Genomic DNA, 58,210 nt, shown 5'->3' on the forward strand with positions numbered 1-58,210 from the left:
AAAAGAGACAATGAACAACTTTGTAAGAAATGTTTCACCATTTGCATGAAATTAACAGATTTAGATTTTTTTAAGGTAGGTAAAAGTATTACAGAGGAAAAAGCCAAAAACACGGCATTTATCATTTTTATTACATATTTAAAATTGTTACATAATTATTTTAAAAAAAATTAAACCACTGTGGGTGATTTCCTTTTTTGGTTTTTGTTTGTTTAACTTAATTTTAGTCAATACAGGAGTTGACATTTCGACTTTTTTATATAGTCAAGTGAAAATTTAAATAAAAATTGAAAAAATAAATTAGCTCCCTGATATTTTACAGAGTAAAAGTTCCTCCCATGCAGACTTTCCTTGCATTTTTTAATTATTAATTTGATCTGCAATCATGAAATAAAATGCCAATACAAATAATCGGCAAAATAACAAATATCGGCGCCAATAACCGGCCAGGCCGATAATCTGTCAAACACTTACCTGCACAGAGCTCTGAGCTCAGCAAATCTGTGAGGCCAGGTCCCAAAATCCTGTGAAAAGTCTGTTAGAGTAAAAGGCTGTGACAGCAGTATATTGATCTATGACCAAAGTTTTAAAGTGACACGTGCAATAATCAGGGCTCATACAATTTACCAATAAATTCCCATGACTTTCCACGACAAATTTTCATGACCAAACATTCTCTGAAACAACTTCTACTCTTATCAACGATTCTTTTTCTTAGCTTTTAAATATATATATAGTATTTTTTATTTATTTTTTCAAAAAATGAATTCCCAACTGGATTAGACCTGAAAACTTTAAATATAACTGTTGTTTGAAATGTTTACATCAGCAAAGTCACTGAGATTGACATTGGAGTTTGAAGTTACCCTCGTAGAGAATTACGTAATGTTCAGTAACGTGACTGATCTGCCTGAACATCTAAGTGCTGTTTAACCAATAGTTAACAAATTTCCATGACTTTTCCAAAACTTTTCTGGGTATATTTAATTTTCCAAAACTTGTCCAGGTCTGGAAATTACCATTTACAAATTACATGACTTTTCCAGGTTTTTTAGGAAGGTAAGAACCCTGAATAATTAAAAATGTGTGTAATGTCCAGGGAGATGGCACTAGGGGTGTTTTCTGTCTTGTGACTTGACCCTTAACTCTTTCCAGATGCAGCTCAGAAATGTGTGTAGTTTTGATGCCAAATCTAAGCACATTTTACCCCTCAAGAATTGATAAAAATGGCCAAGAATCCCTCTAAAACACCACATTAAGATACCAAGATATTAGAGAGAAAAATCCAGAGAAAAATCCATGCTGTGATTTATTAACAATAACGTTTGACATTTGGAGATTTCTGTATCAACTGCATTTTTCAGAGAATGGATGGCGAGCACATTTTTTCTGGAAAGTGCTGAGAAAGCCCCTTATTGTTAACATACATATTAAAGCCAAACATCCTCCGAATGCTCAAGGTCTCTAGTTTGTGGCCGTAAAGTTTCATGAGGCTGTGATTACCGCAGAGGTCACTACCCCAAAACCAATTTAAGTAATTTCAAGACTGTGTAGAGACAGCAGTGTGCAGAAATATTCAAAAAGACAAAGATAGCATGCAAAAAAAGGCATGCTTTTTGCCAAAAACTGCATGGGACAAGCATAAAGTGGGCATGCCTGTAAAGGGAGACTTAAGGTTAGAGGTCAAGGGACATCTGTGAAATGCTTGTTTTGCCATTGCCAAAATTCAGACTAAATTTGGAGCGTTATTAGAGAAGCTAGACGTGGCATGATCGGCATCAGTTAATTCTTTGGGACTTGATATCTGTATCATCACTCTAGTGTTGAAACTCAGCCCGCTGAGGCCTCTCGCAGACAGGAATGTCAGCCGGTTTCGCCCATCGGGTTTCAGAGGGTTAATCAGACCCTTAATAATTATAATGTCCACAAGTTTAATGTGTGCTTCAGTAAATTGAACAAGTGGTTATAACAACTAAGCCTCCTTGTTTGTTTCGTTTTGTTGTTTTCCATTTTTCCTCATTTATGCTGTTAATTCTGTTATTGCCTTTGATTCTGCTGCAGTCTCTCATTGAGGGGTGAGAAGGTAAGTGGAGCAAAAAAAAATATATTTTATATACTTCGCAATGTTCTTATAATAAAAATACAAAAAAAAAGAAAAACACTTTTTTTTTTCTAAAACAGTCGGTTTATTAAATGCTTTCAAGAGATTTGGTCCACTTAATGAGATCATGAAATTCCAACCAGGGAGGAGAAAAGAGAAAACAAAGTCAAGGGGGATAAAACAACGAAACAACAAAATGTAAAAATACAGTACAAAAAGAGGCCTTGTTTTTTTTCCACTTCTTACAACCCTGGTTTCTTCATCAGAGTTGTTGAAATCAATTCAAATAACCAAATAGTTTCTAACTGATTGAAAACTGTTAAATTAAGACTTTTTTTTTGTGGCTGTGTAGATGTGAGTCCGTGCCGGAAATCAAAAGACAAAAACTGTATGAGGGGTTTAGGAAAAAGTCCTGTTTAGATGAAAAGATGCAAACTAACAAGCGTCTCCAGCGGTTTCACGTTTCTACATTGGGGCGCAATAAACTACATGTTAATCTGAGTTTGCAAGGCTGCATGTAAACTGGAATATTGATGTAATGTATATTTTCATTCACCATGTAAACAGCTAAGTAGGATTTTTTTTTTGGAATAAGAGCCAAAACAGAATATTTTTGTATGCAAGTGCATTCATGGGCCGCTTTCATCACCTTTTTAGCATGAATGGAAATCAGCTGTATTTGGTGGGGTTTGCAAAAAATCAGAGCAAAAAACAGGAAATCAGAGCAAATGTGTAAAAAGTACTGTGTCCACGTGAAGCTGCTTCCCTTTAATATGTGTCGTGATTCGCCTGCTGACACAGAACATGCAGCACAGGTTCCACTGTTTTCTTTTTTCTCTGCAATTCAGTCACATCATCAGCAAAAGACTAGCCTCCTCTAAAATGCCCCCCATATAACAAATACATCCAACATGTCTTCAAAGGCAGTAAGCCAAACATTAATGCACTCTTTCTGCACACCAAACTCAGAAAAACGGGCCCGTTGCGTAGCCAAATAGATTTTTTTAATGAAATTCCACCTTCCACCATCTTCGTCAGACAACATTTAAGTTTTCGTAGTTTTGCTGGTGTATCTAATGTTCGTTTTCCATCTTCAGCTGCTTCGCAAACATACTCAGCTGACAACTACTGAATGATGAAGAGCGTTTAAACGTCCGAACAACAAGATGGGAACACAATCAACTCTTCCACAGCCACAGAAAAAAAAACAGCTCCACCATCTCTTATCTAAATTACCTTATAAGGGTGTCTAAGTATTATAATAGGTATCAGGTATCATATACTGTATATAGTAAGCAGGATTATACAATAGGGTATGTATCATCTTATAAGTGTAGGATATCGAATAAGGCGCTATACGGGAGTATATAGGCTACTATGTATGCTTTTGTCTCCAGATCTGTCTCTGCCTGGTGAGTCGATTTAAACGAAAAGCACAGGCAGTGAGCAGCGAGCTCTGTCGCTGGGATACCGTTAATCATCAGCCATCTTCTCTTTGTCTTTAGCCTAAATAATCCTTATACACAGAGCTCACGCGACATTAAACTGTGTGAAATGTCTTCGGCTACTGACGACCCACAGGCGGCTAAATAAGAGACGTCACCACCTGCGGGACTGAAAAACGTCTTCTGCTCACTGCCTCCCAGTCAGAGCTGCGCACCGCTGCATACACAGACGCGTATTTACTGTTAATTATTATATTCATACATGGATACATATATAAAGAGAGTTATACATTGCAATTAACATACATATATCAATAGCATATAGAGAAGAAATAGAAATAGTCAATAGATAGCAATCATTATCGTCATCATATTCATCATAATACTAGGAGTAGTAGTAATACGATCCCTCGAAGAAGCTAATACCTGGGGCTGTTCCAGACCGGGGCTCGCTGCCAACAATCGCCCAAAAATTACTGATGCAAAACTGACCTCAGATCTGCATTTGAGGCCACGTCCAAATTCCAATGGGGGCAGAAAGTCCGTTTTTTAACAGTTGTCCTTCTTTTTATTTTCATTTATCCACTGACTGCAGACAAAACATGCTGTGGTTTCATGATCTCTTCTCTCATTTTTTCACTTGCTGCATTTGACCGTAATGATCTGGTTGAGTGTAAGGTTGGTATTTTGGGAGTTGAAGCCATTTGTTGCCGAGGTCACTCTAAATACGAAAAATGGCCATGGTAAGATCATCCTGACGACGCGAGTCAACATTTTGTTTTGCTTTTTCCATCAGTCTGGACTCGTTTCAGAAATGAAAATCCAATCTGAGTCAATTAGGGATCCATAGTTCTTAGTTCATCAGCTGGCTCCGTTAGTGATGAAGAAGACGCTCTTTGGTACAAATCCAGTGTTCATGTTTGGCCAGAGATTGCACTAATGGAGGGCGAGTCCAGACTGATACAGAGAGCCAAACACAATGCTGAGCTCACGTCTTCAGGATGGTTTTACCAGGTTAATGAAAAATTACATAAATACTTTCACAAACATGGCAGCTTCTGAGAAATCTGACCTACGTACTGCAGAACAGGAGCTTTGCTGTATTGTCTGTTAGCTGCTGAACTTTGGTAAGTCTGCTCTCAGTGTAAAGATTTAACCCTACTAGGACAAATCAAGCCTGAAATTCAATCAGTCTATGTATCCACTGCCTGCAGACGAAATGGAATATCACAAAACACTGAGTGTAATGTCAGTATTTTGGGAATCTATTTGATGTTTTTATGCAGCCGAGGTCACTCTGGACAAGAAAATGAAGTATTTATATAATAAAAAGTGCAGCTTCTGAGAAATCTGACCTACACACTGCAGAATAGGAACTTGACTGGATTGTATATGTCCAGTTTAGCTGCTCAACTTGTGAACAATGCAAAAAAAACACTGAAGTTGGGCACTCAATTTTGTTTCCTCTGCTCTCAGCCTAAAGATTTAACCCAGATACATCACATTCAGACAGAAATTAAAATCAATCTATTTATCCGCTGACTGCAGACCAAATGGACTGCATTTTTGTGATCTTTTCTGTCATCTTTACACTTTTTTCTGCTCTTATTGTGTTGGTTGCGTGTAACGCCAGTATTTTGGGAACTGAAGCCTTTTGTTGCCGAGGTCACTGTGCACACGAAAAATAAGATGAATACTCAAAACAAAAAGTGCAGCTTCTCAAATATTTGACGTACACGTTGCAGAAGAGGAACACTGTGTGACCAGTTTGGCTGCTGAGCTTGCTAACAAAAAAAAAAAATCAGAAATCAGGCGAGTCACTCGATGTCCTTCCCTCAGCTCTCAGCGTTAAAGATTTAACTCGACTATAACGCATTCAATCTGCTTCAACCCCTCCGTACAACCCCACTCCCCCGTCTGGAACAACCCACACAGAAGGAAAAATTACAAAATAAAAAGAAACATAAAAAAAAAAAATCACTATCTAGTTCAGCGATACATGTCATATAGCAATACCTCAATAACAAGAAGTTCTTCTATGTAATCAATACAGGTTTTCAGGTTATATATTTATTAAGCTTAACCGCTAAGTTATCAATTATTATTAGTAGTATACCATTATTTGTAAATATGTATAATATGTGTGTATCTGAATATAAACATATCTCCATCGTGTCTCCGTCCATATTAAAGGCTAGAATAAGATGGCAACAGATATCCTGCCTCATTGTGTGTGTGTGTGTGTGTGTGTGTGTTTTAGTGTGTTTGTGTGTTGTTTATAGGCACAATATGTGGTGGTTCCCCTGCCTCAGGCGAGCAGGTTTCCCATCGTGAAAAGGTTTAGGAGCTACGGTTAGCTGTCAGGAACGTAACGTCTGGATGCATATGAGGAACACAGGTTTCCGTTTGAAGGCCGTGGGGGCGTGATCGGTTTTCAGGGGAAACGATGACCGCAGTTCGACTGAAGAGGCGGACCTTACTTTCAAATCATCTTAACTATTCTCACAATCAACTATAGAAAAATACATTCTTAATAATCTCCTGTTTGTTTCATTCATCTTTTTCTTCTTGGTTTCACTCCTTAAATAATCTTTTCTTCTTTAACTATTACAAAACTAATCTTTTTTTTTCTTTCCCCTCACAACTTAAGTATTTTCGCTCTGCTTCAGTCCAAGTGAGGTCATCGTTTCTTAATGGGCATCTGCGGTCTGAAGTGATCTAATGCTGAGAGCCGCTCAAGCCAGAAGTGTAATGTGCTGCAGTCACTTCTCAACACCAGCTTCACATCTCTGTCAGCTGCCTATCAATAGTTTGAAGGGATAGAAAATGTATTTTAGCCACCTAAAAAAAAAAAAAAACAACCTAAAAGAAGCCAATATCAGTTTTGGGATTGTACCTGACTCAGAATTATGTCAGTCGTAATCACCTTTTGCTGTTGAACATAAATATTCGACTGTTTGTTGATTTTTTGTGATAGGTAGGACTTTTTTTTAGGTGACTAAAAAACCTATTCACAGCAGTAAATTGCTTACTTCAATGTCCGACTCCAGCCTGCTTTTCCAAACTGAGGACGTACTGACTGACATCTACTGTCTGTAATATATTGTCTATGGATAAAAAAATCTGTCCTATCCCTTCAGAGTACATGATGGCCGCTTACTGCTTTGAACCACTAGCCATGTGTACTTTAGTCACAGGTGATCAGTGAAGATTTTTTGTTTTGTTTCCACATTGTCACTTTCCCTTCTGACATTCAAGCATGCTTCAATTCACCTGGACAACGGCTGACGGCAACTACAAGGTTATTTTGTGAGTGTGTGTGCGTGTCTGCGCTCGTCCCCTACAGGGATGCTTAGTTTCATTACAGCTATCGAGAGGCTGACTTAAATCTACAAAGGGAGGGGGGTGGGGGGCTGTCATGTTTGTTTTGGGGCATGTACGTGCATACATTCCACAACCACAGCAACGTTTTAAATGACTAATTTCCTAGTATTAAAGGCCCTTGCAGGCATTACATTCATAGCATTCTACCAATATGGCAGACAATATAACAAGGAAGTACAAACTCCCCTTTGAAAAAAAAATTACGCTCAAAATTATTTATCTCCACCCTCCCGCAATATTCCCGTGAAGGAGCGAGAGTGGGATTTGGTTGTCACGCAGCTTTAAGTGTCCACCAAGAACCTCTTTTTACAATGCGCCATAGTTTAATAGCACTGTGGGCTTGGCATTTTTTTGGCACTCCAAAGTTAAAATTTCAACTTCAAGCATACAAGTACCAAGCTTCAATTAAATTATCACCAAGCAAAATTTAAGAGCTGCGACCAGCGCGCCCACCCAGTTTCAGTGCTGCAAGGATTTATTTTTTTTGAAAAAGAGGTGCCGGTGGACACAGAGACTCAGTCCAAAGAGCACTAGGGAACACTAGGTGATTATTTTAGTCAGAGCAAAACTAGTTGTCTGTGGAATTTCTGCGGAAAAATCTGCTGAAGGGGAACCTAAAGGTGCTGTGTGTAACTGCAGCGTGATATTCAAACACAAAGTCCTGTATTTTCAAAGCTTTCTCTTTGTGTTAAGCGGTGCCTGTGACTTGACTTGTGTATTATGTGTGTGCGTGTGTGTGCGTGCGTGTGGGTGTGTGTGTGTTTTTGTGTGTGTGTGTGTGTGTGTGTGTGTGTGTGTGTGTGTGTGTGTGTGTGTGTGTGTGTGTGTGGTGGCGTTGACCATTTCGCTGTGTGTCCATCTGCTCTCACACTGCTGGCTGGATGTTAGAGGAGGTCAGACTGGCGAGATGACAGACTGTTGGGTTGAAGCTGGTGTGGCTGGCCTGTCTCTCTGTCTGCAGCTCAGCGGCGATCAGCTGCCTCGAGTCGATGCAGCGACACTCAGAGATCGTCACCGTCTGACAATCGCCGGCCTCCCTGAAATGATATACATCAACACCGCTCGTCTCTCACACTTAACCAACAACCATGTCCACTGAGCAAACTTTTCTCTCTTTGAATACTATATTTTGCAAAAACAGGGGATCTTGCATCTTGACTAGTTAACTGTTGACATCATTTCCCAACCTATCTACCAACCAAACTATCTTAATATGTGAATATGACTAACACTTCCTTATGTAACGGAGTTAAGAGATAATGTGATCCCACTTGCCATATAAAACACACTACAAAACACGGGAACTGGGGTCTCCTATTGTAAGTAAAGGCAGCACCCCTGTGGTTTAGGGTCGTGCACCCCGGGGGGGTAGCAACAGTCGGACCTCGCTGCCTCCGGGGTAGGTGCATGAGTATGTGCTCTGTCTTTGTTTTATATTAATTACTTTCATTTTAATATTAAGAAGTGGTTTAAGTTGTATTTTGAATCATAAAGCTCCCGTATGGTCGAGCCTTTTTTTAAAAAGTTGACGATATTTGTCTTTTATTTCTGTTTACAAATGGCTAAAGTTACACATGTTAGCTAACTTGCACTTTCTTTTCATTTTACTTCTTGCAGCCGTGTATGTGTGTGTATAGGGCGAACTGGACTGACTGTGTGTTAAATTTCCATGCCAGGTACGCTTTGTGTTATTTTACGTTCATTTGTGGACTGGTTGAACAGTCGGACCTCGCTGCCTCCGAGCCGTGTATGTGTGTGTATAGGGCGAACTGGACTGACTGTTTGTTAAATTTCCATGCCAGGTCAGTCCAGATGAGAAATAAACGGCGAGCGTGCCAACGGTGAGAAAGTCTGCCTTGTCACTAAATACACAACGCAAGAGGAGTACAAGGACCGCTACACTTACATGCCCTTCAAAACACATAACCCTAGCAACACAAGATAAAAAGCAACATATGTCGACAGTATTCTAGTCAATTCAACATCAATATAATCCATAAAGATAAATATATCAAGAATCTCAAAAATACTTTTTACTAAAATCCATCTTAGGTCAACATCGCCTATGTTCAAAGTTGTACTAAATCAAGTTTAAGGGAGTAATCTCAAATACATAGAAAAACTCCCGTTCCATCTCCCCAACCATCTATGATCAGAACAGAAGCAGCGGTCTGTTTGTTACAGCAACACTGTCTGCTCTTCAACAGAATGACGCAATTGACCAATCAGAATCGAGTACTCAACAAAGCCCTGTAATGAGGTGTTATAACCACTCACCATGCCTTCTGTGTAATCTGCTGTTATGGTGACCTGCTTGTCCTCTGGGGGCGGGGTCACAGCTGCGCTATCTGTGCGTCTACTCTGATTGGTGAGCTGCAGCCACAGTTCGTACATCTGTTGCATGTCTCTCACTGAAGAAGGAGTGATAGAGGACAGAAGAAAAAACAACCTCAGTGACCTTGGATATTTTGTGGAAAAACAAGTAGTGCGAATTAAGACCAAAAAAAGGTTATTTATGGTGAATGTAGTTTCAGGCAAAACGATTAAAATAAACTTGAGGAGTAACATGACTAAATCTAGAAGTTAATACACCACCACTCTTTGTATACCACACGTTTAATTAAAAGCTCTAAATGCACTGATCTGAAAAACACTGTGGTTCTGGATGGACCCAGGAACTTACAGCTGTTGTTCTTCATGTACGTCCAGACGTCCCTCTCCTCCAGACTGTGAGCAAATGAGCAGTTCCCAATATAGTGGCACTTCTTCTGCTTCATCACATGCACACACATCTAGATAAAAAAACACAAGCAAAAGTAGAGAGCTGTTAAAGGAGGTCAACAGCACTTCAACAGAGTTTCCTTCTGAATTAACTCCTCTAAATTGGAAAATGTCACTTTGTTTTTGTTTGTTTCTGTCAAATACAGGCCACAGAAGAGAATCGGGAACAATGTCAAGGTGCACTGCATTTTGGGTATAAGCATCCATACTTTAGGGCAAGCTTCTCCAACAGAGACAAAAAATAAAAATGGACCAGTCAGAGAATAAGTGGACTACTTCCTAAGGAAACAATTGAGCGCTATTTGAAAAGCACAGAAAAGACACAGGGATGTAGGCTTGTGGAGTACATGTATGTCATTGTTGCTGTATTTTTTTTTTTTTACTACCTCCGGCATCCTAAAAATGTTGTTGTCATTATGTTATTTTTTTTATTTAATAAAAAAAAGTATTGCATCTTCATTTTTTAAGTGGTATCCAAAATGATTAAGTATTAACTATTGTGGTATTTTGGGTATCTTTATCGAGTAAGAAATTCTAGTATTGTGACAACCTGACTCACGACTACCACTCTGGTCACAATCTTCTTCTCTATTAACTGTGATGGAAAACTGGTGTTACAATTCCTTTGGTTACCAAAAAGAGTTGAAGTTTAAAACGCCTTAAAAAAAACTACTAGAATATGGTAATCCTACAACGACTGTGTTGGTTAACACAGTTGACAGTGTCAACATGAAAACACGGTCAAAGACACAGCTACAGCTACAAAATAATAAGAGACAGGGGTGAGGGGATTTACAACAACACCTGTCCCCCAGGGCAGAAACAGAGTCAGCTGTACTCGGCATGTGAGCGAGGTGGAGAGGAGAAAAAAAACACGAGGACTCACGTCATATTGCTGTGGATAGGTGCGAGAGAAGGGCAGAGGACGAACAACAACCCACTTCTTCTTCTCAAATGATTTCACCAGCAGGACCCGACGCTCCTTTGTCCAGCTGAGGAGACAGAGAGCAGACATTTAAGTTAAAAAAAAAAAAAACAAAAGGAACAAACAAAACAACGTAACAGAGAGTGTTAGACAGGCGTCACCTGTGGCGTGCTTTGGCCGTGCAGTACTTGAGATTCTTGTCGGGCTCATTGACTTGTCCTTCTCTCCAGCACTGGCCGCACACAAACTTCATTTTCAGGTTGAGGGGTCGCCCTCGTCCCATCCCTGCTCCTAAACCTCCCACCCCCAACCCACCCCCTGGGCCCACACCCCGAATTCCCATGACATCTCCCCCTACTCCTCCGCCCCCACCCCCCATTCCCCCGACTCCTCCTGCAGGTAGGCTGCTGCTCGGATGGGGGATGTGGATCGGCTGAAACACACAGAAAAGGAGAAATTTAATGATAAAACAGACACATTTTTGCTGCGTGCCTGCCAACTAGTGTTTTGAAGCTGTTACTGCAGAGCAACCCTGCTCTGTTATAAATGCTAACTATGGCGCAGACTACGGTGTAGGCTCTGCATAGAGTCAAAATACAACTGATAATCTGCTTTTAATATGGCCGTAAAAAACCCAGAATAAACAAGAAACTTGTGAGTTAATTTGACTCAAATTTAGCAGCCATATTTTGACTGTAATTACACAGCAGGCACTGAAATAAACAAACACAATAACACACTACAGGTCTGATCTCGCCCTCAAAAAGAAAAAAAAAAAAATCACACATGAATTACTCCCACATTTGAAAATGTAACAAGTAACTTTAATTCAAGATTCTTGCAAAAATGTAATCACTGGTGAATGACATGATGGACCCAGGAATGATAAGGCTAGTCTCGCCCACCCTATCAGACTAGCACAGCGGTAACTGCTATTTTTAATTGCTGAGAAAAAAAGGGTGAGATATCCGACTGTTGCCTCACCTTCTGCTGCTTCTGTGCATTCTGCTCCAGCCTTTGCCAGTGTCTCTTGGACTCCTGCACCATCTCTTCATGGGTGATACCTGAGAGAAATGTCAGAGAGCAGCTTTGTGGAAAAACCCTTCAATGATTAATTCATGACTGTACTAGATAGTTCTGGTGTTTACTGTTGTCTCATGCACACCAGTACTCTGTCCACTCAACTTCTGACAAATACATATTTTTGGCAGCGCATTATAACAGTTTTGCCAAGCAGACTTCTATTTTTAATCATAGAAATCAACAAGATAACTGGTGTGTGTGTGTGTGTGTGTGTGTGTGTGTGTGTGTGTGTGTGTGTGTGTGTGTGTGTTTTCTACCCACCGGTATCCTGCTGCAGGACCCAGCATTTGAGCTCTATGACGGAGTGAGCGAAGGAGCAGCTGTCCTCACGCTGGCAGCCGTAGCGAACCTCGTGGCGACACACGTCGAACTGGCAAAGAGGGTGCAGGGGACGCACTTTGCTGTAGCGCACATTGGCGGACCTCACCACGTGCACCAGGCACCTGCAGCAGACAGAGAAGCAAAGTGAAATTTCTTCAGCATTTAGAAACTTTTTGGGAGCAAAATGAAGACAAAAAACTGGGTTACACTTACTTGTTGTCGTCGAACGGGTGTCGAGCTGTGAGGTTTGAGCAGACTGCTAAGTTTTCTTTGCTGCGTTTGCTGATGATGCGAGGCTTACTGTCAAAACATTCCTGTTGAGAGAGGAACGAGATGCAGCTCACTTCAAATGCTCTAAAAGTGCAGATGTAAAGAGACTGGAAATGGTTAAGAGTGGGGTCCCCACACATTTTGTATGTACAAAATTTCTACATTTTTCCATGACTTTTCAAGGACCCAGACGGGACGTGGGGAGAAAATGGATACATTTAAAAGACGGTAAACAAAATGTTGTCAAACATCGACACACATTGGAGCTTCTTTACATCAACAGCTACAGAAAATACATTTTTCTTTACGTTACATTACCATATCCACGCATGAACACTACAACAATTTCATTAAACACAACAAAACTCTGTGACTTTTCCAAAACTTTAAATTAGTTCTAGACCTTTGAAATCTGGATTGACACCAATTTCCCTGTGCTGCATTCAGACATGTTTCACAGGTATTTTGAGCGCTGAGCAAACTGGTTTGATTTCTTTAGAAACACATGGTGAAAAACGGAATGATAAACTTGAAAAGAAATGTCTCGCAAATTGCAAGAATTTAGTCGTTTTAGAAAATTTTATTAAAAAAGCTAGGGAAATGTTGAGAACGCTACATCTATAATCATCATATTTATATATTTAAAATTATGTTATAGAATTTCAAAGTAAAACTTTAAACTTTTAAACTTTCAAAGCACCTTTTTTCAGGTCCTATCTTAGCTTATTTTTGGGTAATTTTCTTGTACTTCTTACTAATTTGTTGACATTTTTTGGGTAACTTCTTGAAATGAGTAACTTCTTCCCATTTCTGAAAGAAGTCAGGCTAATTTTTTACTTACTCAATGACTTTTCCGAGCCTGAAAAATGCAACAGTAAAATCCCATGACTTTGTCAATGTTTTCCATGACTGTGGGAACCCTGATAAGAGAAACAGACTGTGCTCTCACCTCACAGAGGAACATGAACATGCCCATGTGGAGCTGCAGCAGTCTGGTGACGCTGAGCGCCCGTCTCTCCGTGCTGCCCAGCGGATCAAACAGCAGCTCTCGGCTCAGCGCGCCCTTCCTCTCCTGGGTCCACACGTCAATCTCTTCCTGGCAGTAAGCAAACGTACAGTTCTCGCCATACTGACACTCCTGACGCTCCTGCACCTCTGTGGGGACCAAAGACAGAAAATTAAAGTGAATAAAAACATGATTTTTGCCAGACTTCACCTCCATTGAGCTGTTGGGCCTTTTTCTCAAATCGATTTTCACACCTTCAAAATTAATTCAAGTATTTTATTCATAACATAATACCTTTACAGAGTACAAAAGCCCCCAGGAAGTTGTTGCGTGCAGGCCTTGGCCGAATCCTCTTCCACGTGGGGTCATCTGCGTTTTTGAGGCGGCACAGCAGCACATCCCTCTTGCAGCGGTGTGCTGCCTCCGGCTGATACTTGTAGTCCATCACTCTTGGACCTGTGAGCACGAAGAGGAAGGAGATGGTTAAATTACTTTGTAAAAGGTGAGATATAGTCTGTAAATGATGTTGCACCTCCTATTGGTCAGTGACAGAGGCTGATAAATGCCATTAAAGACTATAGACCTCTGTGCTAACAGAGACAGTAATACAATTACACCCCACGGTAAACATTTGCAAAAAACACAAGTTAAAAAGAAGCTGGTCAAAGGCAAGTGAGAGAAAGTGACTGAGAAACTTGAACCAACCTATTCGGCTGTAACAGGCATGACAGGCCTGCCGAAACTCGTGTGTGGCTGCCAGAGGATTCCTGGAGAGCAGAGACAGATTGGTTCCTGCTGGACCGTTCTGAAGAGGAAGAGGAGGGGGGGCGCCGAGATGAGACGTTAAACACAAAGACTGTTTAAGAGTCGGAAATGGCTGCTAATTAATAGAAACCGGCACCATTGACCAGTGATGTTGCTGGGTAAGTGTCCTGCAACTCTGACACATTAAAATCTTAAAATCATGCTGTATTATGTGTGTGCCACTATGTGTCAAGGGGATGCAACCAATTTTTTCGCTGATAATGATACATAGTGGACAACAAATCTGTGTGGAAATTAGAGTTCTCAATCTCAAGCAGAGCCCAACAGGTACTGAAAAGCCCAACGGGTCAGACCGGATTGGACTGAAAATGTGCGCTGATTGGCCAAGTCAGGTAAGTCTCACAGCACATTTAATTAATTACTATTTATTTAAAATGTAAATCCAACACATATTATTGCCTATTATATATTTATTCATTGACTGATTGATATCGTCTCCCACTTAAGCACCGGACAGCAGCTCCTTCTCCTTCTCGCCCTGCAGGCACTATAATTTGTCAAAAAACATTTTGCAAGATATGATGCAAAAGTGTGTCTGTGTGTGTTACTCACTGCATGTGCGGCATTGTGGTTGCGCATTCCCGGGATGAAGCTGTGACACACTCGTCCCCCTGAGGACCAAAGACACAAGGACACTGATGTCAAACACCATGTAGTAATGGTGCTGACTCACACCGTCTGCTGCTGACGCATACGGCAGGTTAAAGCAGCTCCCTGGGAGCTGTGCTCTGGTAACTGAGCAAGAGCAAGCTAAGACATTGCACTGGATCAGGATGTGTGTACGTCAGTTACATTTTTTAACATATAGCCGGCATGCTTTTCATTCCTCTAACTCAATCTTCTTTTTAGTAGTGCCGTGTGCAAAGCTAAAAGTCACAGTCTCTATGTACTTGAGTAGAAAACCAAAGCATGTTTAGATATACTTTTATTTTAACATAATTTGAAGGAAATAGATCCTGTAACAGTGTAAATATTAATTCAATATTTAATAAGTAAACGGTTGATTAAATCTTTAAGGTTGTCCTGCTCAGACACAGCTGGTGTGTGTCTCCTCCGCCCTTGTTCTACTCAAAATGGAAGCAGACCCAATACATCCGGCCACTCGTCACTAATAAGCCTTTGTAACAAAAAGCTTTAAGGCAGAGATTTCTGTCCATACGGTATTTTTCCGACATCTTCTGATTAAACTTTTTAGCTGCCAAACAGAAACTGTTTCAGGAATCAAATGTGAAACCGAATGTAAAACGATTTCTGCATTCAGATTTGCACTAGTTTGTGCGTTAGATAAATGAGGGTTATTGTATCTTTTCCCTTTTTATCCCTTTGTTCCCTTCTTTTTTTTGGGTAAGTGAACTATTATGACAAACATGTGCATGCCATGTGTGATTTAATTTCACTAAACCCAATTTCTGGTAGTTGAAGTTTATTTCCACTAGGATAACTTGGTGCAACATTTTTTAAAAAATCAAAGACTGCTTTCTCAACATGAGATGAAAGATAAAGACTCGTTGCTCACCAGGGAGAGTGTATTCAGACAGCGAGTCCAGCCCGCCAGCAGCGACTCCTGCCTTCCCCTCTCCATCTGTGGGGAAGCCTCCCAGTGCGTCCTGCGCCTGGGTGGAGCCCTGGTCCCGCTGGGCCAGCTGCGGGTACGGTTCCAGAGAGGGCAAGTCTCCGATGGTGGAGCTGAAGAAGGCTGATGGCAGCTGGGGGGACGGGGCCGGAAGGTTCGGGGAGTACGGAGGCCGGAGACCCACCGCCGTGTTCGGGAGGTTGGTGGGGATAGCACCCTGGACTGGATTCTGGACCAAGACACAAACAGAGGCAAGCATTAGGCCGGGTTCATACTACATGATATGAGCCCCATTATAGCCGAACACGGCGTTCTAAAGATGTCCGCTTGGATTGTGAACGACAATGAGTGTCATAAGGGACAATCATTCGTTTTATCCCATGTAGCGTGTCACAGGAGACGACAAACAACACTGTGTCTGGGACATCTCACGACATCTCAACAGAAAGTCTAGCATGTTTGATTTATTTATGTACTTTTTTGGGTATTACACGACTCTTTTCAACACAGCGTCACTTTGACCAGTAGGAACACAGAGCGATCTGCTGCCCTGGACAACGCCCCCAGCATTTTCGATATTTTCTCAAGAGACTTAACTTAGCAGCACAGGGCAAAAACAGCAAAAAACTGGCATGAAACAGCAGTGGCACTGAGCACTGCCGTTAGCATCAAACTAGCAAAGAAAGTTGATTCTTCACATCGAAGATGGATCGGATTAACAAACATACCATAAACTTACGAAATAGTGTGTAGGCCTTTACTCACGACAACAGCAGGGAGTTCTATCTTTACTTACACAAACACAGGCCTTTTTTCTCTCATCCACTGAGTATGTCTGTGTTGTTGTTTTTAATTCACCCTGTTAAGTTTAAGGCATCACGCCATCATTTTAAAGGCAACACATCCTGTATCGACTTCAAATTAAAAGCCCCCTATCATTTAGATGGAGAGAATCCCTTCATTTTATTAAAAAAGTCTCTTTTAATGTGAAACATCTGCAGGAACTTTCTATGGAGAATTCACTGACTTGCACAGCAACAACAGTTAAGCTGAAACACCCACGGTGACTGACATGATAATAGTGATGAAAATAGGATGTCAATAATAGAATGACATCATACACATCACGAAAGACGAGCAGCGATGATTGTTCATGGACAAACATATTGTCTGCCAAGTCTGCACGCCAAGTTACGGCAAGATTTTATGACTCCAAAATCGCCTATTCTGACATAGTGACGGTCGGGACGGACAAACAGGTCGTGTAGTTTGAACCTGGCATCACTTCATGAAGTGGGCCGTCAATTTGAGGTCACCTTTGACCAAAATGCACTTTTGCAATTCAAAATTCAACAACACTTGCTTCTGAGATGATTCCCTTTCATCTGATTACAAAGGGGCATTTCTAAGTTTAATCAAGCAAAGATTACAAGAGACAAACTTAAGTGCTGAAAAAATGTTAAAAGGAAAAATAATTCTAGCTCCAAAGTGATGTTTGATGTCTCACTCGTCTGTCCTTCACTCACCTCACTGACTTTCTTGGGGATGCAGTCCAGCAGACTGTCTAACTCGTCCTTGATGACGCTGCTGCTGCATTCATCCATGTGCTCCGACACGGGGACGGAGTACGGCATGGGAGGCAGGCCCTGGCTGCTGGGGCTCTCCGACAGGTCAGTGCACGGGGTCACCACAGGGGTCGCCGGGTCATCGCTGACTGGGATGGGTGTGGCCAAAGGAGCAGGGATGCACTGCGCGTTAGCCAGGTCCGCTGAGGAGGACAAAAACAGTGATGGAGGGAGGGAAATTTATATGATAAACAGATGGGAATCGGTAACAGACATGTTCAACACACGTCACTCTGTCATACCTGGTCCAATGTCACCCAAAGATTCCAGCCCATTGGAGGACATCTGAAGACAAAGAGCGGGAAAAAAAATCTGTCATGATTAGCCTCTCATTAAGTATTCCAAGTATGTACCTCAACACTGCGACAACAGCACCCACCTCTCCTGTGGGTGGGGACGTCTCCCCATGATTCTCCCCCTCTGTTGCTGTGGACTCTGTCTGTGGGCTGACGTAAGCCTTACGGCCCTTCAAGCCCAGTTTAGTGGCCAGATCCTGGGCCAGTTCACTCACTTGTCTGTCCTGGAAGATGAATCGCAAAATCTAGATTAACTAGAGATTAATCATCTCCATTAACCCTTTGTACTTTGCAATAGAGATGGTCCCACTCGTACCTACACTGATATTTTTGCTTAATGTGTCATTTCTAGGGAGTATCTTTAAATGCTTCATATCCCTAAAATCTGTACAACCTAAAATAAAGGCTATGTAAGCCAATAAACCAGAATAACTGATAAAGGTATTAAAAGTGTCTTTAAAATATATGCATACAAAAACCAGACATGATTTTTCATCAGATTAAAAAAAGAAAAATAAAGGTGTCAGGTGTAAGATTCATCAGTGATTCCAACTCTCTCATAGCAACATCCGACGGCATACTTATAGAACGCAGCAGTCACGCGAATTTTTCTGCAAGACTTCAACTTGACCGAGACTTTTTCCGGGTCAGCACCAAAGTCACTATCGTCTCCGACTCTAAGTATAACATTATGAGCACATCAGTGAGAAAAACAACCACTTTTAATGGCCGAAACTTTGCCATATGCAAATGCCCCACAGGATTAGGTAAAAACTGTTGAAGATGCACCGCGGATCCTGGCTCAGCTGATCTACTGAAGCGATTCCAAGATCCACGATAAGCATGAATCATTCACACATCCAAACATGTAAACATAGGGCCCAGGTTGAAAAATACTGCAATACCCCTTTATGGTGGTTCTCATCACACTGATGTTTGTTCAAGTGTTCATTTTTCCGCTAAGTTCGATTTTAGCGATTTATTTAATTTAAAAAAGGGGGGGTTTTCCACCATGATTGACAGCTGTGTATGTCAATCTTTGCACTCGTGTTCAATGGTGCTGCTCGTGACTGGTCAGACAGGTGTTTTTGCAGGAATTACCCCAACGTGGAGATTGCTACTGCGCAGAATCTGGCTCCAAATAACGTCACCAGAGCAAAATGGCAGTGGCTGTATCCCGGATATTTTGGCTTCACTTAAGCATAGCGGGGGTAAGTAGGGACTTAGTTTATGGTCATGATGTGATCACAGGAGGCATTAGCTTCGTGCTGCAAAAAAGAATGAATGCTCTTGCTATTATGGTTTGTATTTTACATCTATTTTAACAAGATCAACAACAATCTCCTGCAGGACAGCAGGACGTCACTTTTTTACTGGTTAACTAATTTCCTGAGAGAATTTTTCATTTTAAACTAGATCTTTAAAATCTACATGAACATACATTTAAAAACATACAGAAGTAATTTATATGAACATTTTCAGAGTTGTTGACATACGTGTGGTGCTGTGAGGAGACATTTGGTTCCACACTCATAGGCCTCTCTGAGTCGCCCCAGCTCCCTCAGACAGATTGCTTTGCGGTACAAAGCCCTGCGACTGCCTTCTGACACACACAGCGCACTGTCACAGTCCTGGATACCACGCTCATACTCCCTCTGAGACCAGAAAAAACAGAGATATACAGTAAGAGCAGGAAAAGGCTTTGGACTTTAAAATGTTATTTATCAGATGCCATGAGTTTTAAAGGGTTAATTCACCCTAAAAATCCCGAAAATCCTTATTTTTCATCTGACCTGTGGTGCTATTTGTCAATCTAGAATGTTTTGGTGTGAGTAGCAGAGTGTTGGAGATATCGGCTATAGAGATATCTGCCTTCTTTCCAATATAATGGAACTATAAGGTACTTGTGCCAAAAAAAAAAAAAAACATTTGAAAAACTCAACAGCAATGTCTCTTTCAAGATATCATAACCCCGTTACTCAAGATAATCCACAGACCTTGTTGTGAGCAGTTTGATGTGGGAACTATTATCTCTCTACTGAACTACACTCGCTAATGGAGTCACAGCGCAGAAGGAAGTGTATATCTACTCATGGATGAGATGCTCCAGCTAGCTGCTATATTGATCAATAACATTAAAAATAAGAGGAAAAATATGTATTTTTGATTTGGGGGTGAACTGACCTATTTAGAGTCATTTCACATGAAACAAAAAGAAACTTGCGCAAGAGTGACCCTCAAATACAATACTAAAAACAATACCCCGCTGTGGAATGCACATCAATACAAAATTGTCAAACCAGCGACAATACCTTGATAGAACAGCCACAGATTAGAGCACACTCACAGACTTAAAAACCCTGAATTTTAGCCCCACATTAACATTTCATTAAATGCAATTCCCACAGTAGGAAATAATTTCATTCCTGCAGTCAATGTAAACACAATAACTAACAGAAGCTATTCTATCTTTCTCATAAGTTATGCTACCATAGAACGAAAACTAAGCTGTTAAATAAACTGTAAATGTAGTAAAGCTGAACATTTTTTCCAAAGATGAGTCCTTTCAACAATAAACAGATATACATTCCCTACTGCATTTCCTGTTTGTCCACAAGTATCTGCAAGTGAGATGTCCCCTCTTTCCCCTTCTCCCTCACCGTCTGGTAGCAGGCAGCAGCCCGGTTGACATACAGGCTCTCCAGCAGCTCGTGGGGGATGACGAGGGCCTCCGCCTGAGCGTAACGTGCAACACTGATCCCCTCCCCGTACTGCTGGGTTGCCTGACGACAGTCCCCATCTCGAAAGCAGGAATTGCCTTCGTCCAGCAAGTTGCACACCAACTGGGTCAAAAATGCCTGGGGGGAATGTGTAGGAAGGTCACACAGAGACAGAATAATGCAGGAGGTGAGAGAGGGATAAGGGGACATAAAAAATGATGGAAAGGTGATTAAAGATGGTCAGAAAGAGAAGGAAAAGAGAAAAAAAGCAAAAGACATATGATTGAGGACAAAATAAATCACAATATCTGAGCTAAAATATAACTCAAGATACAAGAGAAATTAGCAGAAAATGTGAGTACAATCAAATCTGTGAGTGTTACTGTTGATTAAAAGTTGTGACCATAAAATGGGATGAGAAGGATCAATGCAAACCTCATAACTCTCTGGCTCTGGGAAAGGCAATGATGACCTGCGGAGAGAAGTTAAGAAGGCTGTCATTGAGTCATTGTACTCCATATAAAAGGGTGAGCTCTGTCTTTGCTCATAATACCTCTAATCAGCTGTAAAGTCAATATTAGTTGCACACTTACTGGATAAAGCTCATGGCTTTCTGAATTTCCTCTCTTCGTTTCTGTCGTTCAGGATCCATAATCTGAGGGGAAAGACAAAACTGACTTAAACAGTCTCAAACTCCACTACACAACAGTATTAAAGGGTAGCTTTGGTATTTTTCAACCTGGACCCTATTTTTCCAGTTTTGTGTCAAAGTAAATTATCGGAACAACAGTGAAATTAGTCCAGTATTGAGCGAAGCACCGCAGCTAGCAGTCACAAAACAGACTTTAATGAAACCACTTGGGGCATTTGTGCATCACCAGCTTAAAAAAGTGTTTGTTTTTGCCTATGACAGGCTCAGATTGTTATTCAAAGTGTCTGACAACATTATAGAGAGGATCCCTGCAGACAGACCTTTTGTTAAAAAGTAAGATCTTTATTTTTAACCAGAAACAGACCAAAACTCACTATCATTAACCCACCACTCAATTTACAAAAACATTTATTTTAGCATGTGTAGCATCAGCATATTTTCACATCTAACTGGGTGAAATAGGGGTTTATTTCAGACAATCGGGAGTTTGTAAATGTTGGAACAGTGAAAAAACAAACCAAGATCGCTTTTATGAGTTTAATTTTGTTACTATCGACTTGTTTATTTAAATGGAGTTAGGCAATAGCGACTTTGGAGCAATTTCTGGTTGAACATACTTACTCCTACTCTGGTACAACATTACAGAAAGCATCTGACATACATAGACCTTTTTGTTAGACACTTAAGAAGTCATTTGCAATACGGGATCATTTTTTAAGAAAAGCGTTTCGCTTGGACAAAAAAAATTGTCAAAAAAAAAGTCCAGGTTGGAAAATACAGAAGGGTTAAAGGGTAACCTTTAACCTTTTGAAACCTAGATCAAAATCAGCCAAGTGTATGCCTCTCACAAATTTTTAAACCTCTGAAGCTTGAGCAAATTGGTTTGACTTCTTTTTAAAAAAAAGGTGACAATATAACCTGAGAATTGGCTTAAGAGGTGGAGAGAGAGAGAGAATCCATAGAAAATTATACAAAAAACTAGGCAAAAATATCCAGAAATCTACATATCTAATTACATGTTTAAAATTAGGCTTCAAAGAAGAAATATTTTCATTATAATTATTTTATTCTTTATTTATTATAATTTCCCGGTTTTTATTCTTTTACTTTTGCTTTCTTTTTTTTTTGTTGTTGCAAATTTCAGGTAATTTTCTTAAAACTCTAGAAATAGGTCATCTCTCCTTCAGTTGCTTATAGCATTTTCCCTGTTTATCTTTTCTCTTTTTTTCTTTAATTAATGCATTTACTTCAAAGACACCATGCCAAATTGCTACGGTGTTGAAGGGTTAACAACTTTAACGGCTTCGACTAACATTCCCACACATAACATTGATGTCCTGATACATAAAGTTGCTCTTGCCATGATTAAAACCTTTCCAAAACCACCCAACCACTTACAGTCGCACTGAACAAGCGAAGGCCCACTACTAAAGAGCAATCACCGTGCTTGCGTAAACAAACAGCCGGGACGGTTTATCGCGAAGACGGCCTCAGCATTTTGTTAATCTGAGGGAGGCACGATTCGCAAAGAAGTATTTGACGCATAAATTGCGGACATTTTTAGGACGGCTGTCTCAACATTAGTCAGATGACACATTTTTTGTATAAGGCACAACAATATTAGGAAAATGCCAAGCTAACGTTAGCGTGTTGGCTTACGGGTCAACTCAAAATAAACTTACCCAAACAGATATACATGTAAATTACACAACTTGCATCCCGTTAGCTGCTAATGGCGTCAGTGTGGTAGCGTTAACCCAAACAGGGTTTACCTGCCGGCAGTTGGGATTAGCCAGCTAACGCTACTTAGATGCTAATCACTGTAATTTATCTTAACTCGCGCTGATAAAAATTAATAAAGCATACTTAACTTTCAATAATATTTTTGAAGTCACATATGTAGTTTCATTTACATTCATAAAGGATTGTTGTTGAGCTGGCATATGAGGCTACAGTGTTTCTAAACCTTACCAGCTACCTGGTAAATCAGCTAACTTGTATGCTAATAGCCACTTAGCACAGCTACTCACCGAGAGTTGAGTCACAGCGCTTTTCAGATCAGAGATAGCTTTACACAGTGTTGGCGGTAAAGACAGGTAAACTAGCCAGCCAAATATCAGTGAATGTCCAGGCGCATATCTGTGAGTTCCGTGTCCCTGTCATTGGTATGTGGCAGGGACACGAGTTTGTCTGCGCTACGGCTGCTGGATACTGACTAGCTAACGTTGGCTAGCTCTTAGCTAACTGCTAGCTGTTTCCAGTGAGTGCAGCATCGCAACAAGTTTTCAGGTGAAATATTGCCACAGGGGGGCAGCAGAAACTGTGCCAATGCTCAGGACGAGCTTCGTGTGCTGTATGTTGTGCATTTTCCATTGCTTCTTCTTTTCTTTTCTTTGAAAGAGAAATTTGAGAGAGATACAACATCACTAGAAAGGAGACACACTGGGGCCACAAAGAGATGCAAGGGAACTGCAAATAATCCCAAGATAACTATAAAAAGCAGCACAACCACCACAAAGAAACACAAAATGTCTACATAGAAACACAAAAACACCACAGAGATGTAAATTAACTGCAAGGAGACACAAAATAGCCGCAAATAGCAGCAAAACAACCATAAAGAGACACAAAATGTCTCCAGTGAACATACATAATGACCATTAAGAGATGCAAAGGAACTGCAAGGAGACCTCAGAGTCACAAAATGACTACATAGACTCAAAACAACAAAGACGTACACTACACCATGCTGTCCCAACAAAGTATTATAACAGACCAGAATATGCCATGACTGTCATCCAACTAACACAAGATGTAAACAATAAACAAAATCCTGATGGTTTTTCAGACTTGCCTCTTTTCAGGTGCAGGTCTCTCCTCCTCTGGAGGTTTCTGAGAGAGGGTGGCTGGTCTCTTGTTGGTCTCTCTGCTCCTCAGGTCCTCCCAGGGAACAGGGTCTCTCCTGGGCTCTGACTCCTCACACGGTTCATCCAGAGGTTGGAGGCCACCTTCTCTGCCCACCTGCAGGAGTGGCTCCTCACAGTCTCCATCCTGACAGGTGTAGGTCTGCTCTGTGAGTTCTGCTATGAAGAGGTCAGGGGTCAGGTCACCTGACTGGGGACAGTTGGGTCTCATTCACTTTCAACATTCAAAAGTCCTCCAGCAACATTTGCTGAGTAATAGCCGCGCCGAGTGGGGACACCAACTTGTACCAAAATCTGTCCTGTTTGTCATTAAAATCTATCCTTTCCTCTGGCCTATGCCCAGCACTCTGCGATGCTCCTCCTTATAAATTCACGCCGTGTTAAAGGAACATTTGTGCACATTTATTACACCAGTTCTTAGCAGTGCAACTGAAAAAAGTGTCAAGTGAACTCCATTAATCAAAATCAATAAAACTGATCAACCAATAAAAAAAATGCAGTTTTAAGAGTGAAAGTTCATTTTTGACATCAATAAATGATAAATAAATAATGACATTAAAAAACCATTTTTTTTAAATTGTCTATTATTTTTGTTTCTGTAAAGTTGTTTTTTTTTTAATTCGTGAAAGTGAATAAACTTTTATGAAATCTGCAATTTATTGCCTCCGCCGATATTCACGATCTTATCACTGAGAGTTTGGGTGGGTGGAGGTGGCAGCAGGTGGCGGTAGAACACCTGTAGATCAATGTTAACCAACGTAAATAACACCAACGAAGAAGAGAGTGGGGCGGCATGACGTCATATGATTTAGCAACCGGCGCGCTGCGCGGAAGAGCAGCGTGTTTAGTGTTCTCCACCATCGTTTCCTTGGAAATCCTACTTTGTGGTAAGTTTTTATTGTTTCAGCGAGAGGTGTATGATTATTTGATGACTGACAGATACGAAAACACACGATATAAAGTCCAGACTCACAATCATATCAGTTTTAGTTTACCTTTACCGGTTGTGGTGTCAACGGGTTATATGCATGTTGCGCACTTCTACTGTTAGCTAGCACCGGTGAGGCTAAATAACGTTAGCGACCTTATTGATATCTCTTGTACGGATGTTTGGGCTTAATCTGTTTGCTACCTATCTTTTACTACTACTGTTACTACTACTACTACTACTACTACTACTACTACTACCATTACGGCTGCTGCTATTAACCCTTCTACTTCTTTTACTATTGTTAATATTATTACTTACTTATTACTACTACTACTTTTTTTTTTTTTTTACCAATACTAGTAGTATAAGCGTAGCGTTATACTACTGCTACAACAATTACTATCTCTAGTATACCACTATTACTGCGTTTACTACTAGTCGTCTACTATTACTAGTAGTACTATTACTATTTCAACTACTGCTAACCTACTACTACTATCACTTCTACTAGTAACACTACTATTTCTACTACTTACGTTACTACTGCTACTTCCACTACCACTTTTACCAGTACAACTACTTCCACTGCAACTACAGCTGCTACTACTACTACTCACAGTGGTACTACTACTAGTGGTGCTAGTAACATCCTCTTTGCCTCGTGTTTTTATTTTTCCTGTTTCTTTTTTTTTTTTTTGACCAACTACTACTTCAGCATACTTTCAGCTACAGAAATCATTGAAATATCAAAACATTATGCTCTCTAGGGATGTTTCTGCTCCTGTTTAATATTTATGTCTAACTTTTCTCTTTTTTCTTCTTTAAACCTTTTTAGTTAATCTCAACTTCCTTTGCCACTATTACAGCTCAGCTTCCAGCTTTTCTAGTGATTTATTGTAGGTTTTAGCTTGTGCAGGTAAAGCAGTTCAGCTTCAAATTTAGCCAGATTTTCAGGTGTTTCAGGAAAGTTGTTTTATATTTCCTAATTGTCTGCCATGCTTATGAATTCCTTTCCGCATTCTCACATATTTTCCAAAGGAAATACACTTATACACACTGAACATCATTTTTTTCATTTAGATTAAAACAGCGTACTTTTGCTAATTAATGTGTTATTTTTCTCCCTAATGCCTGACTTCTGGATGTCTCTATAGAGTCATTATGGCCTCAGATGACATCGCTCAGCTGGCTGATGCTCTTTCAAAGACCCACGTCAGTGATGGAGAGTTAAGCTATAAAGGCCTGGGACTGAAGCTGGACAATGCGGAGTCAGGTCAGATGTGGAGCAGGGCAACAGAGAGGGTTTAGCCTTATTTCGACGCCGGTGGCTGCTTTCTCCTCAGATCTGACCTGATGTTCTCTGTGCTTTCAGTGAAGAAGCTGGTCCGTGAGATAGAGCAGTACCAGGGTCTGAGAGCTCTGCGTCTGGAGGGGAACACCATAGGAGTGGACGCAGCACAAGCCATTGCAAAGGCTCTGGAGAGCAAAGATCTGCTCCAGGTACTCAGCATTCATAGTGAACACACACAGACCAGATCACAGACTTTAAAATTTCCTTCTGCACATTGTTTTCGCAAAGAGTATGCTGTTTTCCCTCCGTTGAAAGCTCTTTGTGTCTTTCAGAGATGCTACTGGAGTGACATGTTCACCGGAAGGTTGCGCTCTGAAATCCCGACAGCCCTGGTGAGATTTTTTAGACACCGTTTATGCTATTTCAGGATTTGTTTCATGTTGCGTCACATGTTCACTTTCTGTGCAATCATCAGAGGTCTCTGGGCTGTGCACTGATGAGTGCAGGAGCGCGGCTGACCGAGCTGGACCTGAGCGATAATGCCTTCGGACCAGATGGTGTGAAGGGAATCGAGCAGCTGCTGAAGAGCCCGTCCTGCCACACCTTGAGGGAGCTGAAGCTTAACAACTGTGGCATGGGGATCGGAGGAGGAAAGGTAGTTTTGTTTACCCCAGACACACTCAATCATAGTCATTTTATCCTGTCGCCAGACCAGCTGGAACTGCATCTATCTTGCAGTGTATCTACTACAGAAGTGAGAAAACTGGCTTGATTTCTTTCAAAAACATGGAAAGAAGGCAATAAGCCAAAAAAAAGAGAGAGAAATTACCCCCAAATCAGCAAGAAATTAGTAAATGTACAAGAAATTTACCTGACTGAAAAATAGTTTCAAAGAATGAAGAAAAAAACAGGAAAGAAAGATATGACTTGGAAAAAAAGCTTAAAAATGTCTAACAATTCTGCACCATACTTTTAAATATGTAATTACGATAATTACAAATATAGGATTTTCTTTTTTTATATATACAGTATTTTTCCAAGCTTTTTTTAAAAAAAAATTCTTAAATGTACTAACTTTTTGCAGTTTGTGGAATATTTCTTACCAAGTTGCCCATTGCCTTTTGTCCCATGTTTTTTTTTTTTTTTTTTTTTTTTTAAAGAAATTGCACCAATTCACAGGTTTAAACGCTTCTGAAAGGCGTCTGAATGCGGCACAAGGAAAGTGATATCGATCCAGGTTTCAGAGTGTTCACACGTGTTTACAGGCGGTTACAGTGCTGTGTTGTTTGTGTAGATCCTGGCTGAAGCTCTGATGGAGTCCCACAGACAGTCATCAGCGCTCGGAGCTCCACTCAAACTGAGAGTATTCATCGCGGGGAGGAACCGCCTGGAAAATGAAGGAGCCAGAGCCCTGGCTAAGGCCTTTCAGGTGGAAAATAATCCCCCCCAAATTGATGATCATAGTCAATCATAACTGAGGCTACTGTACATTTAAAATAGGGCTTAAGGGATTATTTAAGTAAAATTACCAAACATGCCAGCCCCTTAAACCTCAAAGTCCTCTCTGTTTTTCCATATAAGCTGATGGGCAGCCTGGAAGAAGTCCACATGCCTCAGAACGGCATCAACTACGCAGGTGTGATGGCGTTAGCTTCAGCAATGAGACACAACCCGGAGCTCCGCGTCCTCAACTTCAACGACAACACTTTTACCAAGAAGGGGACGCTCGCCATGGCACAGGTGAGGCCTGTTTACACGTTCCTTTGTAAGTACAAAAGATCAGCAAACATGGACATCCCAGTCAAGTTTTTGCCTCAGATCCAAGTCATCTGATGACGAGGATATGCTGACACCAAATCCCAATCTGATACATGTATTTACCTGGATAATACAGCTGCACAATGCACACTTCAGATACTTAAAAGTTATTAAAATCCAGTGTATATGTTTGACTATTTAATAGTTCTGTAATGCAATATTAGAAAACATGTCTGCAACAGTTCCTTAAGGTTTTTTTAAATTGTATTTTTTACAAAAATAATAAAGGAAACTACTTTTATCTGGCTGTCAAAACAATTCCACTTTGTGCAACATTTGTTAAAAAAAAAAGTTAAACTAAAAATGCATCTTCACAAACTATATCCACATTCACTTCATTGTAATAAAAGCACAGAATGAGGTAAATAAACAGGATTGGTATTGGCAGATATTCAATATCAAAGTAGTGTTACAGCCAAACTTTGACATGCCCAGTCAAAATAAAAAAAAATCAGTCAAAATCCCACTTAACAAAGCATTATAGTATAACTAGTTCACTAACAATGAACAACAAAAATTTCAATTCCACTTGAGGAGGTGTAGCAGCTTAAGCTGAACATGAAAAATATCTACTTTTTGGAGTAAAAGCATTACAATAAAACCTAAATATCTGCAAATCATGCGCTCCGTTCATGATGGCGGACATGAACAACAGATCAGATGTGGCGCCCGCTCAAAGTAACCGATCCCAGTTAATTAGAAAACACAATGATCCGGACGGATCCTTCCTGATTCGATCGGGAAATCCCTGTATGTAATCTATTGTGTGCTTGGTTAACCCTTGCAGGCTCTGAGGCACCTCAGGAACATTGAGGTGATCAACTTTGGAGACTGTCTGGTCCGCTCTGAAGGCGCCATCGCCCTCGCCGCCGTCCTCAGAGAGGGGCTACCGGTCCTCAAGGTCAGTTTACAATCAGAGTTCGGCCTTTTTTTTTGTCCGTCTGTGTCTGCCTTGTCAGCGGTGGACAGTTACAAAGCTCTGCTGTGTTGTTCGTCTTCAGGAGCTCAATCTGTCGTTCGGCGAGATCACGGAGGCAGCGGCTCTGGTGGTGGCTCAGGCTATCACGGACAAACCTCACATGGAGAAAGTGGATCTGAACGGTAAGACCAACATTGAAAGTGGGCTCGCCGTCTCTGTAGGAGGAGCAGTAGCATGAGAGAGTCCGATGGCTGTGAAAATACTGGAAAAAATAAATAAATTGAATCAGAAAATGATGACACAACAGGTGAAAGATACTTTTGTATGTGACTCTGAACAGGTAACTGTCTGGGAGAGGAGGGCTGTGAGGCTCTGAGGGAAACTATGGAAAACATGAACAAAGGAGACATGCTGGCATCACTCAGGTAGTCCACGTGTCTGTGTGACGTTAAGTAATCCAACTTCAGCCAACGTCCAGCTCCCTCGGCACAAAAACAGGTATCTCTCATCAGCTTGTTAAATGAGCATTAAGCGAGTTTTCTTTCTTGATGTCACCGTAGTGATGATGAGGGAGAACCTGATGACGAGGATGAAGAAGATGGTGATGACCGTGAGGACAATGATGACGCCAGTGACGACTGTAATGACAGTGAAGAGGACGGCGAAATTGTGAAGGAAAATGGAATGACAAGAAAAGACAACAGTCCTGAAAAACCTCAGAGCCATGTAAGATGACACAAAACACATAATATTTATGTCAGTAACAATCATTTAGCTTCTCTGTTATGTGGCGGCTGATCTCTTCCTCTGCTCAGAGGGTCAGAAGTTTCCGGGCCTCATTGTTTTCACAATTTGTGGACATTTTTGGCTGCTGTTTTTTAGCTGCTAACTGCTATAACATGCTCCTTAATTCGTATTGTTGCTGTTACTACGTCCCGTGGCGGCTTGATGGCGAGACAGCTCTATCCCCTTATTCTGCGATTATAGCTTTTACACAGAACGATGAGGCCGATTAACAGCACAATATATTCTCACCTTGAACAGTTTAAAACAGATATTCACTCACAGTGCTGTCTTCTCTTCCATTGGCTGTGATTGAATGTTCTAATTTACGGGATTTGTTAGAGCATGTAAGAAAAGTATTTAATTTAAAAAAAAAACCAACTAATTTCTGACTTGAAAATGCACAAGAATAAGAAAAAAAAACATTTGTACATTTTTTTCTAGCACTTTATTGCCCTTTGGATATGTGATAATCTCAGAGGCTTTTGAAGAAGACTACTTTTTCATAAATGTTTTATGTAATTAATGAATTTTTTATTATTATGTTTACTACAGTCATTCTACTGGTCTCTGCTATTAATCAAGAAAAGTTATCATGTTATGGCCCTTTTTTTAATGAAAAATTAAACGTGTATGTCCTCAATGGTGCATATTCTATAAAGTTAGAAATCCCAGTATTGTGAGAACACTATCACACGGTGTTTGCTGTTTTTTAATGTTGTGGTTCTGATTATGACTTTGTGTCCCCCTTCAGCCAGAGATCATGTCTTTCCTCAGCTGTCCCTCTGCAGACAGGCTCCTTCAGCTGGGAGACATGAGGACAAACCTGCAGCAACAGGTGGGAATCTGAAATAAGTCCCAACAAGCTCGTTTTTTGCTCCAACAATCTGATGTATCTGTCCTATTTGATGTCTGTTGTGCTAGATTAAATGTACAAACAGATTGAATATCCTTTTTTTATTCTCACCAGGTGGATGCAACCGATCCACACAAAGCCGCTAATGTCCTTCTGAAAATCGCCTCTTTGTACAGCGAGGAACCAGAGACCAAGACTGCCGTCCTTGAAACTATTGGTGAGTAATCTACTACTTAGTGGTTCAGATGTTTCTGTTAATAGATCTCACCTCTTTTTTGTGAAGCCCCTGCAGTCTCATTAAAAGACACTGTTTTCCACAGACGCTGTGATGAAGAAGCTCCTCTCTGGCTCCGCCCTCCAGTCGCACTGCTTCCTCTCCACGCTGCTGGTCATGATGGGACTCCTGAAGGTACAGTGTGACCACGGCACCCCCCTCAACCCTGCGTTTCAAGAGAATATGACAGAATGAATATCTCCTTTTAGTAAAATCACATTAAAGGTCTACACGTTGCGACTTTAATCATCTTAAAATCATGAAGAAATCTACCATTTTTGTTTGTTTTGCTGTTTAAAATCCAGTTCATTTAGTTTTCTGCTTTAACGCTCTGCGTTTCAGGGAGAGGGGAAGGTGAAAAAGGTTCCGCTGGTCCCAGGTCAGCTGTTGTGTTTGGAGCACGCCGTCCAGCAGGAATACTTCCCCCAGCAGCACGCCGCGCTGCTTCACACCTTCGTTTCCAAGTAAGATCATTACATTTAACTCTCTGTGAAATGAATGCAGCTAAAAACAAAAAATGTAGCATTTTAATCTGATGATTGTCACTTTAAATTCTCACACCGTTTGTTTTTGTGACTGTTCAGGAACAGTGAAGCTCTGGAGTCGTGCAGCAGCGCCGGTGAGAGGCTGAGCTCCACTCTGGAGAAGAGGCGCCACGACCAACACTGATCTTGACGACTGACCACTGCCAGCACCGACACTGGGACACATACACACACTGTACTGACTGTAACAGGAAGCTTTACACTTGAACAAGGGACTCGAACAAACCACTTAATGCATCTCCACTTCTGATTTGTATATTTTATGAAGGCAAAAACTGTCCAGAATGTCTTAGTTTTTATTTTTCTACATATGCTTGTGACTTATATTTTTTATAGAAAAATTTAGAAATACACATCAGGTAACTTTGAGTTAATGTGTAAAGAATGATTGTAACCTGGAGTGGAGCGAACATTGGATAATATCAATCAGGCACTTTTTGCAACATTTTATTTAGTTATTCAGTACATAAGTTTAGAATTCACTGTTTAACAACAACAAAACATTGTGTCTATTTCAGACACGGCTGCTAAGGCCCAGACACACCAACATTAAAGAACAAGAGCCAACGGTTGCATGTCCTCATGTCGCCTGTGTCTCAGCCAAAAGCTTGCACATGAACACACCGCAAAGACTACAGCCGATGGCCAACCAGCACATACATTTTGCACCTGCATGAGAGGAAATATCTCTCCATATCAGCAGGAGGCAGTCACCTGTAATCGTCATTCAAAAAGGGAAAGAAGGGAGACTGTCTTTATGCTAGTTTGCCAGTTAGCACATTAACAACATAACCAAATTAACCGTCAGGAAACATTTCTGCTTAAGAGCTCAGTGGCTAAAGAAATACTGACTTACCTTAGAAAACAAGTCTGTTTCCACTGGACTTTAGTTTACTTTCCTCACTGATGTCTCTCTTCTCGTGCACTGATCTGAGCTGCCAATCAGAGAGATCTCATTCACCAAATGGCCCCGCCATCTCCAACAACAATTTAATATCCAAAAGTTGAGTATGAAAACAGAAAAGGGCCAATGGTGTGGGACACACCACAGCGACTACAGTGACAGATGCTCAAAGACGGCTGATTGTGGCCTTGGTGTGTCAGGGCCTTTACACAGCCACGGAAATGTCTCATTTTACAAATTATTTCCAGGTCTCGGTGACTGTGGAAAAAGCACAATAAATTTTGGCAAAGAATGGCAGATATTGTTACGGTGTTGTGATAGAACCCACAGCTACAGACCTGCTGACTATTTTAGACCTGTATCTATTTTACATGTTGATATTTGCTGCTGTTATTGAGTGCTGGAACAGAAACAGAAGGACAATTATTCATTTGAATCATTCTGAATAAAGACATTACAATCTATGAATCAAAATAAATACGTCAAAAATAAAAAACTTACTTTATTGTACTGCAGGGTTTCCCACATTTATTTATAGTGGCCATCCATGATCTGCTGCCACATATTGATTTTATATTTTTTGAGCTGGACCGTCCAATAGGAGCGTGTTGGAATATACACCGTTCGGTTTTTCGTTGCACCACACTGCCAAAATGCTAAGGATACTCTGGGCACAGATGGAGCAGCAGAATGTCAGGTGCAGTGACAGTGAAACTTAACTTAATTCTGCTTGGTCTAAAAGTTTGCTTTCACTCACCTCTGCAGCATCTGCTTCTCTCATCCATCGATTTGATCTGATCAACTCTGACTGGAACGACAGATCAATAATCAATCCAGTGACTCAAACCCTCAAACTGCTGATGAGTTCCACATGCCCTGCGTTCACAGCCCTACGAAAAGTTTTCTAATCTAGAGAGGGGACACAGGATGATAAAAAGGGACACAAACGATAAAAACAACAGGAAGTTTACCCCTGTCATCACCTATGGCCACACAGAATTCTGTGGGAGTATCTGTACTTATAGGATACATAAGAGACTGTTATTTATGAGAGGAGGGGGTGGTGCAACACAAGGGAGGTACTTCAGATAATTTTTAAACAGTGGGGAGGATATTACATTTTTATTTTGTCTTAGGGGAACGATTATTCACTTTAAATATTGATATTTTGAGTACCATCAGAACCCCAAACCCTACATGTCAGTTTTAAAGGCATGTTTTCTTTTTTTTTAAAAAAAAAGAAAAAGAACTCTTAAATCCCACCGTTTATCACAGCCAAAAACTGATTTTTTGTTTTTTTTTTTGTTTTTTTTATTTATGGTGAAGGAAGGGTCATGAATTTTCCCCAAGTCACTCTGGGAGGTTCAAGGACACATATTTGTAGTGCCAGAGAGGGTTTTGATAGATATGTTTTGTTTTATTTTTCTTGGTTTAAATTAACTTATTTTTTCAAGGCACGCCCTGGCCAGCCCCCTTACTCTGATAAACTAAGTACAGTCCCTTACATGTTTTTTTCTCCATTTCTTATTAAATAAATAAATAAAAAGCTATGGCAAAGGAAGAAAAAGTTGTAGGACAGTTTGTCTAATCCCGACCCTCACACGGCTGCTCATAAGGTCCGCTCAAGACCTAGTGCTGCTGTATGCATCAGACTTTGAGCAGGAATAGGGGTGCATGCAGGAGCCTGAATACACACAGCATGTGTGTGCATCTTTGTGCACTGAGCCAGGTCACAACTGTGCAGGGCTCAGGGGACCACAATCACTTTTATTACCTGATATTTCTTTTATTTTCAATCCACAATCTGTTTTATTATTTTAAAAAAATGTGCTGGGAAATAGGACAAGAGTGAAAAACACTCATCTAACAAACCTGACTCTTGGTCTGTCTATATGTGAGTATGTATTTTCCGGAATAGGAAGGCTGAGATGAAAATTCCAATGGCTGCACAACTTTACCGTTTTGCAGCTATCTAGTCCTTTAACAGGCTGAGTGGTGCAGTGTGCAAACTCCAGAGGTGGAGGTGTGTGTTTGTGTCGGAGGGAGGGGTGTGTGCGAGAGTGAATGAAGGGATAAACGGAGTTTGTTTTGGATGGGGGACAGCCGGGGGAAGAGCAGAGAGAGGGAGCAGAGACCGTGAGAGAGTCAGCGGCCAGTCAGCGAGCCGCAGCCGGACGGAACCGCGACGAAAAGCACGGTGAGTCTGTGCGTAAAATGGAACCCTGTACTTACGGTAAATTGTCAAATGTTTGGATTTTGAACGCGTGCATTGATTCGAGGGACTGTGATGTTGACAGATGGACACAGAAAACTAAAATTGCAAGATAAATACTCAAATCGCTCGCACAATTATCCAGTCATGTGAGCGCGTTTTTTTTCTTCCAATTTTGCGCATTTATCTTCCAAAAAAAGAAGAAAAATACGCTTAAGCTTAGTCACATCGGAGACGTTATATTTTCTTTATGTTGTCATTATGAATAAATACAAGGCTGGTATTTTTTTTTTATATTAGACAATATAATAACTATTTACTAAACCAACATTTCCAATTTACGCACGGATCAATGTTGAAAACAAGAAAAAAAATGTTGCCAAATCGTTTTTGGTAAAAGCACTAGAGTAGTTTTCTCACCGTCACTGGCCAAGGGACATGCTTTTTTTCAGGGGGAAACGATTTTTGGCACAACACCGGCAGGGAAAGACACTGCGCGTCTTTGTGCGCAGCCGGCGCGGCGCTCCTCTGCGGTCGGGACTGTTGATCCCCGGGGGGACGCGGACAAACAGTCCGGCCGGGGAGAAAATTCCTCCGTCTCTAGTTTCCTGGCCCCTCTCTCTACTCAGGGGGTCTTAGAAACAAAACGCGGTATGCTGCTGAAATATCATAAAGCCTACTGGAACCTTAAAATGTACATAACAAATAATCTGTAAGCGAATTTTCAGTGTTTTTATTTACATGGTTCGCGTTTTCATGGATTTGGCAATAATAATAATTATAATAATAAAGTTTATTTGTATTGCACTTATCAAAACCAACTGTACACATAAAAATCAAATTAAAATACACACACAGGAAATTAAAGAAAAACAAAACAAAAATTAAAAAAAAGAAAAATATGAAAACTATGGTTGAATTAAAAAAAAAAACAGCAGCGCAAGACTTAAGTGCAATATCAGGAGTAAGGTACAGTGCAACCCAGTATGCTTTACACTAAGAATGAAAATAGATGTAAAAAAACTTTTATAAAGAAATTATAGGAACACCTCTTGATAAAAGTAAGTCCTAAAAATTGATTTCAAAGAAGATGGTGATGTAACAAGCCGGAGTCTGGAGTTTAGTGCAAAATTTTGGACAGAAAGGTTACAGCATGGCACCATCTCACCACGCCAACAGTTTATTAAGACTCCAAATTTGAGAGTGTGGAGCTGTGAAGCTTTTCATGTCCATTCCTGCGGATCAAGATTGCTGATCCCACATGGGAATGTGGTTTTAAGGCATTCCAGTGAAGACCGGGGCAGCCCGATCTGAGCAGAATAACACTAATCCCCCAAAAGTACAGAATGATGGAGGAATTGTTCGTCAGACTGGGGAAATGGAAAACACTGTGACACACACCCACACACCTTTCTCTAGTGTTAAAAATATTTTTTTACAGGCCGTGGTGGAAAAAAAAAGTTCTGTAGGGCCCCATGTTTGTTTCTTAGCTTTGCACCCTCTTTACATTTTGATTTCACCTGCATGCTGTAATTAAATACTCAATAACAAGGTCCTGCATTTAAGGTTATACTGATGTGAAAGCACATAATTGTTATCAGCTAAAATGTAATCAAAATAATAAAAGTTAAACTACTCATTCTGCAGAAAAGTGTCTCTCTATAACAGATGTATTATCACATTATTGATACTTTTGCCTTAATGTGTAACACACATTTTTTTTTTTTATTTTTCTACATAGAAACACTTACTGTTACTTAGTCCACATTTCCCAACATGCATGGTGTTCAGGCCCCTAGAAGCATCACAGTCTGAAGTCTGACGGGTTGTTAGATGATGCATGGGACTGGAGTCAGGAGTTCCATAAAACGAATAACTCTGTCAAAGAACAGGGCAATAAATGTTGAAATAAATAAAGGAATAAATACAAGAATAACTAAATTTAAAAAATGAGGGAAAAAAGAAGTAGAGATAACATGAATATATATATAAAGCATTATTTATTTTCACATGATCATTTATGTCTGCATATTTCTGGACATTTGTACTAAAATCCTATTTAAGATAGTATATATATATATATATATATATATATATAGATAGATAGATAGATAGATAGATAGATAGATACTGTATGTATGTGTAAACTTTATTTTAACAGTATTAAAAAAAAAAATTAAAAAACTATATCAAAACATCCATTAACAAACTTTAACGTATCTTGTTTAATACAGCGCTTGAATTGTGCTTGTTTGGGAATTATTACTCAGGATTATGCTGCATAAGTTGTATGAGAGTTTGTAAGGGGATATTTTGATATAGTTTTGCTGTTGTGAAATGCAGCCCTCTTCTTTTCATCAAGAATATTTGCTGTTTTTGGATTCATCGTCTGCTGGAGGCATGCGAGAAAAACAAGCTTTTTTTTGACGATTATTTTCCCTCTCAGATGTTCTCCCAGCTCTGTCCTGACACCCTCTGGGTCCTGCTGCTCAGCCTCCTCTTCATCCCTGCAGCACAGACAGCAAAATGCCCACAGGAGTGCATCTGTGACCAGATTCAGCTCACTGTGACCTGCGTCAACAAGAACCTGACCCAAGTTCCTCCTACTGTTGACGAGGTCTCTCATTCACACACACATTTCTGTTGTATGCTTAGTTCCATTATGATAATTAATTCTCTTTCTTTATAGATCACGGTGAAATTAGATCTTCGAGGCAACGACATCCAGGAACTTCCCACCGGGGCTTTCAAACACACTCCCTACCTGACTCACCTGTCGATGCAGCGCTGTAACATCCGCAGGGTGAAGGAAGGGGCTTTCCGCGGCCTCGGTCGCCTGGTCTTCCTCAATCTGGCCAACAACAATATTGAAATCCTCTACCAGGTCGTCACACACACCCCGCAGAACTACTTCTACCACCCACGAACACATTTTCAGTGCAGCGGAGTAAAAACTTTCTGTCCTCTGCTTCCTTTTCCAGGAGTCCTTTGACGGCCTGTCCTCCCTGAAACAACTCATGATCGACCGAAATCGTGTGGAAGAGATCCAGCCCGGAGCTTTCTCTCAGCTCGGCTTCCTCAACCTGCTATCGCTTACACACAACCAGCTGGTCTACATCCCCAACATGGCCTTCCAGGTAACAAAACACACCTCAAAATAGCAAACTGAGAGGTCTCCTCTCATTGTACCTTTAAATTAAAAACCAACATCTTCTCCCTCCAGGGTTTGCAGAACATCAAATGGCTTCGTCTTAGTCACAACTCTCTAAACTACCTGGACACTGAAGCCTTCGCTGGTCTGTTCACGCTCACCCGTCTCAGTCTGGACCACAATGAACTGCAGTTCTTCCCCACTGAGACCATGACCAGGTACGCTGCTCGACATATGGCACTATCTAGGTGTCAGTGGCCTCTATGAACTGCCACAGAGCTACAGACAACTGTCACATGGATTAGATTAAAGGTCTGGAGCCGCTCGCACCAACTGGTTTTAACTAAGTCTGGTTCTGCTAAGTTGGTCTTTGTTTAGACCAATCTTTAGAACGGACTTAATGACCAACCAAACATATGTGGGTAACTTCGGCAAGAAGTCTCCTTTGTGAATACTGACAACCTGGCGAAACTTCAAAGCTTCTATAACACAAGTCACACTGAGCACTCAACAGTATTAATCCTGCTTCGTCAGGTTTGAGGTCCTCCTCACCAACATGCCGGTGCATTGACCTAATCCATTTAATAACTTTGCAACTGATGTAAGAGAATAAACTAGTTTCAGTTTGCTATTGCAACTACTGAGGAACAAAACACCTTAAGATAAAGTGTTGGAAATGTGTCATTTGTCTGCTTTTTACAAATTAGGAGTGGTTGTATTGTGTAAATGACTTTTCCATTTGATTCATGGTATCAAAATTATATGAAAAAGTGGGTTCATTTGTTTTTGAATGTTATCTGGTTCAAAAGTTATGAAAACTGGTGTTTTTTTGCCATTCCTGTGGACATCTATTCAAGACGGCCGCAAAACAAACCCCATGTAGTGAACCCCAGGCCACACAACGGCTGAATATACTGATGGTTTTAAACGGCTTTTGATGTCTTTCGCCATCAATGTTTTCCTTAAAACCGAATCCAAAACGTACCTTTCAGAACACACTTTACAAACCATCTTAAGAGCTGAAAGCACACATTGTGTCTTGGGGGGAAAACAGCTCTGATATATTTTAGCTACAAACCTGAAATTTTCATCCTAAATTTCCACACTTCTTCCTCCCTGTGTGTCCAGACTCCCAGAGGTGACCCGTCTTGATATGAGCTAACCCGATGACTTACCTCGGCGAGGAGGTTGTGTCCATGGCCAAACTGACCCATCTCTTCCTGGACCACATGTCCCTGCAGGACATGGCCAACACAGCTGTATCAAAATGCCCCAACCTCGTCCACCTGGACATCAGCAACAACCAGCTGCGAGTCATCCAGCCCTTCTCTGAAGGTTCACCCAATTTGGCACGCCTCAACCTGGCTGGGAACCCCATCTACTGCAACTGCTACCTGCGTCCACTCAGGTATAACGCACCTTTGTGGATTTCGAACTGATGGCTGACTTCTAGGCCACAATGCTTTAATTCCATTTACGTCACTGCAGGGAGTGGTCAATCCGGAACAAGGTGAAGCTGATAGGAACATGTGGAGGACCGGCCCATCTGTCGGGGGAAAACCTGGAGGCCGTTCAGCCTCCTGAGCTGCGCTGTCAGAGCCAGGAGGCCATGCTGAAGGCCGAGTTCGAGGAGGCAACCCGGATCACACGACCCACACAAGAACCGGAGAACAAGGTCAAGTGTCCTGCCAACTGTGTCTGCGAGGTGAGTGGGCTGTATGTTTTTAGATTTACTTTTTCAGTTTACGGACTAAAGAAGGGGTATCGTTTTAAAATTAGAAAACCACTACCCTTAAAGAGATACCAAGTAATTAATTCAACATCCATGATGTGAGCAGAGTGGAGTGTCCTATAGCCCCCCCCCCCCATCAGCCACCCCTTGTGCCATATAAAGAAAATACAAAAAAAAATTAGAAAAAAGGGTCACCCCCCCCCCCCCCCAAAAAAAAAGATGCCTTTTTTCCTAGCTTACTTTGAACCCTGACCATAATTTGAAAATAAAAGGGAATGAGCAACTCTGTAAGAAACATTTCACAAATTGCAAGAAATCAGATTTCAAATTTAAAAAAAAAGTAAGCTAGGAAAAAATGTCAAGGGAAAAAATAAGAAAAAGAGCTAGGGAAAAATATATTCATAATCATATATTTGCAATTAGGTTTCACAGTAATTATAATTTTTTAAGCACTTTCTCTTTCTTTTTTTACAATTATAATTTCTTTTTACTTCTACTTGTTTCTTATTAATTTCTGGGTCATTCCTTCTTTTGTTGCTGTTTGCCTTCTTTCTATGTTTTTGAAAAAAAATCTTAAAATGTGAAAAAAAAAGGTTAAAATGTTAAACTGTTCATTTTTTTTCCCTGCTTATTTTTGAAAAAATCACTTCAAGATTTTCTGTTGCCAAACACTACTATAAAAGATGGAAACACCTGAAATGTCCTTTACATTCCCATTATCTTCCTACCTTCAGGCTGAGACGCACCACTCCTCGTGTGAGAACCGCGGTCACACCAAAGTCCCTCGGGGTTTCTCTCCCAACACACGTCTCCTCGACCTGCGTGGCAACCACTTCCACTACATCCCCAGCAACAGCTTCCCCGGTGTCGCCCAGGTTGTATCCCTGCATCTGCAGCGCTGCAAGATCGTGGAGGTGGAGGGCGGGGCTTTCAGTGGCATGAAGGGACTGATCTACCTGTACCTGTCGGAGAATGACCTCACATCCCTCAGCCCTGACGCATTTAAAGGTTATTAATTTGTAGAGAAAAGCCTTTGTTGCATTATTGTGACTTGTATCTCAAGACTGAAATTTCCATAATTGAAATCCGCAGGCCTCCCTCAGCTGACATACCTCCACCTTGAGAAGAACCGTTTCACCGGTTTCCCCAAAGGGGCCTTCAAACTGGTGCCCAGTCTGCTGGCGCTTCACCTAGAGAACAACTCCATCCCCAAGCTGGAGGCAGACATCCTGGCCGGAGCTGAGGGCCTCAGAGCACTCTACCTCACCGGGAACGCCATCGATCATGTGTCACCCAGGGCTCTGGACCAGGCCGGGGACCTCGATACGCTCCACCTGGGAGGGAACAAGCTGAAGGAGGTGCCCACTGAGGCGCTGAGCAAGGCGGGAAACCTCAGAGACCTGAGGCTGTCTGGGAATTCAATTCGCTGGGTGGGGCCAAATGCTTTCCGACCTTTGGAGAGAACACTGAAGGAGCTGTATCTGGATAACATGGGACTGGAGAAGGTTAGTATAGGGTGCCTGCGGTTCCTTAAACAGAGTTGAATTAATTTAGCTTAAAATAAGACCTTAATTGGTACTAAAATGTCTTAATCTTTCAAACCTCCAAGATTAGTTTCAAGCTACATGCCAGATATCTTTCTGATGAAGAGCACGTAGCTCAACATGGCATCTTGTTAAGTATTTACGGGAGCATGATCTAGTGTGTGAACATTGGTATTTTCATCTCCAATATTGTCCCTAACCCTAAGAAATTGATGTTGGATCATGTTTTCTTTTTCTTCAATTTTAGTCATTGTAAAATTAGTCTTAAATTTCTTTCCGTGTGGCATTAAAAAGTCTTACATTTTGGGCAAGCTGTAGGAATACTGTAGCAGCAGCCTAGACCTTTCTCTTCATACCCTCCTCTTACCTCCTCTTTTCCCCAAACCCATCCTTGAACTCTCTAAAGCTACTACTTACAATCTCTCTCTCTCTCAATCCAGATGTCACAGAACTCCCTGGCAGGCGTGGGTCCAGGCTTGAGGAGTCTCTTCCTGGAGGGAAACCAGCTGGAGGAGGTGCCTGACTTCAACCCTCTCACTTCCTTGGAGGTCATCAACCTGGCCGACAATCCTCTGATGTGCGACTGCCCTCTGCTGCCACTACGCATGTAAGACAACCACAGCACGAGTGTAGTCTGGAAAGTCTGGGGTTTGACCAACAAGAGTTGTTAAAACTTGAACTCCTTAACTCGTTAAGAACCCAATATCTAGCAAACGAAATTGACCTTTTACCTCTTAGGTATGTAATCTGTCATCATATCATCACTTTATCCTATTAGATATTTCTGTGAAATTTTGTCACAATTAGCGCATGAATTGTTGAGTTTTGGCCAGAAACATATTTTGTGAGGTCATTATGACCTTTGACCACCAAATTCTAATCGATTCGTTCTTGAGTCCAAATGGACATTTGTACCAAATTTTAGAAAGAATGCAAAGTTTATTGCACTTTCAAACTGGTGTCACTTTTCAGACACCCACTTCTTCTATAGTCTATACAATGAATGAATAACTTTCTCGCCTTGAACCAATACATTTTAAAAAATCTTAAATAGTGGGAAAACTGAATTATACTCCACTAATACTTAAACTTACTAAAACCCCTTTTCCACCAACATGGAACAGGTTCTGTTCTGGTTTCTGGATCCCGCACCTAATTTTGAACTGTTCAGAGCATTCAGACCAAAAATGAATTGGCTTGGAGCCCAAACAGCTGGTTCCCAGCTGGAACCAAAATCTAGCAGGTTTTCTATAACCTGAAGTGTGAACTGTGATGACATCAATAGGTATGTCACAATCTACAGGTTGGAAAGGGTCTTGCACCTACATCTTCTCATCATTAATAGTTGGTCCGTGTGTATTTATGGATGAAAAAACATCTTTAACAACAGATCAAAAGCTTGCAAGTAAATGATGCAATCTGGCATCTTGCTCTTTGCATACTGCATGTGCAATGCTCTTCAGTGAGGACACGTCTTTGACAACAATGCTTTCCATCAAAACTGGTTGAAAAAGCAAGAGAGCACTGAATTCCAAGAGTCCTAAACAAAACCAGTTCAAGAACCAGAGCTAATTTGATGGAAAGGAGAACAAGTTTCTCAGTTTTAATAAAATATTTTAATCTTCTCCTTTTATCTAGGTGGATTGAGCAAGTTAATCTGAAGGTACGTGCCACCTGCGCCAATCCCCCTGAACTGAGGGGTCGCAGGGTCAAGGACGTCCACGTCTTCAAAGCCTGTCCTGGGGGCGAGAGCCTCCCTTCTCCCCCAACCCCAAAGCCTGCCAATGCACCCAAGGCAACCAAACCCAAACCAATGCACCTCAACGGCCTTCGGCAGGTGAAAATGCTCAAGGCTAAATCCAAACTTCGCAAAAGTCCAACCACAAAACCGGCAGCAGCTAAGAAAACCACCAAGAGACGCAACATAGCTTGAACCTGCTGCCGTTTGTACTGATGTTTTGAGACAACCTTTCGAAGGTTAAACCACGGATTCAACTTTCTACGACCTGCAGAGGCTGATTTACACATCCTGCCAGTCAGCTTTTCATCAGTTTTGCAGTATTTCAATTTTGCTGTTTCATCAAAAAGATTTTCTTTCATCCGGGGAACCTACACCGAGCATGCATGCTCTTTTTCTGCACTGCTCGTCTTCACCTTCACAGCATTAGATTAACATTCTCATTGTGTCGAGCTCCTGAGCAGTTCTGTCGGACGTTTCAGTCTTGCTCAAAAATGATACAATTTTTGGCTTCATGCTAGTTATCCTTAACCACTACAGCACAACGGCAGAATGTACTTTACTAGATATCCCGAGTCAAGCTGAGGAACAGAATTTTTTTAATCAATGGTTTTATATTCATTTAAAAAAAGAACATATCTGGATACAAAACAGGAAAAAAATAAAACATTACAAACACATTTTTTTGTCTGCTATGTCAACCCAGAATGACCTTCAGAATGGTATTTACAGGTCAGATTATAAATCGTGTTAAACTAAAATCAATTCTGCATTAATGTTACTGTGTAGTGGGACTGGGCAATATGGAGAAATTGAGGTAGTTTTAAATTGAAGGTTCAGTGTGTAGAATTTAGTGGCATCTAGCAGTGAGGTTTGCCCCTTTGCTAACTAAAGGTGGACTTAAGGCAACATAAAAATGCAAAGGCCCACTCTAAAGCCAGGGTTTGGTTTATCCATTCTGGGCGGTGTAACATGGCGATCTCCGTGGAAGAGGATGTGCTCCCTGTGTAGATATAAACAGCTCCGTAATTAAAACGTGATGATTCTTACTTTCAGGTGATAATAAACCAATAAAAACATAATTATAAATATTATATATGACATTTCTGGAAATAGATGCCGTTGATCCTACACACTGTACCTTTAAGTTAAGTATTGTTGGAGAAGGTCTTTTTATGCAATAATGACTTTAAGGTGTGTGGAGTTATAAGCCTTAATATTTTCAGAAAATCAATACTATTTTTTTGGTCCGTATATTTTCAGCAATAGCTAGTCAATGTGTCTACATTCTTTAATAGCTTCTCTATAAAGTTGTTTTTATTAGTAGTGGCGGAGTCCGCCACCCCTGCGCTGGGTTCACACACAGGAGGATTGGCAAACTTTCTGTTTCTTTTTTTTGCATGTCCATTTGGCCTGTGAATGCAGCAAAAGCAAACTTATATGTTTTTATTGTTTCACAATAGCAGTTTGAATTGCATGATGGTTAATTCAAGAACAAACAGACAGATTATCATATTCAAGGCTTCCTTTCGATCAGTTTGTAGTCAGATCGATCTGAGCTAATAAGATCATATCGGTGGATATGAAGAGCAGTTGCTGTTGAGGCGAGCGAAGGCAACTTCGTTCTGTTGCCATTACACTAATTAGATCCAACACTGGACCGTGGTGTGCACAGTTTCCATGGGAATGATGCCGATTTCATCTTAAGTAGGTTGGCTGCATGATGGACAACACTAAAACTATATGAAAAACAAACAGTACATTTTCACTTTCACTGTGCTTTGCGCGCTGGATCTACGGCCAGAAAACACGCTCTCTCTCTCTCTCTTTTGAGGCAGAGATATTTTCAGCCTGCTTTCGCCTGTCTTATCTTGTCTTTTTTAGGTAGTTATATTTCCGTTTTAAACTCCATCTTAGAACCAGCTATATCTCTTTGCTCATCTACCTTTACCACAGCTCTCCTGATTCTTTAATGTACTTATCTCATGTCTCCATTTCTGCAGCCTCTCCTGTTGTGTCCTGCTCTGATGTTTCATCCATGGTGCTGTCCTCTCCCTGGCTCCCTGCCTCTACACCCATCTTTTCACTCTGCTCCTTGTTGCTTTCACCACTAAAGCGCTCTTCCAACAACTCTTCACTTCTTCCTGCGGCACTTTCACCCTGTTTTGTATTTTCATGTTCTACATTTTCCGAGGTGCGATGTAGTCCCGACTCGCTCTCCTCCCCTCCCTCTTTTTTCAATAGACCCAGAGGGACTTGTTGACCATTGTCTGGAGGATCAATAGGGGTCTCCATCTCCACCTCCTCCACTTTGACCTGCACTGAAAAGACTACAGAGACGGAATTATGTAAGAAAATCGTCTTACAACAACAACAGAAAGTTAACATCATGTTTTTGAGTTTTGCCCACTTACTCTCCTGCTCCTCTGGCTCAGTCTTGGGTTGGACAAGAGACACTTTTGAAGGAAAACTGAGATCTTTCTGCTTTTGAGGACTATCAGTGCTAGCAACCCAAGGCTGCTGCTGCTGACCAGCATCGTCTTTAGCTTGCTCCTGGGAAAGCCTCTTCTTTGCATTATGTTTCTTTCCTATTGAAAAGAAAAACAAGAAGGTGAGAGAATAGTAGCTTCACACTGAGAAGCGAGAAAACACTAATCTGATTTCTGTGGCAAGAAAACATATACATTTCTTAGTCAAAACTTACTTTTTTTCCCATATATAAAGTGCCTCTGTTTCTTGTTCTGTGCTACCTGGGTTTCCACTAGATCAACTGAAAAACAGAAGAAAACACCTGTCACCACCAACCATCAGTTTCTCCTCTGTAATAATGATAGACTGGAGTTTAGAGAGGACAGTTGGACAGTTTTAATCCAAATGCAATCAGGATTAACTGGCTCAAATGCCCACTTCAAGACCTACAGGATAATTATGTCATTTTCAACCCAGACTCTACTTACCCACATTTTTATGTCAGTGTCTAATGGGGACAGCACTTTTTAAACTCTGTCCAGTATTGAGTGAGAGCACTGCAGCTGGCAGCATCAAACCAGGCTTTAATGTAACCACTTGGGACATTTGTGCATCAACTTACATCCACTGCAAGTGTTTGTTTTTGTCACTGACAGGCTTGGGTTGTTATTCTAAGTGTCTGACAATGTTATGGAAAGGATCACTACAGTGATAAACCTTTTGTTAAAGAGTGGGATCCTTTTTGTTTAACCAAAAATAGCCCCAAAATTCCTACTGGCAAACCCACTAGGCTCCAATTAAATAAACTAGCATGTATAGACTCATTCTAGCAGGTATAGAGCCAGCAAATTCTCACATTTAACTGGGTGAATTAAGGGTTTATTTTAACAAATTAGATTTTGTCATTGTTGGACCAGTGGAAATTAAATTACTGGACTAAAATTACCGTTTATTTAAATGGAGATTGTTTCATTTGCGGATGGTGATTTTAGGGCCGTTTCTGGTTAAACAAAAATGATCTCACTCTTTAACAAAAAGGTCTTTCTCTGTAGGGATCCTTTCCATAATGTTATCAAGCACTTAGAATAACAATCTGAGCCTGTCAGTGATAAAAACAGTGCACAATTGCCCATTAATGTTACATTTAGGCACACATCCCACTCAGTACAAAAATGTCTTCTTCTTCCATGCAACGTTTGAAAGTTTGGACAGGGCTCAGTGGGACATTCACTATTATAGTGACATTCACATAATAAAGTAAACAAGCTATCTACGTTAATGGTGGGTCTGAAATGTGCAACATTCACCAGATATCAAATAATAGCCAGAGACTGTGTTATTAAGTTGTTGTGAACTGTAAATTCACCACTTCTATGAAAAAAGTAGAAGAAAATGTTATTACGGAGCCTTATGGTGCAAAGTCACTCCTCCATGCCGTGTCTGCAGCTGCCTGTACCAAAGAACAACATCACAGTGAAGAGCGCTCACTCTGCAGCAAAATCTGGGGGCCAAAAGTCCTCAGAAATACACTGCACACTGACTAGAAAAAAACAATAACACAAAGAAATCTCCGACTGATAATTTCAATCTATGACTTTCAGGGGGCAGCCCTAGTTACATTGCAGTCCGTGTCACAGCTACAGCTCTCTCACTCAGCACTGAACCAGTTTCAAAAACTGTTGTCTCCATTGACCCTTTTAGTCACTTACGACGTAAAAACATGGTCAATTAGAGTCCAGTTGAAAAATACCTCAGTCACCCTTTAACATTAACTTTACAACACACTAAAGGGTATTTCTATTAATTAGAGGCATTTACCGAGTCCAGGAGGCGGCTGGAGCTGATAGCCCATGAGGTCGCACCAGCCAACAGGGTAAATGTCTGGAGACTGGTGGTCAACCCACTGGTCAAACTCGTCCTCCCAGCCGTCAAAGTGGATAAGCAGCAGGCGGCCGACGCAACGCTTCACTGTGGCGACACACAACAGGCGCGGCTCCATCAAGTCCACCGCCTCCAGCTTCATGTTGGGAGAGAAGCCGTGACCTGGGTAGTCCTGATTAAGAAAGGACAAACTGGGTCATATGCTGTGCATGCATATGTTTTATATGTATTAGAGCACAGCTTCGAATGCTACACCGGGTTTAAACTTTCTGTCTTACAGCATTGAACAGTCGAGCTGGTGCAGCTTTGGCTCCGGTGTCCTTCAGGTATTTGTCCCACGTAAAGGTCTGAGAGTCATAACCTGCAAAGATAATAAATAAATGATGCATACATTTTGAGAACAGGATGATAAAAGCAAACTGTGCTGGGGAAAAGTGTGAGCTGAGCTGTGTTCATACTGGCCTTGAGGTACAGTGAGAGGAATGTTATTCTTTTTGCAGAAGTCGATGGGAAGGATGGCGTGAGAAGAGGCGTGATAGCAAAACCAATCAGAGCCGTCGTTTGTTATGGTGCCATCTATACCCACCATCAGGTAGCCGTCTAACAGCACCTAGGAAGAGTGGAGTCAAAAACACAGACAACAGTGTGGGAGTTAGTGTGTTTAAGAGAAGGTTACATAGTTGAGGTCAAAAAAATCAAGAATAAACAAACGCAACACACAACCAAACCACAAACAGCTGTCTTACCTTGTGTACAGTGGCCACACAGATGCTTCCTAGGTTCAGAGGGTCAATGGCCTCCAGCTTCATTCCTTCCTCGAAGAAACCTCCCTCCATGTAAACAAATCTAGGCTGCAGATCATACAGTGACCGTCAATATCAAACTTATATTGAATTAGTAATATGAAATACGACAACGTGAATAATATGTTATGTTTATAAAAGTGTCTTGAAGGTTGTGTGCATTTTACTGCTGAGCCGAGGCCAGTGTTGGCAACATGAAGGAGATCAAATTTCAGTTGAGGAGACAGCAGCGCATGCAGTGTTTGTTTACTTGAAAGTTAATGCGTTTTTCTAGGTTATGAGAGGAGACAGGCAGAGAAAATTTTGCTGAATGCCATGTTTCTTTTTAAATCTACTGCTCACTTTCAAAGCTCCACAATGGAATAGGAATGGCTGATTCATTAAGTTGAAACAAGATATGATTTATATGAAACTTTTTCCACAACAAAAACCAAAATAAAGTGTCTGCTGTCTATGGACAGATTGCCAGGGAGCTGAAAGTTACCACTGAAGTAAATGATCAGCGCCAATAACAAGCTTGGCTACCTGTTGTTGCCTGTGTTGTTTGTAATTTCCAGTTAATATCTTGTAAGTGTTCACGTCTCCGGTCTGATTATGAGCTCACAGCTACATGTTTGGTTTATATGAAGTAACAGAAGCACATATTTAATGGTTTGAGTGTGGACAGAGTGACTCCCATGTGGCGTGATTGTCAGGCACTAGTTTGCTGTTAGGGCACGGCGTCATTATTTTCCACTCATGAGCGGCTGCTGGGTAAAGTGGGACGCCTGGTCAGGCCAGGCCAGTCCAGTGTTTGGCTAAATATTAAACCGTCTTGAAAATTTTCACACTGGCCCAACAATACAGTCAATGTTGGTTAGTAATAAAAAAAAGGGCTACAATGAAAACCAGCTGTTGTTTCTATGTTTGTTTTTGGAAAACATGATCAATTTATTTTTGAGCAATAACAATTTACTTACCCTTTTAAAAAGCAGGAATGAACTGTCACTAATACCCTTCCAAAAACTGGCAGAAGCTTCTGCACTGTTTGCTATAATTAGGAAAGAGAAGCATTTTTTAATTTTTATTTTCTAATGCCACTTAAATAAAGATAAATTACAAGATAAAAACTTAAGTCCAAGACGAGCGTGCAATGTTTGTGTCTAGTGCTCAGGTGGTTTGTGCTCATGTCTAATTTATTTTATTTTATTTCTTATGCAAGTATTCACACGTTTGATCAAGAATCTCAGACCTACCAGGTGCTTTGATGGCATGACCCACATTGCTGGACCAGCCGATTGGGTGCAGGAGGGGACTCCACATGTGGCACCAGAAGTCAGAGATGGTGTTTTCGGGGGCGTCGCTTTGGTCTGCATACACAAGCCGCAGACGGCCACCAATAATCGAGTCTATGGTGGCCACGCGTGTCCGACTCACGTGTCTGGGGTCCACCACTTCCACGCGCATACCGATCCTGAAAGATGTCTTCATGCTTTCTGCCAACTAGAGAGAGAACAGAGAGAGAGGAGAGAACAATGAATTCAGCGACATTATCCCTGGATGGACATCAGTTTTCTTGCACAGTGATCATCAACTTTTTCAAGTATTTAAACTTTTGAAATTGGATTTTTTTCAAAAACATGGGAAAAAGGCAACCAGCACCGTGGTATGAAATGTTCCAAATAAATAAATAAATCAAATAAAAATGACAGATAACCTGAAAATGACCTAAAACTTAGGTTGGTTATTATATGTGTGTATATAAAACTATATTAATATTTATGAACAATATAAGACTTATACATTCAAAATAAGATGATAGAAAAAAATAACAATATTATTATGTATATTTACCTTTTTTCTGCACTTTTCTTCAGGTAATTTTTTTGGGGGGGGTTCTGTTTCTTATCTTTCCTGCTTTTTTTTTTTTTTTTTTTTGGATTGTTTTTTTTTTTTGTGCTAATTTTAGGTATATCAAGCCAAGATCACAAAGGGTTTAACAACATTTGTAAATTACATTCATGATACTCTTCACATGTACAAGACAGATGGCTTACCATTCATGCGCTAAATCATTCAGTCTTACCTTCAGGTAGATGTCAACAGGTAGAGTGTTGGCCCCCACCAGCTTCTTCATCAGATACTCCTTCCAGTCTGGGATGTCCTGCTTCACACCTATGAACATTCAATTTGTCAAATGAAAACAAATCACAGCATATTTAAAATAATCAATATTTGCTGTCTTAATCATGATGAAAATCAAATGCTTCATTCTATATATTTCATCAAATGGCCTAACCAGAACAGTAACAACACATGCCTGCTGTCCTAAAGCCATTGGCTGTATTTCAGGTTTGAATCCTCACCTTGTGGTGGCACCAGCAGCTTGCTCGTCATAGCGCACCATCCGATCGGGTTCAGCTCTCCCGAAACGAGGCTGCACCAAAAATCATGGCTGCTGTCGTGCTCAAAGCCTTCATATCTCAACAGGGCTTTGTATCCTGGAAGACAAGAAGGGAGGAGGGCAAGAATGAAGGCCCGCCACAAATAGATGAGTATGTGGGAAACCCTGGTGTCAATCGACAGAAATTATGGATTTTGGAGAGAAAAAAGTGGTGCGTGGCACTTTTCTATCATGTTGTGCACCTTGAGAATTTTGTTATGTTGCAGACATCATATTTTGTCACACAATGTGATCAGTAGTTTTGCTATCATTGCCACGAACAAAGTAGTTTTAAATCCAAGGTGTGTCAAACTTGCATTCAGCATCTCTGTCCACAGAAGCAGCCATCTGTCAGCAGCAGCTCCTTGGGAGCTGAGAGGACAGCGGACGGCCAAACTGCCTTCACCAGGCTGAATAACAGCGGACACCAAATAACTTTTGATACCAGCTCCGCAGAAGAAAAATCAACAGTCTTCATATGAATTGAGTCATTAATTTCATTTCCCAGTCCACAGTAGCAAGTGAGGGGGGGAATCTGCCATAAAGTAAATATAGATGTAAACTATCCTGAAGTTAAAATAGAATACCATCTCTAGAAGATAAGCAACGCAGGGGAACCACTCATAGAAAATTACCTACTAAGGGTCAGAAACTCCACAGAGAACCTTTAACAATTAAAAATAAATGCAACAACTGCTGAAATTCACAACCATAAACCAAATTACTCCACAGTGGAATTGCCTGTTAAAATGAACAGATAGACAGACCTGCAATCTGGATGACAGTCGCGATCCAGTAGACTTTACTGGGCAGGACTGCATTTGTGTTCAGGACCTCCACCTTCAACCCCAAAGTAATGTCATCCCACTGGGAGCACAGGGGAACCTGCAGGCAGGAGGTCACATGTTTCCTTACAGATCACCAGTGTTTGTTTCTGTTACAAGGCTGTATGTATGCAGGTCAAACTCTTGTACACAATTTGGCATGATACAAATAAATAGAGGCAAATCCCAGAACTTTTAGTGTCTGTGAGTGATTACACTTTGCAGAACCGACTTACATGTCTGAAGCAGGAAACTGATGCAGCCAGAGATGTTTCCTTCTCCAGGTAGGCACCCCATTCGAAACCTGCATTCAGTGCTACAGAACAAAAAGAATGAAGGAATCACAACACTTAAGTAAAACTTTGTGACATGTTTGGTGTGTACATGTACTATAAGCACCCTTTAATATCTTAAACAAGCAATAAACACTAGCAAAATTTCAAAGTAAATCAGACACAGAATTGCATGGCTCCGTTCAGAGCTCATGTCTTGTATCATGATATATGTGTTGAGATACAATGGACTTCACACGACACTAGAATGTGTCTGAAATACTTTGAGTAGACCCTCTGTGTATGTGTATGTGTGTGTGTGTTTAGTGGCCTCACCATCCTGTCCTGTCGGGGCTGGAGGGGTTTTGTTCACCTTGTTCAGCACTGTGGCTTTTTTTGTGGGGGGCCGTCCCTGAAGAGAGAAGCACAAAGACTGAGCAAAGTCGTCTTTTTGAGAGTTTGATTCATAAATTCTGTTTTTATCTCCTGATATGTGAAAAAAAGAAAGAAACACCTGTGTCTGTGGTAAATAGCTCTGTGCACGCCGATGCATTGACTTACAGTTGGTTCACTATTCATGGGTGAGCAGCTTTATTCTGAAAGTGCAAACAAGGACTCCAGATTACACTGGGGCGGTTTGCAGCCAAGTCTGAAGCAGTCAGGATAAGAGTCAAAACCTCCAAGTCTAAGGCCATGGTTCTCTTTGCCCACCATGGGTTGGGAGAGACTTGCTGCCCCAAGAGAAGGAGTTCCAAGTATCTTGGTGTCTTGTTCACAAGTGAGAGTAAAATAGAGCGTGACAAGGACACACAGTTTGGCGCAGTGTCTGCAGTGTTGCAGGTGCTGCGCAGGATTGTTTTGGTGAAGAGGGAGCCGAGGCAAACACCTACAGATCCCCAAGGAGGAGCTGTGGGAGCTTATCATTAAAAATTAAAATGTGAAGTTTAACAACAAATAGAGAAAATTCAGGTTAAGTTCAGGTAACGTGTTTTTTTTTAAATTCTAAAAACTCTTTCTCATATACAGCTTAATGCAATATTTCTGATGTTTTTATTAGCAAAAAAATTTTTTAAAATACAATAAAATTAAAGAAAAGTGCATACAAAATACAAGCTATTAAAGTTGTATAGCCCCTCCTTTAACCAAAATAAAAACATAGTCCACAAGTCCATCGCAAGTACTTAGAAAATTAATTATTTGACATGCCTCCACCTTTTTGCACCGCACCCTCCCCCCTCTATAAATAAGGAAGTCACCTTATCATTAAGAAATTAAATATTACAATTAAAAACAAATAGAGATAATTCATATATTCTTTTAGTCTTACAAGTTAAAATATACTATGCAATTTAAAAAAATAAATAAATATAAAAACCATTTTTCGTGTTATGCTTGGTGCAACATATTCCCTTTTTATTTTGCAAATATCTTTTTTTTTTTTTAAGTTTTATTATAGATTGTGTTGCAGGTGCTGTCCTGTCTCTTAGCTGCAGAAGAACCCCACCACACTGCTAACTCACCAGGTGATCCAGGTAAGTGACGCTGGTTCTGGGGTCACCTGGCTCGGAGGAGTGCGTGTTTCTGAAATGGGTGGTGGGGACGGCGCTGTTCTTGAGGAGCCGGGCCCGGCGGGACTGCTGGCACAGGACGTCGTGGTAGTCGTCCGGCTCGAAGTGCTTCTGGCAGACGAACAGCTTGTTGACGACGTGCAGCGGAGTGTTTACTTCCATGTTCAGAGCCACCAGCCATTGCCTCAGTCTCTCCGGGTCTCCGACTGGAAACCGGTGGAAGGCGAGGTTCGGACGTTTCGTGTTCCAGCAGGCTTCAACGCAACACTTGTGCACCATTGAGCTGATTTAATATGCACACGTCTCCGTTAAATTAAAGCGTGAAGAGAGTCAGACACGCCCGCAGTCACCCACACAGGTCAGTGCGTGTATTTCAAGTCCTGCGCGGTGCTCTTCTTCTTCTGCTCCTTGTTTCTTCAACCGCGACAGCTTTTTGTAAAATACCGCCACCGTTTGTTCGTAATTATAAATCACGGAACCATAAATATACACCAAAATGTTAATACATTTGGTACACTCAAAATGTTTTGATCTACTTTTGACAGCACCGGTATTGTTAGCGTTGAATTTTAAGGAATTATGTGCAAAAATGTCTATTTGATGGAATGGTGCAGCCATAAAAACATGGAGTCTTTTAATATGAAACTACTTGTCATCATCATATTATGGACGCCATGTGTATTTACTTATGAAAAACCTGCTGCTTTTTTTAATTAACAGGATAAGTATATTAGAATTATGGGGGGGGGGGGGTTCATAGAAAAAATCTGCTTTTTTAAAATTAATGACATTATTATGTCAGATTAAAGATAAAAGTTTTCATGGAGAAGAAATGTGGTGTTTTTCTGAATTAACAAGATTATTTTCTCAGAATTATGAGAAAAGTTTTCATGGGAAAAAAAAACTTGCTTTTTCTAAATTAACAAAATTATTATCTCAGAATTCTAAGACAAGTTGTGATGGGAAAAAATGTTAGTTTTTCTGAATTATCAAAATATTATCACATAATATTCATAATATTATTATCACAGAATTATGAGAAATGTCTTCATGGGCAAAAAGGTATTTTTTCTTTATTAAAAAATATCTCAGCAATAGGAATAAAAGTAAAAATTAACAAGATTTTTTATCTTTATAGTTATAAAAAAAAAAATTGCCATGGAAAAAAAAATCTGATAGTTTGTATGAATTAAGGAGAAAAAGAACCATATTATCTTTTTAATTCAGAAAAAAAACCAGATTATTTCCCATCAAATTCTTTCCTCATTTCTCAGGTAAAAGTCTTGTTGAACATTTTGGGGGAAATTTCTTGTCACATAATGTGTCCACAGTGTCAAACTCCCTGAGGGGTGGTGTAATTATTTAATTAAGCAAAGCAATTAACTGCAATTGCCCCATTGGTGCCACCTAGTGGTCAAAAACACAAACTCTGAGTGTCAGAGTCAGAGCTACAACAATTAGTTGACTTATCTATTAGTCAAACAACAGAAAAATAACCAAGAACTATTGTGAAAGTCATTTTATTGTTTAAGTAATTTTTCCTATCAAAAATAGCAGAACATGCTGTTTTCAACCTCTCAAATATGTTGATTTCCCACCTCTCTCTGTTTTATATCATATGAAACTGAATATCTTTGGATTTTGGACTGACAAAACAAAGCCTTTTAAGACATTAAGTTTAAGACATTAGTTTGGATTTTGAGCAAGTAGAATGGACAATTTCACTATTTTCTGACATTTTATAGCCCAAACGGTTATTCTAGAAAATTCTGCAAATGTATCGATCATAAAGGTAATCGTTAGCTGCAGCAATGAACAGGGGTAAAAACAGTGGTATGACACGAAAATATTCCAAGTATAAAATAATAGTGGTTTATATTGAGATGTGCATTAAGTAAAAAGAGGACAAACATCTGCTTTGGGGTAAAAAATAAAGCTCACACCAGTACCTGTGTATAAAGAGCTTCTCTCCAAAATGTTACGTCCTCTATATGAGATAAATGCCACATACATAACGTGGCAGCAAACAAATTCATCATTCATCATAGTTGTTAATGTGCAGCAACATCACATATTTGTCTCACCTGCAGGCGTGCCAGTATGGAGGACTTCTTGGAGTTTGATGAGTAGGAACGTGAGCAGGAAATACTGCAGAAACGCTTGCTCTTCGAAAAGAAGGTGCTTCTGGTGCCGCTGGTGCCACACATCTCACACACCACTGTAAATATGAAAATAAATACATTTTGTATATGTCAAGTCAAGTCAAACTTTACTTGTAAGGCACAACAGCAATAAGAATGATGTGATAAAATAAAAACAAGATACATAGATGGGTGGATGGATGGACAGACGGATGAAAGTTATTTGTAGAGAACTTCACTCACTTCTTTTGATTGTCTTAAAAATGTTAAATGCCATTTAAATCAACAAACATAAAATGTACATGCTATTTCATCACTTGCACCTCACCTGGTTGTTCTTCTCTGTCTTTTCCCAACTTCATCCCTCCTCTTGTCAGGTGTGCTTCATCACCTCCTCCATCAGCACTACCAAAATGAATAGGCGTTATTTTATTCTGTTCTGCCTGTGAGGAGAAAAAAAAGGTACATAAATAGCATGATTGTAACTTTCCATCAACATGTAAACCACCAAGAGGTTTGTTTAAAGCTCTCTGAATGACAGAAACTCTTTCACACTGCAGTGACTTTTCTCCACCGTAGTATCTCCTCAAACTTACAGTACGCTCTCTTGGTTCAGCAATGATCCCCCGATGTTGGATAGCAGGCAGGCAGCTACTGCAGCCCTTTCCATTGCAGTAGGAACAGTGTGGACGGAGGAACACTGTTGGAGCAGCTCCTGGTTTCAGCTTCAGAGCTCCTGTGGGTGGTTTGGAGTCAAAGTACTCCCTGCCAAAATGCTCGCTGCAGAGGTGCGAGTTGGGAGTGGCGATCCACTGGGTGCGGGTGCGCTGGACCTGCTTCTCCCATTTGCAAAACTCCTCAGGGTCCTTGGGGAATTTAAAAAGTATCACACCATCTTCTGAAGTTTTGCCGCATCCGTAAGCCACACAGTGGTAAGGCATCCTGCTCACAAGAGGATCACCAGCGCCTCAGGGTGCAAAGCAACATCTACATACAGAGCATCCTTTCTTCTTTGGAGCTGTAGGCTGTTGTTCTATGAGCTCTGAAGAGGAAAGTCATGATTATATGTTACACGTTTTACACTTATACCACAGAAAATATATTATGTTACATTTAATTAAGCTTACAGCAATTTCGAGATGCTAGAGATGAGAAAACAGTTGGTATGCAGAGTCAATTCAAGGCAAAAAAACTTCTACAAATCATAACTTACTTGTTAATTAAGTGCATATAACTTAACCATCAACAAGAAGATATGACGAACACAAAATGTTGCTGTTGAACTCACCTTCGGGAGCTAATTGTCACAGCTAACAGGCTTATAGACCAGAAGGTCGAAACATAAACAAAAGAGTGATTAGCTCGCACCCTACTGTACATGCAAGCTAACCGCTAACAGTGCTAATAGCGCGTGTGTCCGATTAAAAGTAAGAAATTATCTTGTTATTACTTTAAGTGGCTTCTCTCGTGAAGCCCTATGCTATTTTGGCATTCATTAAAATGTATTTTAAAAAAACCGCAAAACTATTTGGATATAAGTTGTTCAGCTGTGCCTTCGAAGCTTCCCGGCACTGTATTGTGGTCGCCTACCTTTGACGTCATCGTTCTTGTGCACCTAAAATGCATTATGGGAGTTGATGTTATATCAGAATTAAGGTTTTGGAAACTTATGCGATTTTCCGCCTTCGAGTACTCTGGTTAAATATACTTTTTAAAATCTGTATGCTCGTACCCCTGTTCATCTTCTTTTAAATTAGTGGTATTATTTGTCTGTCTGGTTTTTTTTTTTCGTAAATTGGTTAGTGGTGGTTGCCAGTTTACAAGCAGCTATGTTGGAGGTTACAATGCTACTAACAAAAAAATGTTTTCATCAGAATTGTGAGTTGTCTGTTATTATATTAATCTCAAACTAATTAATATACTTACATTGATGTGTTAAGATGTTGGCTTAATGTACTAATATAAAAGTAGAAGTTAGTTGTAAATGTGGTAATAACTATTACAATAAACGCTGTTGTGGTTACCTTGGCTGGTCAAATAATAATAATAATAAATACAGCAGGATTTATACAAGAAATGCATCACAAAATGCTTTACAATAAGGGCATTATATGCACTGAGTGCTTCACAAAAAAAGGCTAATCTGATAAATTAATGGATGAAGAAATGCTGTTCATTTAATTCCACTATAATATTTTTTTTAAAAAATGTAAATAATGAAACAAACAGAAAGTTTGTTGTTAGATACCTACATTTGTTTTGCAGTGGGTGGTGGTATTGAATTTCAACCACTTAATCACATGAGGGGGAAAAAAACACTAAAGGTACAGTGTGTAACATAACAGGTATATATTGGCAAAAATGGAATACAATATAATAAGTATGTTTTCTTTTGTGTATAATCACCTGAAAATAAGTATTGTTGCGTTACCTTATATATACATGGGGAGTAGGTCCTTGTCTACAGGGATCACCATGTTTCACCATCATGTTTATACAGTATCCCAGAAGGGTCAAACAACACACTGGCTCTTGATGGTGACACTGTCATTTTTGCGTTGGCCACCATAGTTAGCAGCCCCTCTGCCACAAAAACACAGATTTTTTTTAAGAAAGTGCCTTATTCGGTGTTTTCACTGGTTTAAATCACCTGGTCAGTTTGTTTAGGAGAAGAAAACCTCCAAAAACCTCTGGAACACCTGTATTTTAAGTCATCACAGACAAAAGTTGAGCACACATTAGATGGTGCTATCGCTGCTTATTTCCAAAGTGCCGAACAGTGTTGGAGAAACATTGATCTGTTTCCTGAAACTGCTTTATTCAGTGTTGTTACTAATTTTATTCACCCGGTCAGTTTGTTCTGGACTGGAAGAGGCCTCTGTGGATAATTCAGCTCCCAGTAAAATCCTTTTGAACAATGAACAGTGGAGAAATTCTAACCAAGAGAAGATTGAGCTGGTTGCAACCGGCACTCCTCACCTTTAGATGCTACTAAATCTGACACGCTGTACTTTTAATATGAAGGTCAGACAAATTTCCGACTTCTTTGACAGAAATAGGAGGGTAATACATCCATCTTTGGCTTAGTTTGTTGTCATTGCCATGTCTCAGTCTGAGCACTACCACAGTAGTGGGCTACAGTGATAAAGAAGCCCACGTGCACCATGATAAGTCTAATTATACATGATGACGTCACAAATT

General features: G+C 40.6%; 4 protein-coding genes across 5 annotated transcripts; 2 read left to right on the top strand and 2 right to left on the bottom strand.

The window, feature by feature from the left end:
• Positions 1-7,709: 7,709 nt before the first annotated feature.
• Positions 7,710-23,266, bottom strand: zc3h7bb (zinc finger CCCH-type containing 7Bb). Its single transcript, XM_042507716.1, has 21 exons — positions 23,038-23,266; positions 20,949-21,010; positions 20,791-20,827; positions 20,296-20,493; positions 19,132-19,290; positions 17,719-17,859; positions 17,582-17,624; positions 17,241-17,482; positions 15,658-15,943; positions 14,694-14,752; positions 14,022-14,121; positions 13,611-13,772; positions 13,260-13,465; positions 12,254-12,354; positions 11,981-12,162; positions 11,621-11,700; positions 10,798-11,069; positions 10,598-10,703; positions 9,614-9,722; positions 9,208-9,341; positions 7,710-7,967 (listed from the first exon to the last, which is right to left on the bottom strand). Exons 2-21 carry the CDS (start codon positions 21,005-21,007, stop codon positions 7,932-7,934), a joined length of 2,712 nt encoding a protein of 903 aa, XP_042363650.1. The 5' UTR covers positions 21,008-21,010; positions 23,038-23,266; the 3' UTR covers positions 7,710-7,931.
• A 1,481-nt stretch (positions 23,267-24,747) lies between these two features.
• rangap1b (Ran GTPase activating protein 1b) lies at positions 24,748-32,752 on the top strand. The gene is made up of 16 exons (XM_042508432.1): positions 24,748-24,818; positions 26,017-26,135; positions 26,235-26,362; positions 26,486-26,545; positions 26,629-26,808; positions 27,448-27,582; positions 27,735-27,893; positions 28,759-28,872; positions 28,973-29,072; positions 29,231-29,315; positions 29,451-29,616; positions 30,428-30,511; positions 30,644-30,746; positions 30,850-30,938; positions 31,146-31,267; positions 31,388-32,752. Exons 2-16 carry the CDS (start codon positions 26,024-26,026, stop codon positions 31,470-31,472), a joined length of 1,722 nt encoding a protein of 573 aa, XP_042364366.1. The 5' UTR covers positions 24,748-24,818; positions 26,017-26,023; the 3' UTR covers positions 31,473-32,752.
• A 1,620-nt stretch (positions 32,753-34,372) lies between these two features.
• chadlb (chondroadherin-like b) lies at positions 34,373-43,917 on the top strand. The gene is given in 12 exon segments (XM_042507791.1): positions 34,373-34,449; positions 36,911-37,081; positions 37,154-37,348; positions 37,446-37,601; positions 37,688-37,833; positions 38,744-38,773; positions 38,775-39,023; positions 39,104-39,320; positions 40,082-40,355; positions 40,440-40,852; positions 41,332-41,498; positions 42,530-43,917. Coding segments are annotated over 11 exon segments (2,313 nt in total). The 5' UTR covers positions 34,373-34,449; the 3' UTR covers positions 42,825-43,917.
• A 144-nt stretch (positions 43,918-44,061) lies between these two features.
• l3mbtl2 (L3MBTL histone methyl-lysine binding protein 2) lies at positions 44,062-56,588 on the bottom strand. 2 transcript variants are annotated; one of them, XM_042507789.1, is made up of 18 exons: positions 56,298-56,588; positions 55,606-56,051; positions 55,338-55,452; positions 54,953-55,086; positions 51,637-51,712; positions 51,265-51,344; positions 50,972-51,089; positions 50,128-50,262; positions 49,848-49,936; positions 49,018-49,264; positions 48,742-48,812; positions 47,726-47,830; positions 47,442-47,589; positions 47,258-47,340; positions 46,917-47,151; positions 45,334-45,399; positions 45,044-45,217; positions 44,062-44,959 (listed from the first exon to the last, which is right to left on the bottom strand). In XM_042507789.1, the coding sequence occupies exons 2-18, from the start codon at positions 55,948-55,950 to the stop codon at positions 44,613-44,615; spliced, it is 2,568 nt and encodes an 855-aa protein (XP_042363723.1). In that variant the 5' UTR covers positions 55,951-56,051; positions 56,298-56,588; the 3' UTR covers positions 44,062-44,612. The 2 variants fall into 2 exon arrangements, with proteins under 2 accessions (XP_042363723.1, XP_042363724.1); XM_042507790.1 differs by lacking the exons at positions 54,953-55,086; positions 55,338-55,452; positions 55,606-56,051; positions 56,298-56,588 and adding an exon at positions 52,821-53,304.
• Positions 56,589-58,210: the final 1,622 nt, after the last annotated feature.

Source organism: Plectropomus leopardus, chromosome 19 (assembly GCF_008729295.1).
Source record: "Plectropomus leopardus isolate mb chromosome 19, YSFRI_Pleo_2.0, whole genome shotgun sequence".
Taxonomy (NCBI): domain Eukaryota; kingdom Metazoa; phylum Chordata; class Actinopteri; order Perciformes; family Serranidae; genus Plectropomus; species Plectropomus leopardus.

What these genes read in the sequence shown, in the direction of transcription:
- l3mbtl2 (XM_042507789.1), bottom strand. Translation starts at nt 55,950, where the DNA reads ATGCCTTACCACTGTGTGGCTTACGGATGCGGCAAAACTTCAGAAGAT. An exon ending in AGCCCCGACAGGACAGGATG is followed by an intron (nt 51,345 to 51,636) that starts GTGAGGCCACTA and finishes TTTGTTCTGTAG; the next exon opens with CACTGAATGCAGGTTTCGAA. An exon ending in CTTTATATATGGGAAAAAAA is followed by an intron (nt 45,218 to 45,333) that starts GTAAGTTTTGAC and finishes TCTTTTCAATAG; the next exon opens with GAAAGAAACATAATGCAAAG.
- zc3h7bb (XM_042507716.1), bottom strand. Translation starts at nt 21,007, where the DNA reads ATGGATCCTGAACGACAGAAACGAAGAGAGGAAATTCAGAAAGCCATG. An exon ending in CAGAGCCAGAGAGTTATGAG is followed by an intron (nt 20,494 to 20,790) that starts GTTTGCATTGAT and finishes CATTCCCCCCAG; the next exon opens with GCATTTTTGACCCAGTTGGT. An exon ending in ATGCACAGAAGCAGCAGAAG is followed by an intron (nt 11,070 to 11,620) that starts GTGAGGCAACAG and finishes TGTGTGTTTCAG; the next exon opens with CCGATCCACATCCCCCATCC.
- rangap1b (XM_042508432.1), top strand. Translation starts at nt 26,024, where the DNA reads ATGGCCTCAGATGACATCGCTCAGCTGGCTGATGCTCTTTCAAAGACC. An exon ending in GGACAAACCTGCAGCAACAG is followed by an intron (nt 30,512 to 30,643) that starts GTGGGAATCTGA and finishes TATTCTCACCAG; the next exon opens with GTGGATGCAACCGATCCACA. An exon ending in TCATGATGGGACTCCTGAAG is followed by an intron (nt 30,939 to 31,145) that starts GTACAGTGTGAC and finishes TCTGCGTTTCAG; the next exon opens with GGAGAGGGGAAGGTGAAAAA.